Raw genomic sequence first — 72,089 nt, 5'->3', positions numbered from 1 at the left:
GAGGAGGGGGAACCCAAGAAGCCATCACAAACTGTCATGATGATTCGGTCTAGTGGAGTCAAGATAGTTGAACAATCAGCAGGTGAGGAGTTGGTGCTCAAGTCGAGCAAAAAGATTTTTGGGCCATCTGTGGCAATTGAGAAGGGATCTTCAAGCAAGGTTGCAACGAAGCAGGAAGGGGTGAAGGTAATTGTACCAAGAGCTGCCAGCAAACCTGTCATAATTGTGGAAGGTGCCCACATAGATCGGGTTATTATCAAGCCAGTAATCTAGTTGCCAATAATCAACAGCAAGGCCATTCCTTGGAATTATGAACGAGTAGTAGTGACGTATAAAGGGAAAGAAATTAGAGAAGAAGTCTGTGAAGCCCAGGGTTTGACTCGCTCGGAAAGGTGTTTTACTCCCGAGGAGTTAAGAAGAACAAAAGATAATCAAGCGCTGGTAAAAAGGGCCGTAACTGAAGGAGAAGTAGAAGAATTCTAGAGGAAGATGAAGCTACAGGACTACTCTATCGTGGAACAATTAAGAAAGACGCCTGCTCAAATTTCGCTATTTTCATTACTAATCCACTCGGATGAGCACCGTCAAGCTTTAATGAAAATCTTGAATGAGGCGCATGTTCCCGATAAGATCTCCCTGAATCATTTGGAGAGAATAGCCAACAAAATCTTCGAAGTAAACAGAGTTACTTTCTCCGATGATGAGTTGCCCGAAGAGGGTACTGAGCATAATATGGCCCTTTATCTGACGGTAAAGTGCGAAGATTCTATGGTTACCAGAGTTCTAGTCGACAATGGGTCTAGTGCAAACACTTGCCCTCTCTCCAAGTTGAACAAGCTGAAAGTGGACAATGATAGAATTCACAAGAATAGCATTTGTGTTAGGGGGTTCGACGGCGGGGGCAAAGATTTAGTAAGTGATATTATCCTGGAATTGACAATAGGGCCCGTTGAGTTCACTATGGAATTCCAAGTGTTGGATGTGGCAGTTTCTTACAATCTTTTGCTAGGGCGACCCTAGATTCATGCTGCCAAGGCAGTACCGTCTACTTTGCATCAGATGGTTAAATTTGAATGGGATAAACAGGAAATTGTGGTTCACGGTGAGGATAATATGTGTGCCCAAAGTGATGCCATCATACCTTTCATCGAAGTTGAAGACGACAAAGGGCCATGGGTATATCAGGTCTTTGACGCAATATTAGTTGAAAAGATCCCAGAGGGGAAAAGCATTCCAGTTCCTAAAGTAACAGTCGCGTCAGTCATGGTGGTTTCTGAGATGTTGAAGAATGGCTTCATACCTGGCAAGGGTTTGGGTGCTTCGTTGCAGGGCATTGTACAGCCAGTGTCTCTGCCCAAAAACTTAGATACCTTTGGTTTGGTGTTTAAGCCCACAACTGTGGATGTAAGAAGAGCTCGAAAGTTGAGGCAAAGGGCGTGGGTCCTTCCAAAGCCCATCTCGCGGCTATCCAGATCATTTGTTAGGCCCAGTGCCAGAAAGTGCCCAACAGCAACGGTTCCCATTTCATTGATTGATGTTGATGGAGATTTAGATAAGGGGTTCGAGAGGTTGTTCAGTGATGTTAACATGGTGGAAATTGGAGAAGGATCAAGTCAAGCGGATGTGAAATTCATTGGGCCAAGTGCAAAGATCAGTAATTGGGAAGCTACTCCTCTTCCTACTCGGAAGGAGCTTTGGTAGTGGGCTTTGATTTTTCTTTCAGTTTATCTGGATTATTCCAGGGTTGTAATCCAAATTCTATGTTCCGTCCATTTGGATGTGTTAAACCTTGTTATCTTTAAGACTCAATGAAATGCAATTTCCCCTTTCTTTGTCATTCTTGATTATTTCCTTTTTGTTTTTCTTTTCTTTTCTGTACAGCTCTTTTTACGCTGGCTCTAATGACATGGCATGCACAATGAATCCTCTGCCCAGTCTTAAAAATCAATCTAATTCCGAAATAATAGTTCAAGAAGTAGATTGTGATACGAATCAGAATACGATGAGGATGAAGCCTTCGAAGAGATTAGTAAGGAGTTAATTCACTTCGAAGAAAAACCCAAACCCAACCTGAATGAAACAGAAGCCGTCAATTTAGGGGACATAGATAATATCAGAGAGACTAAATAAGTGTCCATCTCGAGCCAAAAATCTGGGAAGAATTAATCAAAGCACTCATCGAATACAAAGATGTTTTTGCATGGTCGTATGACGACATGCTGGGTTTGAGCACTGATTTAGTGGTCCACAAATTGCCCATTGATCCAGCGTTTCCTCCTGTCAAGCAAAAGTTGAGGAAATTCAAAACTGATATGAGTGTGAAGATTAAAGAAGAAATCACCAAGCCGTTGGATGAAAAGGTTATTCGGGTCACTCGATATCCTGTTTGGTTGGCTAATGTCATGCCTGTGCCAAAGAAAGATGGAAAGATCAGAGTATGCGTCGATTACCGCAATCTCAACAAAGCAAGTCCGAAGGATAACTTCCCACTACCCAATATCCACATTTTGATCGATAATTGTGCCAAGCGTGAGATTGGATCTTTTGTGGATTGTTATGCCGGGTATCATCAAATTTTAATGGATGAAGAAGATGTAGAAAAGATGTCATTCATCAAACCATGGGGGACTTACTGCTACCGGGTAATGCCATTTGGTTTGAAGAATGTCGGGGCAACTTACATGAGGGCGATGACTATTGTGTTTCATGATATGATATACAAAGAGATTGAGGTATACGTAGATGATGTGATCATAAAATCAAAGCATCAGGCCGACCACGTTAGGGATTTGAGGAAATTCTTCTAGAGGCTTCGTAGATACAATCTCAAGCTTAACCCTGCCAAATGTGCATTTGGTGTTCCATCCGGAAAGCTACCAGGGTTCATAGTCAACCGGTGAGGCATCGAGTTGGACCCATCAAAGATCAAAGCCGTCCAAGAATTGCCACCCCTGAGGAACAAGACTGAAGTGATGAGTCTGTTAGGGAGGTTGAACTACATCAGTAGGTTTATTGCTCAGTTCATGACAACTTGTAAGCCGATTTTCAAGTTGTTGAAGAAGGATGATGCGGTCAGGTGGACTGATGAATGTCAAGAAGCATTTGATAAGATAAAAGGATACTTGTCAAACCCACCCATGCTGGTTTCGCCAAAACCAAGGAGACCTTTGATTCTTTACTTGACAGTCCTGGAAAATTCATTTGGCTATGTATTGGGGTAGCATGACATCATCGGTAGAAAGGAACAGGTCATCTACTATCTTAGCAAGAAGTTCACGGCTTATGAGGTTAAGTACACTCATCTGGAAAGGACATGTTGCGCCCTAACTTGGGTGGCTCGGAAATTGAAACATTATTTGTCATCCTACACTACTTACCTCATTTCGCGCTTGGATCCGTTGAAGTATATCTTTCAAAAGCCTATGCCGACAGGAAGACTTGCGAAGTGGCAGATTTTGCTCACAGAGTTTGACATCATCTATGTGACTCGGACTGCGATGAAAGCCCAAGCATTGGCTGATCATTTGGCCGAGAACCCGATCGATGAAGATTACAAGCCATTAAGAACTTATTTTCCCGATGAATAAGTGATGCACATCGATGAACTGGAGCAAATTGAAAAACCAGGTTGGAAACTTTTCTTTGATGGGGTTGCCAACATGAAAGGAGTCGGAATAGGAGTTGTGCTTATTTCTGAAACAGGGCATCGATATCCTATTACGGCTCAGCTTCGGTTTTATTGCACCAACAATATGGCTGAGTATGAGGCCTGTATTTTGGGTCTAAGGCTAGCTGCAGACATGGATATCCAGGAAGTCTTGATCTTGGGAGACTCAGATCTTCTGGTACATCAAATTCAAGGAGAATGGGAAACGCGAGATTTGAAGCTCATACTATACCGACAATGTTTGCATGATCTTTGTCAAAGGTTTCGATCGGTGGAGTTCAGGCATATTCCAAGGGTCCATAATGAGGTCGTCGATGCTTTGGCTACCCTGGCGTCAATGTTGCACCATCCGGACAAAGCTTATGTCGATCCTTTGCATATTCAAGTTCGAGATCAGCATGCTTATTGTAACATGATTGAAGAAGAACTTGATGGCGAACCATGGTTCCATGATATCAAGGAGTACATCAGAATGGGGATATATCTAGTGCAATCCACGGGGGATCAAAAGAGAACAATTCGACGGTTGGCAAGTGAATTCTTCTTAAGCGGAGGAGTTTTGTATAAAAGAACACCAGACCTTGGATTATTAAGATGCATAGATGCTAGACAAGCTACGGCTGTCATGTCCGAAGTACATTCGGGAGTCTGCGGACCACATATGAGCGGATATGTGCTGGCAAAGAAAATTCTCCGAGCAGGTTATTATTGGCTCACCATGGAGCGAAATTGTATCAGTTTTGTGCGCAAATGTCATCAGTGCCAGATACACGGAGATTTGATTCATTCTCCACCATCGGAATTGCACACAATGTCGGCACCATGGCCCTTCGTTGCTTGGGGAATGGATGTCATTAGACCAATTGAGCCAGCAACATCCAATGGGCATAGGTTCATTCTGGTAGCCATTGATTATTTCACCAAGTGAGTTGAGGCTAAAACTTTCAAGTCTGTAACCAAGAAAGCAGTGGTTGATTTTGTTCACTCAAATATCATCTGTCGATTTGGAATCCCAAAGGTGATCATCACGGATAATGGTGCTAATCTTAACAGCAATTTGATGAAAGAGGTATGTCAATAGTTTAAGATTACACACCGCAATTCCACCCCATATCGTCCCAAGGCGAATGGAGCAGTTGAAGCAGCCAACAAAAACATAAAGAAGATACTTCGGAAAATGGTAGAAGGTTCCAGGCAATGGCATGAAAAATTACCATTTGCGTTGCTGGATTATCGCACTACTGTTCATACTTCAGTAGGTGCAACTCCTTATTTGTTGGTATATGGAACTGAAGCAGTGATACCTGCGAAAGTTGAAATCCCGTCCCTTCAGATTGTCGCTGAGGCTGAGATTGATGATGATGAGTGGGTCAAAACCCGTTTGGAGCAGTTGAACTTGATTGATGAAAAAAGATTGGCAGCAGTGTGTCATGGCCAGTTATATCAAAAGAGAATGGCAAGAGCATACAACAAAAAAGGTGTATCCCCGAAAGTTTGAAGTGGGTCAGCAAGTGCTGAAACATATCCTTCCACATCAGGCTGAAGCAAAAGGCAAGTTCACCGCGAATTGGCAAAGACCATTCATTGTAACTAGAGTATTGTCCAATGGTGCTTTATGTTTAACAGATATCGAAGGAAAATGCATAGACATGGCTATAAATTCTGATGCAGACAAGAGATATTATGTATGATTTCTTTGGTATAATTGTTGATTGTTTGTATTTGGCATTGTTTTGAAGATTGAAATGACGAAGGCAATTTGTTCTGCTATCTAAACACTTTACCCTTTGTTCCCCCTTTTGAGCCTTATTTATTTCTTTCATACCCCTCTTTTGGAATCAATAACGAAAAAGAGAGAAAAGAAAGAAAAGAAAAAGAGAAAAGAAAAGAAGTGAAAAGAGAAAGTATAACAACAAGGAAATTCAGGTGTGAACTACGTTTGACCTGATTCCTGTTAAGGATATGTAGGCAGCCTCACAGCTCGGTTATAGTAAAATAAAAAGTCAAAAGATCCCCAAGCAAGAAACTGGGGCAGAAGTTGTGATTGTAATAAGAAATGTGATTCCAAAAGTTGTAATTCTAACCCATTTGAAGTTGTTTTGAGCCCGTTATACCCTTTTCTTTCCAAACATATCCAAGAACCCACATTGTTGTCCAAAGAAAGACCTCCCGATTAGTCTTCGAGAGATGCCAAGTCAAGCAATGTAAAGAGAATTCATATCAGGGGCAACACTTCAGTTTAAAGCAAGAGAAATCAAAAATGAGAGAGTCTTATTGCTGAAAACCCTCATGGGCACCATGAGACGACGAAAGCCGAGAGAAAATAAAAATGAGAGAGTATTATTGGTGAAAACCTTCGCGGGCACCATAAGGCGACAAGGAATTGAGGAATAAACAAATGAGAGAGGTTTGTCGGTGAAAACCCTTCAGGGCACTGCAAGTCGAACAAGGTCCGTAAGTTGGCGGAAAGTAAATTGGGTTGTGGAGATCTTAGAGCACAAAGTAAAACAATTGGAAAAGAGATTGGTTAAATAGACTGGGCTGATTAATCCAAAATGCATACCATGATCATCGGTGCCAGTGACTCCACTCAGATAAGTTCCTTTTCCTATCTCCAACAGTCATCCAAATTTGGATTTTCTTCTTTATTCTTAATTCTCAAAATCGTTGCATTTCATTGCTGTTAATTTTACTCCTCTAAAGCTCTTCCAAGGTTAGCTTTGTTTCAACAAATAAGAAAGAATGTCAAGGTGTACTACCAGATTCAAAATTGCACAAAGCAAAATGCGACTAGGACATGCCAGAGATAATATGATGAAAAGTGGGACATAGGGTGTAAGCAAAAGTTAAATCGGTGGAGTGGTTCAGTAATGTCGTGGGAGATGTATGGTTTCGAATAAAACGATCAGAAGTGAAAAACAACAGCTGAGGGATCCTGCAGTTAAGGATCAGTCAGAAGGTCAAAACAATCTTTCAACCAATGCGAGGCAGTCGGACGAAGCAAAGCATGGCAAAGAGAAAACCATCCCCAGCAAAAATGCCACAACTAAGCACCATGTTTTAAACTGACAAGATTTTCCTTGATTTGAAACAGGGGCAAAGATGGCACTTGTTTCAGGAAGCATCCTGCAAAAAAAGCAAGTACTATGCAGGTTTGGTCGCAGAATTCTCAGGACCCTCTTGGAAAATGGGACTTAGTTTAAAATCTAAAATAATCATGAGTAGCAGGATTACAAGTGGAGCTTCGAAGTTTTGCGTGCTTGAGATACATTTTGGACATTATCCCCAGAGGCCTCAAAATTTAGCATAATTTGGGAGACCTTCATAGCCCTGGTCTCTCGGGCTGGCCAACAAAGGGACCAAAAAGAACCCATTTCCGCTTTATTTTGTAAAAAAAACATCTTTTTCAACTTTTTCCCCAAGCAAAAACACCATCTTTTTCCACCTTTTTACCCTATGATAACAAAGATTCTGACTTCTCTTCTTTCCCAGACTGGTGGTTATGATTTTCTACTTCCTCAACTTTTTTCCCCAAGAAGAAACACCATTTTTTTCCACCTTTTCCCCCCGATTTAATTGGAAATTTTCAGGACCCTCCTGGATAATGGGACTCAGCTTTAATTCGAAATATTCATGAGTACAATATCTAGAATAAACTCTACTTTGTGAAAATATAAGTTGGTTTAAATTTTTCATTTTTTAAGACAAGACTCAATTCGAAACTTCACTTCAGGACCCTCCTGGAAAATGGGACCTAGGTTAAAATCCAAAACAAACATAAGTAGTGAATATAGGACAAATGTGCACCAAAAGGGATATAAGTTGGCTTCAAAGTTCGCATAAGAGTTTTCAGGACCCACCTGAATAATGGGACGTAACTTTAAGCATTCCATTAGATAAGTAAGTGTTGTTATAAGAGAATACAATTTAGCGTTGAAATTGTCATTCATAAGATAAGCTTTAATTTGAAATTTCAGGATCCTCCTGGATAATGGGATGTAGTTTTAAGACTGTCTTAGATAACAAGATTCGACGGAAATCATACCTCTAAAAAATATAATGTAGCTTTAGAAACTTGCTAGAGATTTTTAGGACCCTCTTGGATAATGGGATGTAGCTTGCAGATTGTTAGAGATGTTTGGTAAAAGGATTCAATTAACACTTATAGATGCGCCCGGTTACCAAACTGGGGCAGAAAATTTTCTTTTGTTTTGTCTATTTTGTTGAAAGTAAGATACCCATCTGAAGAACAGGGAAGAGCAACACGGATGTTAAGGACAAAAAGCAGTTCAGGATCAAGTAATCAGGAGCTCACCTAGAGAACAAGGGAAAACAAATCAAGTTTCAAGAAAGATTGGCACAAGTATTGGCAATCAGGCATCTACCTGGAAAACAAGGAAAGACAGTTGAAATATCAGCAATCAGGCATCCACCTGGAGAACAAGGAACAACAGTTGAAGTATCGGCAATCAGGAGCCCACCTGGAGAACAAGGGAACACATTTCAAGTTTTAGCAATCAGGAGTCCACCTAGAGAACAAGGGAATACATTTCAAGTTCAGCAATCAGGCGCCCACCTGGAGAGCAAGGGAGTACAATTCAAGTTTCAGCTTTCAAGTTCTTATTGATATTTGGTAATATGATTCAGGTTAACACTCACATATGTGTCCAGCTACCAAATTGGGGCAGAAAATTTTCTTTGTTTTGTGTATTTTGTTGAAATTAGGAGCCCACCTGGAGAATAAGGGAATACATTTCAAGTTCAGCAATCAGGAGCCCATCTGGAGAACAAGGGAATACATTTCAAGTTCAGCAATCAGGAGCCCACCTGGAGAACAAGGGAATACATTTCAAGTTCAGCAATTAGGAGCCCACCTGGAGAACAAGGGAAGACATTTCAAGTTTCAGCAATCAGGAGCCCACCTGGAGAACAAGGGGATACATTTTGAGTTTCAGCAATCAGGAGCCCACCTGGAGAACAAGGGAATACAATTCAAATTTCAAGTAATCAAGAACCCGCCTGTAGAACAGAGGATAGGCAACAATGGTCAAAGGAAGACATTTAAAGGTTCAGAAATGAGGTGCCCGCCTGGAGGAAAGAGAAAGCATCTCAAAAATACAATTCAAGTCAGCAGCAAAGGAACTTCCGCTGGAAAATACAAGTCAATGAGGCAACAAGAATCACAAGATCAAGCTTGAGAAGTATAGAATAGATCTTTGTAATGCGTAGATCATATTTTAGTCTAGCTTCTTTATTTTTGTCATGGTGTAATAAGGAGATCAGTAAGCAGTAGCAACAGCAGCAACAACAGTAAAATCACAGCTTTATGGTAGTCCCAGCTACTGAAACTTCCCGAACTACATTGACCTGATTCCTTTATAGCCAAAGATATGTAGGAAACCTTTGAAGTAGAGGTTCGGTCAAATCTTTCAAAAAATGCTTCCCACAGAGTATTCAAATGGGCAAAAATCGCTCGTATCCGCGCACTTTATCTTTGCACGAAAACTCTTCATGTTTCCGGGCAAAGAGGGGCAGCTGTGAGCACGTGATTTTTGCCTCACATGAATTACTCCAAAAGAATTTCCAAAATTAGGTCTTTTCTTTAATTATGTGTTATTCTAGGAATTACTGTGCGATTTTCCTGATTGTTGCATATCTTTGTGTGCATATTTAATTTTATTAATGCATTAAAAAATTAAAAAAAAATATAGCATCTGCACTTAGGATTTGATTTTACATTTTTGGTTAATTTAGTAAAATGTTGTTTTACAAAAATAAAAAATTCACAAAAAATAACGTATTTTTGCATTTTAGTGTTTAATGTCACAATTTTGCGATTTTCTTTTAATTTGGTATTAATTATGTGTGATAATTATTATTTAGAGATAATTAGTATTTTAAGATAATTTGGGTTTTTATAGATTAATTTAGGATTTTTAAGTTTTAATTTTTGAAAGAAAAAGGAAGAAAAGAAAAGAAAAGAATTAATAAAAGAGAGGAAACTAGATCTGGGCCAAAAATCCCCAACCCAAACACAAAACCAGTCCAAAACCCATCAGAAAACTATCCAAACCCGTTCGAACTGGCCCAAATACCCGGTCCGTCTCCAGCCTCAACCAAACGACGCCGTTTCAGGCGTTTCAATCTGGATCGTTGAATCAACCTGATCGAATAGTCCAAAGCCTTCCTCACACCCCGACTTGTTCCCATACCCGAACCGCACCAGTTGCTACACCAAACGACCCCGTTTCATTAAAAGGTTAATCGTAGGAATCCAACGGCCCAAATTAATTAGCTAATTTAATATACCCAAAATCCTTACCCCTACCCCAAACTAAACCCCCTACCTCTTTGTCGCTCACCATCTCTCAGAGACCCCCCTCTTTAGCCCCGCCCTAAACCACCGCCTGCCGGCCGTCGGAAATCACCTACAGCGGCGGCTGGCGGCCAATCCCTTCCAAAATTACACCCCAGAATCCCCTTCACCTCCTCATCCTAAATCCCCAAACCGTTTCCTTCGAATCGTAGCTGAACTCGTCGAATCTTCGATCGAAGTTTGAACACCAAACCCTAGTTTACCCAATCGACCCCAAACTAACACCTCATAACCTCCATAACCCCCTCAGTCCAAATACCCGTTCAGTTTCCTTCGAATCCGCCTAGAACTCTTCGAATATCGAATATGAGTTCGAGCCTTAGAACCCTAAATTCTGACCAGTGTATGAAAGGTCATTTTGTTGGATTTCTAGGCTTATTCAAGCCTGTTTCATCACAAAATAATGATGCTCGTTTGTTCTCCACCAAGAACAAACGTTTGGTATTATTTTGGGTTGATTCAGAGTGCCAATTCCAAGTTTGAACCTGGCCGGTAAGTTTTCCGAGTTTATTATTTATTCTCGATTAGTAATATTCTGTTGTTCCTCCTTCCTCATCTCTTTTTCTTTTTCTGGTCGATTTCAATTGAAACTCGACCAATCGGTAGATTTAAAATAGCTTCCGTCCATGGGTTTTGTTGATTGTGAATATTATTTGTTTCCTTAATGGTATTATCAATCATATCTTGTTAATCACTTAGTCGATTTAACTAACATTAATCTGATAATTTAATTAATTTCTTGTTGATAAGAATTGATTAGTGTAAGTTTAATTCAAGTGTTTACCTAACTTAAGGAAGCTTCTCAATAATGGTAGGATAGAAATTGCATTACTGAATTAATTAAAGGCACTAGGCTAGTGGAGATAATTAAAATGGAAAAAGGGATTGATAATGGAAATGACACTAATTGATTAATTTAAAAACTAAGTCAATGAGGATAATTAAAATAGGGAAGGGACACTCGTAATGGGGATTGCACTAATTGGTTGACTATAAAAGGCTGAAGAATACAGAGAGTTAAAGGGAGAGATTCTGAAATACTGGAAATGAAGAAGGACACTTTCTAAAAAATACTAAAAAAAATACTGAAGAGATTTTGAGAGAGTTAAAAATTCCCGGAAAATACAGTATACTACAAAGGAACTACTGTTCCATTGATCTTCCTTTAAATCTGGAGGTTTTTGGCATTTCAAAACAGTTTCTGATTTCTCTTTGGTATCGAAGAAATGGTTTAAAACTGGTTTTTGAAAGTTCTAGGTTGAGTTATGTTGTCTGGTTACTGTTTCATTGGATTTCACAAATTGATTTCATTGTTCAACTGGTTGAATCTGGGCTTTACTGCTCCTGCTGCCTGTTTCTTCCTTGCTAAATTAATCCTGTTGCTGCCTACTGATCCCTCACTTCTTCTTGCTTTTCCTTTATTCCCAGGTATCTCTTTCGAAACATGAATGGAAATAAAGTTTGTTTAGCCTATTGTGTGAAGATATGTAATTCCAGTTGAAGAAATGGACCATTGTTACTTCTCTGTTGCGTTACCAGTTTCTTTTCAAGTTTGTTGCATTTTGTTTTATGATTTCTCCTAGCCAAGTTTTCCCATGTGTAGTTAATCATGTAATCAATACTGCATGTTTATCTTAAGATTAAATATGGGTCTTGTTTTGAAAGTAGTCAATTCAGAAATCTCTTAGATCTTACGTAATATGTATTAACTGAGGACTTTGATTCTTTAGCTTGATTGTGAGATTGGTTGGGTTTTGAGTGTCTTTTCCATAGCTATGGGTTATGTACTTGCCAGTTTAAATCATTCATGTTTGGACTGATGAATCTGAGCTAAGTCTGTTTATCCCATCAATCATGTGTTCAGATTCGCCTATATATATAGCTTGAAGTATAGTTTATTTATTTCAGAAGTTTGTAACTTAGTATTGCCTCTGTTCATGCATAGCCCCTTTGGATTTTAAAAGGATTTTAAATGGAATTTGAGTTTGAAATCAGATTTGAGAATCTTTGAATTTGGCTTAACTCTTTGCACTTGCTTTTTTTAGAAAGTCTCGAGCCATGTAGTTTTGTTAAGAGTGTTGGACTGATGTTGGAATTTTGCATGAATTTAGGTCTCTAAACCTTGTTGTTAAATGATGCATAATTTGCATAAGGTCCGTGACTTCACTAGGAGTATATTTCAACGTAGAATGTATATGGTCTCCAAGTGTGCTTTGCATGTGATTAAGGGAGTCAATATTTGGTTCATGTTCAAAGATTTTATGAAAGATGTAGTGTTCCCTCATTTGTTAAGGTTGACGCATCAAATTGGGTTGTCAGCATCAGTCCCTTTGCGCCAAACTCCCCCTCCCCCTTTCTGCATTTTCGGTTCTCGATTTGTGCGGCATTGTGAGCCCAATGGTGCTCATGTTTGTCAAGTAATAGGCCATTGACAATTGGGCTTCAGGCCAGGCCAACCCTTGGATTAAAATAGAACGGATTCCGTGTGTTGTTTTCTTTGATTAGCAAATTAAGTTTAAACTTTAGACGAAAGTAATTGTAATTTCTTTAAGCCTTTCCTTAATTAATTAATTGGGCTCTTGAAAGTAGATTTGAGGTGCGCCATATTAGGCAAGATGTAGTTATGGCCCTCAAAAGCGTAGTTTGAATTTCCTTTAAAAAATTAGAATCGAGGTGCGTCGTGCCAAATAAAATCTCAAAATGCATGACCCTCGTTTAATTAATTGTGAATCTTTAGGAATCGAGGTGTGCCATTTAGTTGAATTTCCCATGGCCCTCGCAAACCTGAAAGTGAGTAGTTTGCTTTAGGTGCGTAATTTAAATTAATTTTCTTAAATTCGGGTGTGCATTTCATGTGACCCAAATCCAAATCTCAACAACGTTAAATAAAATGTGACGTGTACCGCGGGTGCATTTCATGTGGCGTGGTTCAAGACGTGTTTTAAATAACGTTGAAACTTCCTTAAATTAATTAAAAGTGGATAATAAGTAAAATTGCACATAGGCTCATAAGTGTTCTAAAATCAGATAATTAGGCCAATAATGACAGTTGAGCGACCATGCTAGAACCACGGAACTCGGAAATGCCTAACACCTTCTCCCGGGTTAACAGAATTCCTTACCCGGATTTCTGTATTCGCGGACTGTAAAACAGAGTCAATCCTTCCTCGATTCGGGATTTAAATCGGTGACTTGGGACACCATAAATCATCCCAAGTGGCGACTGTGATTTTTGTTTAAATAAATAATCCCGTTTCGATTGTCCATTAATTGGAAAAACTTCCTTATATTCTTCTGCGGGGTGTAGGGAAAAAGGAGGTATGACACCAATTACAAGCCCTAGTTCTTCAATATTTAGGCTTAAATTCAACAATTTCCATAATTAATTAGGTAGAAATAACATTAGGATTGAGTATTAAGTCCATAAATCATACCTCCAAGTGCTCCCCCTTGATTCCCTCTTCAATCCCCTTCAAAAAGCTTCAAAATCGCCCAAAAATGGAGGAACTTAGACCCAAAATCGCGGAAATGGGTCTTTTAAACATTCTGCCCAACACTTAACATTTCTTCATCGCGAACGCGGTCAAAGCCTCACGTTCGCGAAGCACAAATTTAAGTTGACTAAAATCCCTCTTATGTGAACGCATCTCCACCCTCGCGAAAGCGAAGGCTCAGCTTCCCAGCCCATCGCAAACGCGGCTCTCCTCTCGCGAATGGGTAGCTTGACGACCCCAACCCTTCACGAATGCGGGACCTCCCTCACGAACACGAAGGCCAAACCATTAGCCTCACATTCTAGCCCTTCACGAAAGCGAGGGTCCACTCGCGAATGCGAAGCACTGCTGTCTGCAACACTACAACATATTTTTCTACAATCTTTTTCAATATGAAATGGTCCGTTTAACCACCCGAAACTCACCCAAGGCCCTCAGGGCCTCAACTAAACATGCCAACCTATCCCATAATATCATTCAAACCTGTTCCAACCTTCGGAACGCTCAAAACAACATCAAAACACCAAATTTGTATCGGATTCAAGCCTAAGAATTCTAAAAACTTCCAAATTCCGCTTTCGATCAAAAAGTCTATCAAACCACGTCCGAATGACCTGAAATTTTGCACACACATCCCAAATGACACAAAAAACCTACTGCAACTCCCGGAATTCCATTCCGTCCCCTATATCAAAACCTCACCTATAAACCGGAAAACGCAAAAAATTCCAATTTCGCCAATTCAAGCCTAAATATACTCCGTACCTCCAAAACACATTCCGATCACGCTTCTAAGTCCCAAATCTCCTTCTGAAGCTATCTGAACCATCAGAAATCACATACGAGCCCTTTAATACATAAGACAATATCCGGTTGACTTTTCCAACTTAAGCTTACTCAAAAGAGACTAAGTGTCTCAAACCTTACCAAAACCCCTCCGAACCTGAGCCAACCAACCTGATAACATAAAATACAGCTGAACAAGGCAATAAGAAGCATAAATAGGGGAAACAGAGCGGTAAATCATGAAACGACCAGATGGGTCGTTACATCCTCCCCCTCTTAAATAAGCGTTCGTCCTCGAACGAGTCAAGAAACATACCTGAAGCCTCAAACAGGTGAGGATATATATTCCGCATCTCCCATTCGGTCTCCCAGGTAGCCTCCTCCACGGGCCGACCTCTCCACTGCACTTTCACTAAAGCTATATCCTTTGATCTCAACTTTCGAACTTGACGCTCCAAAATAGCTATTGGCTCCACATCATAAGTCAAATCATCATCTAACTGAACTGTGATGAAATCCAAAACATGAGGCGGATCCCCAATATACTTTCGGAGCATAGAGACATGAAATACCGGATGCACACTCAACAAGCTGGGTGGCAAAGCAAGCTCATAAGCCACCTCCCCAATCCTCTGAAGCACCTTAAAGGGCCCAATGAACCGAGGACTCAATTTACCCTTCTTCTTAAATCTCTTAACACCCTTCATGGGTGAAACCTTCAATATAACCTTCTCACCAACCATGTAGGACACATTCCCAACCTTTCTGTCAGCATAACTCTTTTGTCTCGACTGAGTTGTACGAAGCCTCTCCTGAATTACCTTCACCTTTTCTAAAGCATTTTGCACGAAGTCTGTCCCCAATAGCCTAGCCTCACCCGGCTCGGACCAACCAACTGGAGATCTACATCGTCTCCCATACAAAGCCTCATATGGAGCCATCTGAATACTCGACTGGTAGGTGTTGTTATAAGCAAACTTTGCGAGCGGTAGACACTGATCCCATGACCCTCCGAAATCAATGACACAAGCACGCAACATGTCCTCCAATATCTGAATAGTGCGCTCGGCCTACCCGTCCGTCTGAGGGTGAAAAGTTGTGCTCAACTCAACCTGAGTACCCAACTCTCGCTGCACAGACCTCCAAAACTGTGAAGTAAACTGAGTGCCCATATCTAAAATAATGGAAACTAGGACACCATGCAAACGAACAATTTCCCGGATATAAATCTCTGCCAACCGCTCTGAAGAATAGGTAGTACACACAGGAATGAAGTGTGCGGACTTGGTCAGCCGATCCACAATCACCCAAATAGAATCGAACTTCTTCAAAGTTCATGGGAGCCCAACTACAAAGTCCATGGTGATCCACTCACACTTCCACTCTGGAATATCCATCTATTGAAGCAAGCCACCCGGTCTCTAATGCTCATATTTCACCTGCTGACAATTGAGACACCGAGCTACAAATCCCACAATGTCCTTCTTCATTCTCCTCCACCAATAATGCTATCTCAGATCCTGATACATCTTCGCAACACCTGGATGAATGAAATACCGCAAGCTATGGGCCTCCTCCAGAATCAACTCCCAAAGCCTATCTACATTGGGCACACATATCCGGCCCTACATCCTCAACACCCCATCATCACTAATAGTCATATCTCTGGCATCATCGTGCTGAACTATGTCCTTAAGGACAAGAAAATGAGGATCATCATACTGGCACTCTCTAATGCGATCATATAAGGAAGACCGAGAAATCACACAAGCCAAAACCCGACTGGGCTCCAAAATATCTAACCTCACAAACCGATTGGCCAAGGCCTGAACATCAATTGTAAGAGGTTTCTCCCCAACTGGAATATATGCCAAACTCCCCATACTCACCGCCTTCCTACTCAAGGCATCGGTCACCACATTGGTCTTCCCCGGATGGTACAAAATAGTAATATCATAATCCTTTAGCAACTCCAACCATCTTCGTTGCCTCAAATTGAGATCCTTCTGCTTGAACAAGTGTTGGAGGCTACGATGATTAGTAAACACCTCGCAAGACATACCATACAAATAATGCCTCCAAATCTTTAACGCGTGAACAATGGCAGCCAACTCCAAATCATGAACAGGGTAGTTCTTCTTATGGGGCTTCAACTGACGAGAAGCATAAGCAATGACTCTACCCTCCTGCATCAATACACACCCAATACCAACTCTCAAAGCATCATAATACACGATATATGAACCTGAAGCTGATGGCAAAACTAACACTAGAGCTGTGGTCAAGGCAGTCTTGAGCTTCTGAAAGCTCTCCTAACACTCATCCGACCACCTGAATAGAGCACCCTTTTGAGTCAACTTGGTCAAGTGCGATGCGATAGATGAGAATCCCTGAACAAACCGGCGGTAATAACCCACCAAACCAAGAAAGCTGCAAATCTCTGTGGCTGAGAACGGTCTGGGCCAACTCTGAATCGCCTCTATCTTCTTCGGATCAACCTGAATACCCTCACTGGACACCACGTGCCCCAAGAAAGCCGTTGAACTGAGACAAAACTCACACTTGGAGAACTTTGCATAAATCTTCTCCTCCCTCAATCTCTGTAACACAACTCTCAAACGTGCCACGTGCTCCTCCTGACTACACGAATATACCAGAATATCATCAATGAAGACTATGACAAACGAGTCGAGATAAGGCCGGAACACGCTGTTCATCAAATGCATGAACGTTGTTGGGGCATTGGTCATCCCAAAAGACATCACCAAGAACTCATAGTGACCATATCGGATCTTGAAAGCTATCTTAAGAATATCCGAGTCCCTGATCTTCAATTGGTGATAACCTGAATGGAGATCAATCTTGGAGAACACCCTCGCTCCCTAAAGCTGGTCAAACAAATCATCAATGCGAGGCAGAGGATACTTGTTCTTAATCGTTACTTTGTTCAACTGCCTATAATCAATGCACATCCTCATAGTGTCATCCTTCTTCTTCACAAATAGAACCGGCGCACCCTAAGGCGACACACCAGGTCGAATGAACCCCTTATCAAGGAGTTCCTGAAGATGTTCCTTTAACTCCTTCAACTCTGTTGGTACCATACAATACAGTGGAATAGAGATGGGCTGAGTGACCAGCACCAGATCAATACCAAAATCAATATCCCTGTCCGGTGGCATACCCGACAGGTCTATAGGAAACACATTGGGAAGATCCCTCACAACTAGAACAGAATCAATACTAGGAGTCTCTGCACCGACATCCCTCACACAAGCTAAATACAAAAGGCAACCCTTCACAATCATACGCTGGGCCTTCAAGAATGAAATCACCTACTGGGGACAAAATCAGTAGAACCTCGTCACTCAATCTGTGGCACACCCGGCATGGCTAACGTCATTGTCTTAGCATGACAGTATAATATAGCACGACACGAAGATAGCCAATCCATTCCCAATATAACATCGAAATCTACCATACATAACAACAAAAGATCCACTCGGGTCTCCAAACCCCCAATAGTCACCACACACGATTGGTACACACGGTCTACAACAACAGTATCGCCCACCTGAGTAGATACATGAACAGATAAAACAAGAGACTCATGGGGCGTATCCAAATAACGATCAAAGTATGACACATAAGAATAAGTGGAACCGGGATCAAATAATACAAAGGCATCTCTGTGGCAGACTGAGACAATACCTGTGATCACAGCATCTGAAGCAATAGCATCGGGTCTAGCTGGAAGTGCATAGAAATGGGCCTGACCGCCACCTGATCGACCTCCCCCTCTAGGGCGACCTCTAGCTAACTGACCTCCACCCCTAGCTAGCTGGGTGGGTGATGGTGAAGTAACTGGCGCTGAAGCCGATGGCTGACTCCTCTGCTAAGATGAACCCCAAAGACGGCGAGGAAACTGCCTCCACATATGACCCATCTTTCCACACTCATAGCAACTCCCGGGTGCTGGAGACGGGGACTGAAGGGAACCCCTAGCACCGTAATGACTAGCATATGCACCTGGCATAGAAGAGCCCTGAACTAATTGAGCACGGGACGAATTCTGAGCTGGAAGGGCACTAAGTGATGACTGGCCCTAATGAGAACTATGAGAACCATGACCCGATGACGCCCACGATAACCCGAGCAAGCTGGCTGAGCATGCCTGAATGGACGGCCTCTGACGTGCTGAAACTGACCTCTCGAAGGAGCACCACCATAACTACCAGATCCCTAAGGCCTCTTGGCCTCCCTCTCATATCGCTCCTGGCAACGAACTGACTCGATCTCACGAGCAATGTCAACAACCTCCTCAAAAGTAGGACCAGACACCCTCTCCCTGATCATGAGAATACGAAGCTGATAAGTGAGGCCATCAATGAACCTCCTAATCCTCTCTCTCTCTCTCTCTCTCTTTCTGTTGGAACCAACCAAATAGCATAACGAGCTAGCTCTAAGAACCTCATCTCATACTACTCACAATCAAATCGCCTTGACGTAACCACTCGAACTGCCTGTGCAGCTCCTCTCTGCGAGACTGTGGCACATACTTCTCCAAAAAGATAATGGAGAACTGCTTCCAAGTAAGGGGTGTTGCATCAATAGGCCTATACCTCTCATAAGCCTCCCACCAAGTGAAGGCAGTTCCAGAAAACTGAAAAGTAGTGAAAGTGACCTCGCTGGTCTCAAGAATACCCATTGTACGAAGAATCCTCTGACACTTGTCCAAGAAACCCTAGGCATCCTCGCCCTCTGCACCACTGAAAGTCGGAGGCTGAAGTCTACCAAACCTCTCCAACCTGTGTTGCTCGTCCTCTGCCATGGCAGGAGCTACATAGTCCTAAGCAGCTGCAACCGGCTAGGCTGAATATGTCCCCGGTGTCTGAAGTCCCTGTACGACCTGCTCAGGTATGCAAGCGACGGGAGTCTGAGTGCCTCCCCTGGCCTGAGAAGTAGTTGCGGCTGTAGTAACTGAAACCGCATGAGCTAGGCTAGTGCATACTGATAGAATCTGAGTCAAGGCCTCATGAAGACCCGAAATCACAATGGGCACAGCTGGTGCTATTGGAGCATCCACAACTAGGGCTTGATCCTGAACTGGGGCGACTGGTGGATCTACAAGTGTTGCCCTAGCTGTTGTGCGGGCCACACCCCTGCCTCTATCGCGACCACGATCGCATCCTCAGCCTCTAGTGGCCACAGCTGGTGGTACTGGTGGTCGTCTATCCTGACCGGTAGCGCATATCCTCATCATCTGTGAGAGAATAGAATAACAGAAGTTTAGTACTCGGATCAACAGATTCGCACGATAAGAATTTAAAGAATATGAAATTTTTCCTAAAGGTTCTGCAGCCTCTCGAGGATAAATACACACGTCTCTGTACCGATCCGCGAGACTCTACTAAATCTACTCATGACTCGTGAGACCTATGCAACCTAGGCTCTGATACCAACTTGTCACGGCCCTAAATCCGAAACCGGTCGTGATGGCGCCTCTCGTGAAGACAAGGTCAGCCGACACAAACCCTCAATTACATTAATAGATATAATAATTCATAATTAAGTCATTAATAATGATAAATCCCAAAATAGAGTGAAATATATCAACTGCAAAAACAAACACAGCCCGACATTGAGGTGTCACCAGTCATGAGCATCTAAACATGTGTCTAAGAGTCTGAAAGAGTTTATACAGTCTATTACAGAAGTAGAAACAAAAGTAAGATAGAAGATAGAAACACTGGACTGCAAACGCCGAGCAGCTACCTTGTGGACTCCGAATGGCCTGCTGGGAACAATCAACCCTCACTGGCGGGACCTGAAGCTCCTGAATCTACACACAGGGTGAGGGGAGTAAAGTGAGTACTCCATCTCAGTGAGTAATAAAAATAAATGAAGACTGAGCGATAAGAAATCACGTAAAACACAACAACATGCTATAAAAAGGCAGTGTAAAACCAATAAAATGCAATAAAACAGTGAAATCTTATAAAAAACACGTTAGTTTAGTATAAGCTTCTTTAAAACACCTTTTTAACAGTTAAACAAGTAAATGAAAAGCAGCTAGAAAAGATAAACACATAAAATCCACCCCTCGGGCACAATGTCAACAGAATCACCCCTCGGGCAATAACATGGAAAAACACCAGCCCCTCGGGCTATATCATATATCACACTAGGTACCCGCGCTCACTGAGGTGTACAGACTCTAGGAGGGGCCCCTTACGGCCCAAGCGCAATATCAATCCATCTCGTGGCATAATCAATAATCTCTCGGCCTTATATCAAGCCACCTTGTGGCGTACAACTCAGGCCCTCGGCCTCATAATCATAATTAGTACCACACTGCTGCGGCGTGCAGCCTGATCCATAATAATCCTCAAAACACAGGTCCTTGGCCGTTCTAAGTCAGAAATCTCTAAAAGCCACTTGGGTACAGTAAAATATGATGTTCAGCCCAAAATATCATTTAAAATGTTTAAAACAAAGTAAACATGGCTGAGTTATGAAAATAGTATAATATAGCATGACTGAGTACGGATATAAAATCAAAGCAGCGAGGAAATAGCAGTAAAAATTTCCTAAGGGTCCAAATAGTTGGCACGAGGCCCAAATATGGGATTCAGCCCAAAACATGATGATAGCAAACAATTTTCAATCAAATACGCAGTAAAACAGTCATTCGGGATGGACTAAGCCACAATCCCCGAACGGTGCACGACCCCACGCTCGTCATCTAGCGTGTGTGTCACCTCAATATAACACAACGAAGTGAAATCCGGGGTTTCATACCCTCAGGGCAGCATTTACAATCATTACTCACATCTATCCGGTCTAAACTCTAACCCGCGATGCCTTTGCCTCTCGAATCGGCCTCCAGATTCTCCAAATCTAACCAAAATCAGTGCAAACCCATCAAAATATGCTAAGGGAATAAAGTCTACTCAAAAGAAATCAAATTACAACACAAATCCCGAAATTGGCCAAACCTGACCCCCGGGCCCACATCTCGGAATCCAATAAAATTTACATCAATAGACTCCTAATTACTCCCCGAGTTCATTCATATAAAAATCACCAAAATCCAACCACAAACGACCCGTCAAATCCCAAATTCTAGGTCTCCAATTAAAAGCCCTAGTTCTTCAATATTTAGGTTTAAATTCAACAATTTCCATGATTAATTAGGTTGAAATCACATTAGGATTGAGTATTAAGTCCATAAATCTTACCTCCAAGTGTTCCCCCTTGATTCCCTCTTCAATCCCCTTTAAAAAAGCTTCAAAATCGCCCAAAAATGCAGGAACTTAGACCCAAAATCGCGAAAATGGGTCTTTTAAACATTCTGCCCAGCACTTAACATTTCTTCATCGCAAACGCGGTCAAAGCCTCGCGTTCGCGAAGCATAAATTTAAGTTGACCAAAATCCCTCCTACACGAACGCGTCTACACCCTCGCGAACGCGAAGGCTTAGCTTCCCAGCCCATCGCGACCGCGGTTCTCCTCTCGCGAACGCGTAGCTTGACGACCCCAACCCTTCGCAAACGCGGGACCTCCCTTGTGAACGCGAAGGCCAAACCTTCAGCCTCACATTCTAGCCCTTCGCGAACGCGAAGCACTATTGTCTGCAACACTACAGCATATATTTTTTTGCAATCTTTTTCAACATAAAATGGTCCGTTTAACCACCCGAAACTCACCCGAGGCCCTCGGGACCTCAACCAAACATGCCAACCTATCCCATAACATCATTTAAACTTGTTCCAACCTTCAGAATGCTCAAAACAACATCAAAACACCAAATTTACATTGGATTCAAGCCTAAGAATTCTAAAAACTTCCAAATTCCGCTTTCGATCAAAAAGTCTATCAAACCATGTTCGAATGACTGAAATTTTGCACACACATCCCAAATGACACAACGGACCTACTGCAACTCCCGGAATTCCATTTCGACCCCTATATCAAAACCTCACCTATCAACCGGAAAACGCCAAAATTCCAATTTCGCCAATTCAAGCCTAAATCTACTCCGTACCTCCAAAACACATTCCGATCACGCTTCTAAGTCTTAAATCTCCTTCTGAAGCTATCCGAACCATCGAAAATCACATACGATCCCTTTAACACATAAGACAATATCCGGTTGACTTTTCCAACTTAAGCTTACTCAAAAGAGACTAAGTGTCTCAAACCTTACCAAAACCCCTCCGAACCTGAGCCAACCAACCCGATAACACAAAATACAGCTGAACAAGGCAATAAAAAGCATAAATAGGGTAAACAGAGTGGTAACTCATGAAACCATCGGTCGGGTTGTTACACCAAGATAGCACAATAGCATTCACCCTTTCCCAATGATTCCACACAGTGGCAGGAAAGTTTTCTTTCTTATAAGATATGTCTACCATCCCTATTTTGTTCCTTCCTAATAGAGTAATACGCATAGATCGATACCAAATTAAATAATTCTCGATACCTATTAGTTGAAAGGAAATGATTTGTATTCCACTCACGTCTGAGGGATGAAGGAAAAGAGGATGATTATAATCCATACCAGCAGGTTGAGTTGAAGTCTCAGCTGTTTGACTCAAATTACCATCATTTTGTTCATTGTTTAAACTCCTCTTCATGGATCTTGAATTCGTTGATACAAACAAAAATTACAGAATTTGAATTCAAATTGCGGTAGCAGAATTAGATCCATTCAAAGCTGAATTATCTTGCTTTGATTGCTTGGATATCATGCTCAAATTTGAAGTAAAGAAGATAAAATTAAAAACAAGAGAATGAAGAAGAGGAGAGAAGAAGCAATTGTTCGATAGAGAGAAGTTAGAGAGAGAGTAATCATCATTATCAAAATTAGTCTGATATGGTGTATACATGTGAGAATATATAAGTGAGCTAAATTATACTTAGTGAGCTTAACTACCTAACCGACTTAATCACTAACAAATAACAGATTAACTAACTTAGTGTGAAATGACTAAAAAGCCCTTATTGGTTAAGTGACATTTTCCTCAACACATTCCACAATTTTCTCTTCATTATTCTGGAGTTCACTATCCTTTAAAAAAAATTGAAACAATTATTTAAAAACTCAATCTAATTTTAACCGAAAAATTAAACTTTATTCTTAGCAGAACCATGTATTGGAGAGCTTTGAATTATTATTGTCTTACTTTCTCCTTTTCAATGGTAGATTTGTGGTCACATCTCAAAATTAACATATGGATATTTCTCATTCATTTGTACCAATAAACTTTGGGATAAAATTTGATTCATTTAGACTTGCATATGAATAGTTGAATACTACGAAAGAAAACGCTGCTAGAATTGGTTGGAAAGAAAATTACTACAAGAAAGAAAGAAGGAATCTTATATAATGTGTAGCTATAACTGTGGGATTATAAAAGATATTATTTGAGAATAAATAAAAGCAGGAATTAAATACTTTATTAATTATGGTTTAGGACTTTATTTTATTCAATTAAATCTCATCCATTAATATTTAATCATGACAAGTGTCTCCAATCTAAGAAGGAACTTGAAGAAATGAAAAAACTAGAAAATGGGGGGAGTTGGATCCTCCATTATTCTTATAAAAACGTATTAACTCCAAGACGGATAACGAAATGAAGATACTATAAATAGAGAGTGACATCGTATTTATGGCACAACAAATATTAGTACCTACTCAGCTGGAAGGACCGCGAAACTAGGCATTACTAATTTGAGAAAGGACAGCATGCATATCTACTGATGATGTGCCAAGATTTAGCCACCACAAGACAATAAATTGTGACTTAGATTCAATGAGAATTGAATAAAAATTCAAGTCGTCATTTATGACTTAAATAAGCAAATGGCTATTTAAATCAAAGAAGAAAGAACCCTTATTTTTGCACAATCTTATTCTTGGTTCGTTTTCGACAAGTATTCTGTTTCTTTTGATTTTTCTCTACTCTATAAGATGGGGGATACTTCAGTAGTAGTGCAATCACAAGTCCAAGGTGAGCTTCTTTTCTCAGGATCAATTTTCTAATTATCAAATATTTTCTTTGGTCATATGTATAATATATCAACTTATTAGCCGCAAATAGATTAGGGAAAGTAAATATTTCATGGCAGTCCAAAAGCAAAAGAATAGACTTACCAAAAAAGTGCTAACTATCACACGCTTAGCTCTTATTTCCTAATGTTTTAGCCTTGTATCTTCTAGCAAATGGATTTACTGTAGCTAGCAAAAGTCATCTAACTATCACAATCTTTTAATCTTGTGTGCTGTTTCTAATCCTCTTAGAACTGTAGCGAAGCCAGGAATTTTTTTAAGGGTGTTTCAATTTGAAAAAAGTAAAAAAAACGCCGAAAAAGAGTGTTCAATACATGTTATATACCTTTAAAACCTAATATATATATAGTGTAATTTTCTGACGGAGGATGGTCAATTGACCACCCTTATCATAATGTAGCTTCGCCCATGGGTTCTTTCATGCATAGGCAGAGCCAAGACTTAAACTTTATGGGTTCGAGATTGTAATCATTTTAAGTTACTGGGTTCTAAATTAATAAGTTGTACATATTCAATGGATTTCTTAAGACAAATATATGGTTTGAACAAAAGTTACCGGATTCGGCCGAACCCGCATCCCGCACTCTACCTCCGCCCCTGCTTACATGATGAAGGGTTAATTTCACTTATAGCCACTATTTTATCCATTGTAATCGTAAAGTTATTAAACTATTTTTATAGCAGGTAAAGTCTAATTACTTTTCGTTATAGTAAGTAAAGTTCAGTTAGTAACTGAAGTATAGGTAAAGTTCATTTGCTGACTTTTTCGTGTTATAGTGTGTAAAATTCATATGTATTTATAGAGAAAATCACACATATATATAGTTGAGTTATATACTTCAATGTGATAAAGATTATTTAGCGGTTTTATTATTATAATAGACAAAGTTCAATGACAATCATATGCACGAAAGACCAAAAATTGTTACTCGTTTTCATCTTCTTAGTCATTTATTAATTTACAGCACCTTTTTATGGCATTTTGTTGCAGCAGATGACGAAGCTACAATGGAAGCAACCTCTCATAATGTAACTCATCAGTACAAATGGTGGATCCAAATGGTTATTTACTCAATATTTGTTCTATCTGGCCAATCTATAGGTACACTCTTAGGTCGATTATATTTTGACAAAGGAGGAAATAGCAAATGGTTAGCTACATTAGTACAAAATATAGGCTTCCCAATTCTCATACCTTTCCTCTTAATCAAATCAGCTAAAACTAATCATGAAGTAATAACTGAAATACAGAAACCATCTTTTTATATTGTTGCTTCACTTTATACTTTGCTTGGGTTATTCCTAGCTGGAAATTGTATGTTATATACAATAGGTTTACAATACCTTCCTGTCACAACTTATTCACTTATTTGTGCTAGTCCATTAGGATTCAATGCACTCTTTTCCTTCTTCCTAAATAAACAAAAATTCACCCCTTATATTGTCAACTCATTAGTAATTCTCACTATTTCCTCTTCTCTCCTCGTACTCCAAAACGACGATTCTGAAGATCAGTCCAATAAAAAGTCTAGAAAAAAATACATAATTGGATTTTTGTCCACTGTTGCTGCATCTGCTGGTTATGCATTGATGCTCTCTACTACACAGCTTGCTCTTCAAAAAATCTTTAAGAGGGAGAGTTTTCGTTTAATTATAGAGATGTCTATTTACCAGTCATTAATTGCGACATTGGCAATTTTGGTAGGATTTTTCGCGAGTGGTGAGTGGAAAAATATGGAGAAAGAAATGAATGAGTATAAATTAGGGAAAGTTAGATATGTTTTGAATTTAATTGGGACAGCTATTTCTTGGCAAGCTTTTTCAGTTGGTTCCATAGGGCTGATTTTCAAAGTGTCTTCATTATTCTCAAATGTGATTAGCATTTTAGGTTTGCCTATTGCTCCTGTTTTGGCTGTGATATTTCTTCATGACAAGTTGACTGGTGTTAAAGTGATGTCAATGTTGTTGGCTATATGGGGTTTTGTATCATATATTTATCAGCATTATCTTGATGATTTAAAAGACAAGGCTGCAAAAAATGTTCAAGTTGTGGAGCGTTCTGAAGTTTCTCTCATTGAAAGAAGTTAATCTTGTAATTTAATTAAATATGGCATTTTGTATAGTTTATTAAGATCGTATATAAACTTTCCGCATCTCATGTTGTGTTATATGCACTGTATCAGTTTGCATGGATTTTCGAATGAAAATAAAGCACAGAAAATTTGAGGTAGATAAGGTTTCTATCTCATTAGGTCATTTTGTTTACTCATTTGTGGCTCTTATAATAGCGAGCAGTAATCTGCATTTTGAACGGTAATTAAGGCCTTATTTGTTTGCATTTAGTGGAGGTCTGAATCTTAATCATTCAGATTTCAGATATTAAGTGCGTTTGTTTTTAAAGTCTAAATTTTAATTATTCAGATCTTAATCATTAAGTGTGTTGATTTTTTTACTTCACAACCACTTAATGCGTCTGAATATGTCTGTATGATTAAGATCTATAACACGGACTTAATTTCATTAAAATGCTATCACATATTCATTATTAACTGCCGCTACCGCCTACCATTATTAACTACCACCATGCCACCCCCACCACCATACCCCCCCCCCACCACCACCACCACCACCACCATCGCCACCTCCACCATCACCATGCCACCATCATCCTCAATCATAGCCTCCATTATCGACCATCACCACCTACTATCCCCACCACTCCAACCATCATCATTCTCACCCACAATCAACATTCATTCGCCTCAACTACCACAACTAACCACCTCATCACCATCAACAACCACAGTCGGCACTGCCCATCATTATAACCTACCACCACCCACCCACCATCTTCCTCAATCACAACTATTACCACTACCCGATATTATTAACTATCACCACCCACTACCACCATCCTCAATCATAATCGCCACCACTACCAATCACTACTAGCTACTAGTATGAACCACCATCATCAACCAAAACTACCACCAACCACCGCCTATAGTCGGCATTCATCCGTTAGCCATCACCACCAACAACTATCATATTTTAAAAAAACTATATATTTTATTGATAGAATATTAGATTAGTTAGTATTTTATTTGAATTTTATATTTATTAATTTCGAATAAAGATAAATTTTATACATTCAGATGTTAAAAATCTAATAGGCTTAATTATTTTTATTCAGATCTTAATACACATCTTAATATATTCAGATTCAGATGTCTTAATCTTAATGCACATTCTGATATTCAGATATGTATTCAAATTCAGAGGTCTTAATCTTAAAAAAAAAACAAATGAGGCCTAAGCTTTTTTTTTTTTTTTTTGGAGAAAATGGGCAAATTCATTTTACACGTCGAACAATAGATATTCTAAGATAATAATATATAATTTTAGGATAGCTTTCATTTTCTATAATGGTGTCAATAAAACAATAATTACGTATCGTAATGATTTCTATATATTTTTGTAACACTTGCACGAGATGTAATGTTTATACATATATGACTACTCTAGAGGATACTTTTTTATTGGCCAAACCATATATTTTTCAAAAAATATTTTCTGCTATACCTAACTAAACATCAGAAAATAAATAAAAAAATTATTTATTTCATATCAAACATGCCTTAGTCTCCTAATATCGGTCATCACGTATTCTAATGTTTGTAATGCATGCTATTCATAAAGACATGTATACTACTATTAGTGGAGAAGCCAGGAATTTTCTCAATAGTGTTCAAATTTGAAATAAGGAAAAAAAAATTCGTCAAAGGATATTCAATATCTCTAAAATATTTTATTTATATATACAATGTAATTTTCCGACAAAAGGTGATCAATTGACCACCCTTATCAAAGTGTAGCTTAGCCCCTGGCTACCATTCAATTTCTTAGTCTAATTATTTTAAACAACATTGAAATTCTACGCACACGTATATACAGTAGCAGATCTACCTTTATAGATATGGGTGCTAAAGCACCCATATTGGCTTTGGCCAAATTGTATATTATATTCATGGATAATGCTTAAAAAATTTAATATTTACCATGAACACCCACGTGATCATGTTTGACCATTTAGAATTTACACTAAAATTAGTGACGCACCATGACCTATAAATTCTAGATCCGCCACTGCGACACACATACACGCACACATACACATATTTGCGCGTGCGCACATATATATATATATATATATATATTCCAACTTAACCGTTTTTACCTTGATTGCTTGTAAATCGTCGTTCATGTACTATCTTTATTGTTTTTCTTCATCCATTAGCACTTTCAACCTGACCATGTAGGATGCTTTTGTATCCAGCTTGATATAAATGGCTATTTCAGCTGTGCAAGGCTCTGATGATCCCTCTTTGCTGGATCTACAGGTTAGATGGGTTCTATGTCCCTATTTTCCGTGTATAAATATTACTTACGAAAATTATAGAACTCGTTTAACATTAGGAAAATACTTTTGTCTCTCACTAAGACCTTATCCACTTGATGAATACATATTGTACCTTATCAGGTGTAGTCAAGAAGGCATTTGATGTTAAATAATTACGGAAAGTATTTTGTGTAAATTAAAAAAAAATTGTCATATTGTTAATGATAGATATAATAATATAGACATTACTAACATGTAGCGGACTTACTTTTTTTAAATTAGGTAATATTATTTGAAATGTGTTTGATCACACACTAACTCGATCCCATATCCCACCCCCACTAAATATTTTGAATTATAATCAGGACTAATTATCCCTTTCCATATGAAATAGATAATTCTATGATTGAAATATAAAAATAATCTTGATTTTAGTTAAAATACAACCAAACACATTATAGATTAATCTAAAATTTAATTTGTATCAGGATAAAACGTTTAATTCCTCCAACCAAATGGCCCCTTAGATCTTTTGAGTTGTTCATACTTCTGCTGTGACCTTGGTTATATTCTTTTATCGTCTTTTCATTTAGGAAAGTCGAAGCATCTACCTCTTCAAGATGCTCAATGTTTAGGCCCATACCCTTTTAAATAGGCAGATTGGGCTCGAGTCCAGATCCATCTTATGGACATGCTTCGATAGAATTGGTTGTGTGGATGTAGATTATTATATATAAAACAGGAAAAATGGAGGAATTTACTTAATGTAGTGGTTGACGTAAAACTAGAAAACATAATAAGAATATGAACTAAAAGAAGAAAAAAATGTGTAATAAAAGGGATTCGAGACTCTAAGGCCCTTCTTTTCTCTTTCCTTATTACAGTTTTGTTGTCCGCTGTAAGGGATTCCAAAGAAGTTTATAAAAATATTGAGCTAATTTAGTCACTGTCTTAAGATTTTGTATGAATTTTTTTTTAAAAAATCATGTGGTATAAGAACTAATCCTACGTACATTTAATTTCACAATCGTAAGCTCGCTTTTATCATTCCCATGTGAATTCCCAAAATCAGGTTAGTATCATTGCTAATATGATATTAAGTCACTACATATTATTCCCACCTCAATTATGTAAGAGCTTTGAAATGACTTTTTAAAGGCTTTATGTTACTTCACCCATTGCTACATCATATATTTAACCATGAGACTAATAAGAGAGATTAATCGGGTAGTAAAGGAAAAGTATCATGAAAATTACAACACATCCGCTTGGATGGTACTCTGTCCCATCCCAAAAAGAATAGTCATGTTTAAAAATTAGTTTAATTTTTACGTCAATTTGGACAGTAATTTTTTAATAATTTTGATACATAATCTGAATATAAAATTAAAACTTACATAAAAAGTATTATAGATCCTTATTTTTTTACTGATAAAGATGCAAAAAAAGGGGTCAATTTGTGGTCACCTTCTGCGTGTCCATTTTTCCCAATATATTTGCAAAAGCTATCATTGAGCTGGCTATTCATCCAAGGATTCAGCTAAAGAAGTGTGATGTGTAGTTGTGCAATTTGCATATTTTGCTATATATGTTTGTCAATTGTGGATTCGTTCCTATCACATATAGTTCACATCGCACTAGTAAATCGCTCACCTTCTTTTGTCCGAGTTAGGAATATTTCTTCATCATACCCCACATGTCCCTCCTTGATTCCTTCGTCATTGAATCTCTTGTCTACATCTCTTTCAAACTTATGAATATTCTTTCATTACAAAAATAAATAGGAACTACAGAAAATTCCTTATGTGAAAACTCCATCAATCGGAAATAGATCCAGAATTAAACTTGATAACTTTAAATTTTAAAACTTCTAACATTAAATTAACTGTTCATTTAAAATTGTACATTCAGATCTAATATTTTCTTAAATTTTAGAGGATCTTTAAGAATACAATTATACTGCACCTCAAAAATACTTGAATCAAATTAAAATGAAATGGTTGCAATTAACCGCCAAGGTATCCATAACAATGATTCTCAAAATAAACAATACATTTCGATCGTATATACACTTAAACTTCAAGTTGGCAAAAAAAAAAAAAAACAAAAAACAGGTTTCTATTCTTTAAGAAAAAGCTGAAGAAAAAGGAAAGAAAAAAGAAAAGAAACAAAATGAAAAAAGGGAAAGAAAAAAAAAGATGAGATAAAGATGACATATGGAAGGGTAAAGGAAGAGGTACAAAACAAGGGGTATTATCACTCTAGCCCGCGTAAGAAACTATTTAAATTTGTATAATTTTTGTATATAACATACATAATGTATATATATACAAAAAATATATATATTTCGGCTATTATTTTGAGAGATACAATGTCATTTTTTCAAAACGAAAATCTTAAAAAATAAAAATATTAGGGTAAAAAAGAAATACAAGGTTACAAGCATATCGTTTTTTATTTATTTATAATTCTTAGATATCCTTTCTTTTATTCGTGTATCTGATTCTATTTTTAATCTAGGATTGATAGTTTATATGAGTCCACCAACTGTATAGAGACCTGGTCCTATATCAATTCCCTCAGTGCTCGCTACTGAAACAATATATATGTAAATAAGACACATGATTTTTACGTGGAAAAATTTCAACTTAAGGGGACAAAAACCGCGACCTACACTGGTAGGATTTCAACTTCACTAACTTGTAATACACTATTACAAGCCACTTTGTAATGACTCTATTACAAAGACTTCAATCACTCTAACTTGTAATACACTTATCACTAGCCACTTTGTCACTCACTAGTTACAAAGACTTCAATCTATAACTAACTCTAGTCACAACACAAACTCAGACGGTTTATGATTTTGAGTTTCCTAAAACAAAACTTCTAATAAAGCAAGATAGGAGTTACAATGAAGAACAAAACACAAGATTACAACTCAACTAAGGACATACATTGACACCTAGTGAAACTGGTCAGTAGTGGAGTTGTCTTCTTGTTCTTGGCACACTTGTGACTTCAATGCTGGATCAGATCTTCAATGCTTGAGAGAATATCACTAAATGCTCAAGTAAATATCTTATGCCTTACACAATGTTATTATACTTCAAAAGACATCCCAAGGATGATGTCTATCCTTGGTTGGTAGGGAAATGACTGTTGTACTATAGCGTGCACAGTTACAGGCAGTCACTTTCTGCAGTTGCTTTCCAGCTGTATAGTTGACTTATACTTCTGTCAGGGGAACACCAAGGAATCAGGTCTCTAATCTGGTTCTTGTGAATCTAAAGGCACACTGTCCAGATTATCTTGAGTTTATTGCTGAGTGATTGTACCAGGCATGCAGGTCCTTTATCTGATTCTATACAAAAAATTTGTTAGATCATCAAAACATAGACTAAGAGTCATTAATCCCCTTAAGGATGGAATAGAGAAAACTACTTGCGGCAAATTTATAGACCCAAATTAATAAGTGGACATAATTTTTCATATTAGGTTATCAAGTCACTATTGTTATTTACTTTTTATATTTATTTGCTACTTAATCATAATAAATTAATCTTTTGTGATGCATAAACTGTTTGAGGATAAAACTTTAGTGGGCTAGATGAGTGGCTATAGCCTGTAGGAGCAACGGAGCGGGGCCAAGTGGGACTTTTTCACACGTCACGTGTCAATGTGCCTTACTTTGTCCGTTTATGCAAGACACAAGTCGCAATTAACCCTCACAATAATATAATTGGGGAAATACGTATAAGTATGTGGTGTTTATATTAATTTATTATAATTAACTGATTTAATAAAATAAAAATATATACAATTTCACCATAGTTAAGTGCTTAAATTCATGTGCAAAACCCATATTATACATTTAGGGTAAATTTCACTAATGGTCATATAATTATGATTTTTTTCTTAAAATTATATAACTTTATTTTCTCACACAAAAATCATATATTACGATTTGTTTCCCCACAAAAGTCATATAACTTTGTGTTCTCACACAAAAATCATAAAATTTTCACATAAAAAACATAGAGGTCGAAAAACAAAATTTTCGCTATTTTCTAATTTTACGTTTTTTATTTTTTATTTTCAGTATAATAAATAGTTACCCAATTAAAATAGGAGAAATATAAGTATATTTTTAGCCATCCCAAAAATAATAGCCGTCAAAATATATTTTATATATGTGTTATATATATATACATATATACATACATATATATATATATATATATATATATATATATATATATATATATTGGCTAGCAAATGCAATTAGTTTCGACCAGTCGGTTAATTTTATATTTTTCTCTTAAATATGAATGACCCAACCTAGTCTGACCCAATAACCATATACGCAAGCTAAAATAATACGAAAAGTGGATTCTTTTTCCATAAAAAATGTAGTTCGAAATGCATGAGATTCTGACAAAAAATAAAGAAATAAAAGTATAATTAGAGAGCACTTGAAATAAAAATACTTTCAATTTGAATAAAAATCTTGAAAAATAAAATAAAAGATAGAAGTATCATGTTTTAAAGAATTTACTATTCACTTTTAGTATTATTTTAATTTATATATATGAGTATTGGATCGGGTGGGCCAAGTCGGGTTGGATCATCCCTATTTTAATTGGATTATTATTTATTAGACTGAAAATAAAAAATAAAAATTACAAAATAAGAAAATACTACTGAAAATTTGTATTTTGCGATCACTATAATTGTTGTGTGAGTTAGTAAAAAATTTATAATTTTTATATGAGAAAACATAATTATATAATTTTGGTAAAAAAAAAAGTTATAGTTATATAATTTTTGTATGAGAAAATAAAATTATATGACTTTGATAAAAAAAAATAAAAAAAAATCAGACGTATATGATCATTTGCGACTCATAGATGGTTTGTCGCTTATCACCAAAAAGATTGTGGGAGTGTGGACTATAACTTGTCACTAACTTTAGAATCTTTTCAAAGATACACTCCCTTGAGATTCCTTCCTACTTGGGACCCACGGCAACCGTACTTTTCAGATTTTTTCTTTACTTGGCCTGCAGCTCCTATTCCAGCCTTACATCTTTTCTTTGTTGATATCTCTAGGAATCAAAATATCTAACTGCTTCAATTCGGATAGTACTGAAAAAGTTTACTACTTTACTTTACTTATATTTAGGTATCGCAAAATTCTCACAACTCTTTTTTAACCAAAAAAAAAAAATCAATTTACTTTGTATAATTTATCACAAAAATTACTTGGAGGAAATAAATGAAATTTTTTCTACAATATTTATGAAAATTAAGTGTATTTTTTGTTATAAAAATTTATTTAATGACTTTTTGGTTACAAGTAAAATAGTTTAGCAATTTTAATATAGTAAAATATAACTTGAGTAACTATCCATGAAATTTTCTCATTGTTTAAATCATCAAAAAGAATTGTGCTTCCGGGTATTCAATGAAGTCAAATAAAGTGATTTCTCCAATAAAACCTTGACATAAATTTGCATAAGTTTAATACTAATTTTATACCGATTTTAATGTAATACTCTGTATTTAATTTTTAAAAAGAGAATTATTCTATGTCCAGCTGAACCACTGGAATAATTATTTTATGTTAAAAAAAATTATTTTCCCACCTTCATGAATTAAACCAAGTTAATTTATAGCAAATTTTATGTAGCTGTCTGTTAATTTGAAAAAATTAACCATAGCCTCATTTGTTTTTTTAAAAATTAAGATGTCTGAATCTGAATATCAAGATATGCATTAAAGCTAAGACATTTGGATCTGAATACACAATCAAATATTAAGATGTTTATTCAATGAATGTGGATGATAACATCTTAATGAAATTGAATCTTTGTTATAGATCTTAATCATATAGATCTATTCAAACTCATTAAGTAATTGTGAAGTTAAAAAAATAAACACACTTAATGATCAAGATCTAAATAATTAAAATTCAGAATTTAAAAATAAATACACTTAATATTTGAGATCTGAGTGATTAAAATTTAAACCTCCGCAAATACATGAGGCCTATTAAATTAAAAACTTCCTTTAGCGGAAAGAAAGCATAAATAAGCAAACAGGAACTTCGGTAAGAAAAGGCTACAAGTTAGATGGAAGAAATAGAGCTCGTTTGGCTTAGCTGATTTAGAGTAGCTGATAAACATTAGGTGTTGAAAAGTACTTTTAAGTGTTGAATCTGATTTAAAAAATAAGCAGTCACGTGTTTGGATAAAAGTGCTGAAATAAATAATAAGCAGCTGAAGAATTGGGTATATGAAGAGTTTTATTTTAAAAAAAGTATTTTAGGGATAGAATAGTAAATATTTTGGTCAAATCTAAAGTGCTTATAAGCTGAAATTTGATAAGTTGGGGGAGACAAACTTATGATTTTTGGCTTATAAGCACTTTTAATTTTACCAAATGCGTAGATAAGCCAAAAAATATTTATAAGCCAATTTGACCAGCTTATAAGCTTAGCTAAACACCCTCTTAGTTTGTCCTCTACAAGTCTTTTTTTCATTTATTGGACCTTAATTTCTTTACTTTTTATTTTTTGCCCATGAAAATATTAAAATCAGGTTTAAGTATGGTCACATGCCTTTGTCTATTTCTAAAATTTTGTGGGACAAATTTAAATTTAGCAAACAAATCAAAACTAAATCTTCCCCAAGCTTTAGCATTAACTGCCAACTTCTCCATATATTAATATTATTTATTAATTTGGATTGATTTGTTAGGGCTGATTTTTAATATTTCATAATGAGAATCAAATTAATTAGCATTTTAATCCTAAAAGGATCAAAAGGGCTGCCCCACCTAGAGGCCCCAAGTTAGATATTAAAATTTTAGGAAATGGTAAAGATGGCATGTTATATATTTATTGGCATTGAATGGAAGTGGGGACAATATTTGATTTTACAAAAGAAGCGGGGACAATATTGTGTTGTACATGTGAATAGTAGGTTGTCATTTTTTTCTTCAAATTAATGATTAACATTTATTACAATAATAACTTCCACATAATAACATTATAAATGATCTAATGCAAGTAAGTTTTAAGTCGTCATTGCAGAGAACTTAAACTAAATAAAATTACATTAATTATTATTTGACTGCAACTTTTGCTTAAAAGACTTGAATTTGATAGATTGATACTCCATCCGTCTCATATTAACAGTTGTGGTTATTAAAAATAGTTGTCTTAAATTATTTGTCATTTTAGAAGTTCAAGACAAAATTGATTGCTTTTTCCCTTTTTACCCTTAATAATAATTATTTTTGATGATGGAGATAACAAATAAATAGAATAAATATTCAATGAAAAGAGATTATATCATAAGACATAAATAAAATTAGAATAATCCATTTTCTTTCCCAATTAATATTTATTAAGGGGCGTGAAAGAGAAATATGACACATAATATGAGACAGGGGAGTAATAATTGAAAGTATTTGAGAAAGCGTATAAATTGATCAGATTTAATTTATAAATACTTTTTAATTTATCTACATATTTGTTTTAACAAAATGATACGGTCCGGTGTTTTCTGAATTAATTTCAGCAAAAGCCATATTTGTAAATGATTGTCACTTTTGGAAGTATTAAAGTGACATTCATTAATAAAAAAATTATTAAGTGTAAATATTCATCTAATCTTCTTTAAGGGTGAAGACTCCATATATTTATACTCTCTGTCCAGCTTTTTTTTTCTTCTTAAAATCCATTTATCGAATTTATTTTTCCTTTAAATAAGTACTCAAGCCCTTTTATCAAACATTCAGATGAAATAGCTTACCTCATTTGGTGGTTGAAATATCATTTTCCGCACCCCAATAAGCAGTGGTGCCCAACTTGTTCATTATCTATTCCACTAAACCAATAAAATACCCTCATAATCTGATATTAACCACAGTTCCACACTCTATGAAACTCTTTCTCTGATACCTAACAATACTTTAATTATCCACAAGAAACTGACTGTCAACTTATTTGATTTAAAATCTTTTCGTTAATTAAATACGTGGCAGCAGTACTCTATGTTTGATTAGAATAATTAACATGTTACTGCACTATCATCTCTTTCTCATATGGGTAAAAACACTCGAACAACGGTGTCGTTTGATAATAACTCTTGCCCGATTTTTTTGTTTGTTCGTTTTATTTTTCAGTAAATAATTCTTTATGAAAAAAAAAAAAAGGGAAAACAAACATAGACTATTGAGGAATAATTTCCTTTTTAGCCCCTCATTTCGTCGTATAAAAATAAAAAATAGCCATATTTACTACTTGTAATCGAAAAATAGTCACAATTTAAAAATAATTGATATTTAGTCACTTTTTTTTATGTAAAGATAAAATCTGAACAAAAATAACCTTAAAATTTCGGAAATTCTAGCATAATATGCTACAAATATAATCCGGTTTACAAGTTGTTCGAATAATTCCTATGTAATAAATATTAAGATTCTGGTATCTAATTAACTAACAAATTAAATTAGTAGATTAACAACTAGGGATACTAAGGGTTGGAGACAAGATTAAGGAGGTCTAGAATTATGATTTCTCCAATTGTCGGAATCCTTCCCGCTATATTTTCTATAAATTCGCCTAAGTATTCTCTACCAATCATGAGCACTCTGACTGTCGTAACTCTCTCCCGAGTAATTACCACAATTTACTAGACATATTCTCCCAAATTACGCTAGCTGGCATTAAGTACGGCTCACTCCGATTGCACCCAAGGTTTCGTTATTCCTAATCATACTTTTAAACCCTCCGTATTGATCCCCCATATACGTTAGGAGTGATGTTGTTCAATAACTACCTAAATATGCACTCTCTCTTGAGTAATACACACTGAATAGGCACAGTCGATTGAGGGCTCTTCAACCAACCACAATAATAACATAGTTGAACAAATAGAGAAAATACTACAGCAAATCTATATTAACGTAACAGGAAAATCATCCTTCAAGAGGTTCCATCAAAACACCAGATAACAAATTAGATATTCATACTAGTATGCATAACTACAATACTAGAATTCATAACCAAAAATTGAAATAGGAAGAAGAAAGTGAAAAACTCGTAGAAGAATTCTCCGCCTTGCTCCTAGTGTATTCTTGCCTCCGTAGGTCTCAAGTGTGTCCAAACTCGATCTCCCCTTCTCCGTCTATCTAAAGTCCCTCAAAAGTGACGTTTTTAGGTCTATTTATATGTTTAGGACAAGACCTAAACGTATAGCTCAACTCCTAGTCAAGCTAGGAAATAATAAAACCTTCAAAACTCAGACTGGGCCTGGCCTTAGGCCCGGCGTCGCCTGGCTAATGCCAACCTCAGCCTGGCTTTAAGCTGGCCTCGCCAGGCTAAAGCCTGGTCGATCTGACTTTTGTCCAGCTTTTCCTTTTCACCATTCTCGAGCGCGCTTTCGAGGTTTAAGCATGTCACGTCCCGGATTTTCCACCATCAGGAGTCGTGATGATGCTTACTTGTGAAAGCTAGGCAAGCCAACCAATACAATTATTTGCCTTTTTTCATTTTTAAATCCTTTAAACAGTTATGAATTAACATTTGCACAATCAGCGTAATTAATAAGGCGGAACAATGAAATATAACAATTTAATATTAATACTGATAACAAAATCCATAAACCAAAAACTACCCGGATCTGGTGTCACAATTTCACAAACTGTCTAAGAGTACTACAAACAAGGGTCCGAAAGATAAATACAACACTCTCTGAAATACATAAAAAAAATAGAAGGGAAAGATAGGAGGAGACGCCAAGGCCTGCGGACGCCTGCAGGACTACCTCAGGTCGCCTGAATGGACTGAAGGCAGCAACCTCACTGCGGTCCAAAAGCTGCAGCACCGGGCTCTGTACACAGTGCAAAGTGTAGTATCAGCACAACCGACCCCATGTGCTGGTAAGTGCCTAACCTAACCTCGGCGAAATAGTGACGAGGTTAGGACCAGACTTCCAAATAAACTTATACAGTTATATCATATACATCGGAAAAATAAAAGTAGATATTTACAGTTTAAGATGGGAGGGGAAAACATGCTGCAGGGAGTATCAGATAACAACAGAATACCAATAGAGGAATGTACAGAAAACCCATAATTCAATTGCCAACAAGAATTAAGAAAACAAACACAATATTCACTTTCATTTCTTTCTTGTTGCAGGCGTGCAACCCGATCCCATTTTATATGATACCGTTGTGGCATGCAACCCGATCCCATTTCATATGTCATCGTGGCGGCGTGCTACCTGCTCCCATTTCATGTATATTACTGTGGCGTCGTGCCACCAGATCCCATTTCATATATTACCGTGGCGGCGTGCCACCCGATCCCATTCCATGTATTACTGTGGCGGCATGCCACCCGCTCCCATTTCATGTATTACCGTGGCAGCATGCCACCCGCTCCATTTCATATATTACCGTGGCGTCGTGCCACCGCTCCCATTTGTGTATTACCGTGGCGGTGTGTCACCCGATCCCATATACAATTCAACATCAATCACACAAGAATCCCGGCAAGGGAACAAGAGTATATCAACAACATACCGACAAGGGAGACAATACCATAAACAATAACATCCCGACAAGGGAGACAATACCATAAATAATAACATCCCGGCAAGGAAACCAACAATGATAATCATCAAATTGGGCATGAATAAATCACAACGGAGTCACAATAATTATAATACAAGACTCACGGGCATGCTTGACACCGACGTATAGATACTCGTCACCATGCCTATACGTCGTACTCCACAATTAACACATAGCAAATAAGACGCAACTTCTAATCCCTCAAGCTAAGGTTAGAACAAACACTTACCTCGATGCCACGAACACAATTCAAACCTCAACTACCGCTTTACTTCGTGTTTCCACCACCAATTCGCTTGTATCTAGCCACAATTTACTTAACGATATCAATAAATGCTAAATGAATCAATTCTAATGCATGAAAATAGGTTTTCTAAAGTTTTTCCCAAAAAGTCAAAAATCGACTCCGGGCCCACATGGTCAAAACCCGAGGTTCGAACCAAAATCCGATTATTCATTCACCTACGACTTAACCCAAATATATAATTTATTTTGAAATCGGACCTCAAATCGAAGTCCAAATTCCCAAAATTTGAAAAACCTAAGTTCTACCCAAAACACCAATTTTCCCCATGAAAACCCTTGATTTTGAGTTGAAATCATGTGAAACGATATTAAAGATTAAAGAAAACGAGTTAGAAATGACTTACAGTCGATTTGGAAGAGTAGTTGTCTATGAAAAATCGCCCAAAGGTGTTTTAGGTTTGAGAGGGTTTGAAAAATGAAAGATTTTCGGCTAAATTATAATTTGCACAGGTGCAGATATCGCATTTGCGAAGTCAGGTTCGCAAATGCGAAGGTAAGCCAAATCCTGCTTTCTTCGCAATTGCGAACTGTTGTTCGCATTTGCGGTCCCTGTTGAAGTCGTATTTGCGACATAAGCCTCACAAATGTGAAGGTTCCTGCCTCAGCCAATCATCGTAATTGCGATGGGTCTTCGCAAATGCGAGCTCGCAATTGCGAGCCAGGAGTCTGCAAACCTGCAACACACAACAATTTTTCCCAAGTTTAAAACACTTCGTTGCCTATCCAAAACTCACCCGAGCCCTCGGGGCTCCAAACCAAACATGCACACAAGTCCAAAAACATCATACAGACTTGCTCGTGCGATCAAATCATCAAAATAACATCAATAACTATGAATTTAGCATCAAAATCAAAGAAAAATCTTATGAACTCTTAAGTTCCATTTTTAACAACCGATGGTCCGATTCACGTCATATCAAGTCCGTTTCTTACCAAATTTTACAGGTTCAACTTAATGCTATATAAGACCTATACCGGGCTCCGAAACCAAGATACGGACCCGATACCATCAAATGCAAACACATTCAAATTTCTAAAAACTCTTATAATTTCAGTTAAACAATTTTCTTCAAAAATTCATTTCTCGGGCTTGGGACCTTGGAATTCAATTCCGGACATACGTCCAAGTTCCATATTTTCCTATGGACCCTACGGGACCATCGAATCACGGGTCCGGGTCCGTTTACCCAAAATATTGACCGAAGTCAACTTAAATTTATTTTAAAAGCAAAATTTACCATTTTTCATATATTTTTATATAATGGCTTTCTGGATACACGTCCGGACTGCACATGCAAATCGAGGTGAGACAAAAAGGAGGTTTAAGGCCTAGGAACATAGAATTTATTTCCAAAACAAGTGATGACCTTTTGGGTCATCATAAAGCATCCCTTTAGCTCTACTTTCATCTCCAATTCACATACATATAAAATAGACTCCATTACTCGCAAATAAAATATAATTTATCATTAAAGCATGTATAATGCAATGCAAATAATGTACGAAACTATGAAATTATAGCTACACATCACATGTATATTCAACCTTGTTTCATTGACTTTGGCATGACTTGCCATGTGCATTGCTGACATTCAAGATTGAACATTTCAGAGACAACCACGTGGCGAAGAAAAATAATAATTGCTGACCTGGAAGTATCAATTAAACATTTTCATTTAGTTGAAAGCTCTATTGCACAATAAAGAATAATTTGCAAACTATTCCCACTGCCAGATTGCAATTTGGATTAGCCAAGTATTAATTGTGCTTGCTACGTTCTGCAAATTATTTTTGTTGCCAGATTAGCAAGACTAAGTTCTGCAAATTATTTCTCTTTCTCATCAAGTTGTATCTTTAATGGACGCATATCTTGTTTTTCGGTGTGGTTTAGGGGTAAGATTAGAGATACTGAAATTCGCTTTTTGACAAATAGTTAGGAAATTATTTTTCTTTCTCGCCAACTAAATATTTTTAATTTTTTATTCACCTTCCAAACGCTAAAAATGTGTGAAAAAATCACTTATTTTGCCACTGATGCATATACCAAAATCACTCCATTTGCACAATCAACCGGTGCGAGTTTCTTTTAATTGTGCAGTTAATATTTATTTTAAAAGCGTCATTATCAATGCTACTTTTAAAGTACGAAAAAAAATTACTACTCCCTCCGTTTCATATTAAATGAGGTACTTTCCTTTTTAGTCTGTTTCAAAACAAATGACACATTTCTAAATTTGAAAATAGTTTAACTTTAAACTCTTTCATTTTACTCATTTATCCTTAATGAGAAGCTTTTATAGCCACACAAATGTCATGGCCCACAAACTTTTTACCCCTTAAGCTTTTAAGACCACAAGTTTCAATTTTTTTTTAAAACTCCGTGCCGAGTCAAACTACCTTATATAATATGAAACGGAGCAAGTACATCGTAAAGAGATCAATACGGTCTGTGTTACTTTACAGTTAGAATTTCTTTTTAAAAAGACACTTAAATTTAAGGCGTCCAAGAGAAAAATAATCGGCCAGCCAAAACAAGAGAAAATGTTTAGTCCCTGCATTCACTGTTTGAAAGAACTATGCTCAGGGTGTTCATAAGAATCCGAAAAACAGAACCAAATCGAAAACCAAATTAAACCGACCAAAAAAATTGATACTTTTTTGTTTGGTTTGGTTTTGGTTTTGAAATTTAAAAACCGATCAAATTTAGTTTGATTTTGGTTTTAATAATAAAAAAATCGAACCAAACCGAATATAGGAGTAGCTATTTTAAATTTAAAATTACACCTATATATATGTATACTTTTATACAAAGTTTCAAAAATTTTATAGTAAATGTTAATCGTTTGCACTTTTAGTACGGTTCTTTACCTTTACATTCTAGTTTGATTGGTAGTTTTCTTTTGTTAAGTGTAAGAATCTATTTCACGTTAAAAATTATATATTTTTAATTGAGTCCTTAAATTATTCATCACTATTTGATTCAATTACCATCAATATATCTTGGTAAATAATAGATTTCTCAAAGGGCAATTGATTTGATAGTGTTGCGTTAAAAATGTGGTCGCCGAAATATGTGTTTGGTAGTGTATGTCTTATATTTAAGAAAAAAACCGATAAATAACCGAAAAAACCGAAAAACCGACATAAACCAAATCGAGAAAAAACCGACTTAATTGGTTTGGTTCTAATATTTGAAAAACCGACTTACTTAGTTTGATTTTTTTTTAGGGAAAAACCGATTCAAACCGAACCATGAACACCCATAACTATGCTTATGACTTATGAGTGTGACACCAGAAATGAGCACCTTAATCTGAGAAATCGGTGCGACATAAATATTGCAACCAAGAACGTAACCTAATTACCTAACCAGTAACAATTCATGAGAAGTCACAGTCGAAAAAAATGGAGGGGTCCTTGTAAGTTGTGACCATTATTCTTTAACTATTTCTTTTTAACCTAAAAACATATAGTATTATCCAAGGATTTCCTAATTGAAGGTTATGATAAAATTTCATCTTTAAGGAGATTGATTACTTACATATGAATTTTTTTTGGGTCCAAATTACTTACATATGAATAGAAGTACATAATGTACATGTGAAATTTTGTGAATATTGAAGAAACTTGTGCCATTTTTTAAAGCAAATTTTATCGCGATTTGCGGAGCTGAAGAAGTCAGCAATATGAAGTAGAAGATAATATAATGTGGGAAATCTAAAATGTTGCGGAGCACGTATTTAGGAGAAAATAAAGTTGAAGATGTTATAGAAAGTGAATAAAGAGACATCTCATAGTTGTTACAATGTTAAAATGTTCTATAATATACTTCATCTGTTTAAATTTACATGACACATTTTACTTATCGAGAGTCAATTTGATTAATCTTTGAAGTTAAATCGGATTAATTTAATTCGATATTTTAAATTAAAATTTAGATATTCATAACTATATGAAAAACACAAATTGTACTCTTCTCATGTCAATATGATAAAAAATATATTTTAAAATTGATCAAAATTCACACAATTTGAATTTCGAGAAGCAAAATACGTCCTATAAAATAAAATAGAGAGTATTATTATTCACAAAGAAAGATAGCGAAGAAATATTTTATTATAAAAGCAAAGAGAAGTGTGGCGGTCGTGCAAGCAAGCGAAGTGAATATATTAGATGAGCTTGGTGCACTCCGATCCATTCCCTTAATATAAAATGTTCTACAAGTATACGAACCGCAGGGTACATACAAATCAAATAAAGGAGGGCATATTTTATAGAGGAAATTGGGAAAAGAATAAATGACATAGCGCATAAAAACAATATGCATAAAGTAAGAAACCAATCATTAAAATAAAAAATTTAAATAATTAAAAAAGGAGAAAAAATCGAACAATATGCATATAGCAAGAAGCAATCATTGTATTGTAAATTAAAGAAAAGAAGAGAGTGTAAAAAAAAGCAATGTCATAATATTAGGGAAGCAAAATGTAGAAAAGGAAATGTTAGTGTACTTATAGTAAAACATTTGTCTTTTATCAGAAGCGGATGCAGGGCATTGGTATCGGGTGCAACTGAACCTAGTACTTTTGATGCGAAACAATAACTTTATGTGTAAAATTTTAATAATATTACAATATATAGCAATATGAATTCATAATTTTAAAAATATAATGGGTTCAACGGTAAAAACTTTATATGTTAAACCCATAAAACTTAAATCCTATATCCGGGTGGGTCTGCTTCTATATATAAGCGAGTACTTCTATTTGGTTGTCCGTTACTTCACTCAAACTTTTCTCCAACTTTTCAGGCGTTTCAACTATCAATGGAAGGAGCTCATGAAAAGCTGCTGCACCTCACTTGTCAGTTACTCTCTACTCTTCTTCTTCTTAGTCTTCTGAATTCTCTGTGTCAAATCAGGTGTGTACGGCTGTATATATTACTTAAACAAAATTGGAATTTCAATGATTTTGGGTAGTAGCTAGATTTCATGTCTGTATACCCTTTTTTGTCTTCTCCCCACTTTCAGCCTTTAATTTACGGGAAAATCCTGTCATCTGAAGTTGTAATTCCTTGTACATATAATTTTTTTCTCCATGTTTGTATCGCCATCTCCGGGTGTTAATTAAGAGTAATTAAAGATCAACAAAAGAAAGAAATGATAAAAGTTAGTAATATCTGCTTTCATTAAATTGGAGTTGAAAAAGTTAGTTCCTAATTTGATTAGTGTGACTTAGGAAAGATGTTTTTTTCTGTTTTTTCCGGTGGTTCGACTAATTCGTATTTGCATCGCGCTAAGATTTACTAAAGATTAAAACAATTCGCTAGCCAAGATTCGCTGTTCCATCACACCCTGCTGGGTATTTCTCTTGCTCCAAATATGGCAAAAAAATGTTCTGTTTTGACTGTTAATTAGTTCTGTTACGGCTTAAGGTATATATTCAATTATTTTTCCATCTCTAACTTTGATCCAATTTTCTAAAGTCTTGCATGAGAACTTTTGAATAGATCGCTTCATCTTTATCGATGGTCTATAAGTTTAATCTATTCATTCAAATTTGCTCTTCACTCTTGGCATTTATTTTTGATTTTCAAAACTATATATCGAATAGATTTTCTTTTTCTTTCTTAAAAACTAGAATTTACTACTAAGTTGTTAAATTGTTAAGCATAAGTCAAATAGTATGAGTTAGTTACTGTTAAGGACTGAAAAAGACAACTGATTTGGGTCGAAAATGAAACAAAAAAAAAAGTTGTTCTGAGTTGAAGGAAGTATATTCGTTTAGTTGAATCTTTGGTCTGTCTATCACTTCCATATTGGGTTGATTCCTTTTTAGACAAGAAGACGACTAGTTAATATAGTAAAGTTTTAACCTTGCTGTCGTGGGGGTGAAACGATTGATATTCACCAAACACTCTTCTTCCTTTGCCACCACGTTAGAGAATCCCTCCCACCAGAAAAAAGGTGGAAAAAACAAAAAAAAGGGTTGGCCATGATTAAGATATTCACATAAGGATAAATATTTTATATAACATGTCCTGTAAATTCCATTATATGTTTGAATCAAGTTTGGATTTAATGACCTACAATAACATTTTGTGGGGATCTTGTAAGAGGTTGATGTCTAGGGAGCAGCACTTGAAATATGGGTAGATGCTTGATGCAATATGATTCTGAATCATTTCATGTTACTACTCTCTTTCTCTTAATATTATGACACTGTTTGAATCTTCAAATGTCTAATGGTTAATAGAGGTACAGAGAAGACTTCCAATTAAGTAATGCACTAGAATTCGAACCCCTGATATTTTTACTCAGATTGTGACCATTAGGTTGTCCTTTTCTGGACTTGAAGTTATTCAATATCAAGATTCAAGACTATACAAGAATGGGTAGCCAATTTGTTTGATTGACATCTTTCTGCTGGCCTGTTTCATATGACAGTTGAGGAAGCGGAAGGAATAGAGACATCTGAAAAGACCAGCAGGCTTCAATCAAGTAAATTCATATTGTGGCTCCAAATATTTATCTTCACGTTCTTCGCTCTAGCTGGTCAAGCAGTTGGAACTCTCTTGGGCAGAGTATACTATGAGCAAGGTGGCCAAAGCAGATGGGTTGCTACATTGGTACAAACTGCTGGCTTCCCTATTCTTCTACCTATCATTTGCTATCCTTCAGCCACAAATCACAATGAACAACAACTTATCATTCACCAGCCTTCTATATTTGTTCGTGCTTCGGTTTACATCTTCCTTGGTTTATTTCAAGTTGCAAACTCTATGTTATTTACAGTTGGAGTACAGTACCTTCCGGCCTCTACATATTCTCTAATTTCCGGTTCTCAATTGGCGTTTAACGCACTCACCTCGTTCCTCCTCAACGGGCAAAAGATCACGCCACTTATATTGAACTCTGTCGTGCTTCTCTCCTTCTCATCCTCGGTCATTATGTTCCAAAACGAGTCGAGTGACAGCGGAGAAGTATCTCAGGCATCCCTCTTAATAGGTTTTGCAGCTACCACTATAGGGTCTCTTGGTTATGCGTTGCAGTTCTCTCTAACAGAACTCGCGTTTCAAAAGGTTTTCAAGAGTGGCTCGTTAAAAGTCGTCATGAAAATGTCGTTTTTTATTGGTCTTTTCGTAACACTCGCTTCTACAGCAGGGCTTTTTGCCAGTGGCAATTGGAAGGATTTGGGGAAGGAAATGGAAGAGTACAGATCAGGGAAATTGTCATATGTTATGAACTTGGTTTTTACGGCCATTTCTTGGCAGATGTATGCTGTTGGTTCAATTGGATTGGTTTTCAAGGCGTCGTCTTTGTTCTCTAATGTGATCATCAATTTAGGATCTTCAGTTGTGCCAATTTTCGCTATGGTGTTCTTGAAAGATAGGATGAGTGGTTTGAAGGTGTTTTCGCTGCTATTGGGATTGTGGGGATATGCATCATATATCTATCAACACTATCTTGATGATTTAGAGGCAAAAGCAGGAGATGAAACTAAATCCTCATCAGTTGAGGATGATGATTTTGAGGCCTCCCTTATTTAGGATGATAGTTTAATCTATGTTAGTTCAATCTGTAATATTGTTAACAACTGTTGGAATTAGCTATTCATGAATATTACTCTATATATATGTATATTGTGTATTCTTTCTGATGAATGGAAAGGTATAGTTCTAAGCTATAATAGAGAAGGTTTAGTCACTAATTAACTGTTCATATATAACTTGTTCATAGACAGTGGTTGCACGTGCACTGCTGTTTATATATTGAATTTGCATCTGGCAATATTAATGATCATATTCATCATACAAAAGCATCAAAAGTCATATGCTTCATCTATTTTTTAATCTGAATATCAGTGTGTGTCTGTCGCCATGTCTATTGAAAGTGTCAGACAAACGGATGCTTCATCTTTGTTTTTATACCATGTGAAAACGCAAAACTTGAAGAAAATTGCCATTAGTGTAAGGTTATGTGCTTTTTTACTTGCCTGTTTTGCTGATTTATGTATTGGATATGTCTCTGGCAATATTGATCTTCCTAATTATCGAAACAGAAGCATGATAAGGCGGATTACTAGATAGCTCAACAATTTGAGAAACCTATTCAAGTTCATAAAATATTAGCATCAGTTTCCAACAATTTTTAAATTGTCTTAACTACAGTACTTTTAATAAGCAAAACTCAGATTTAATACTTAGGGGTCCTTTGGTACAAGGTGGGATTTCTCATGATATCCCATTGGTGGGATATTCAATGAGATTAGCTATCCCACCTTCTATATGGGATAACTAATCCTATTATTTTAATATAAAAGTTATTCCTAAATTAGTTAATATGCCAAACCAAAATATGAAATAAAGTTAATTCCAGATTTTATTTTGGGATTATTATCCTTATCCCACTGACCAAAAGACCCCTTCAAGTATCTTTTGAGGAGAGTTGATGGTGGTCATTTTCTTTTTCTGGATGATCTAATTAAAGCATAAAAAATATCTAGTGCCGACAGTTTTTGGTGGAACCCCCTAATACAATGCATAACTCGTTAGGAATATCTATTGCTTTTGTGAATACTAGCTAGTACGTTGAGCAATTTCAAGGTAGTAATAAATTCCAATAAATAATCTTATCTATTTCTTTGACAATCCTAAGCCTCGGAATTTCCTTCCCAGAGATTTCCAACATCTTTCCCAGTTATTTGTAGCCTGATTAAGCTTCAAGAAATAAAATAGTAAGAAACAACCTATACTTTATAGCATCTTTAGCCGGAAAATTAAATGCAAGGTCCTTCTATGGAAGGATCACCTCACCAAAAACTGCTGCATTTCACTAGTAAATTCCTCCACCCTTTTTTTCTTTTTCAGTCCTTTTCTTGTATATTATTTAATATTTTCACTTAATCAAACAGGCCAGGAAGCAGAAGATATAGAGTCAATGTGTGAAAAAACAGAGACATGTCCACGTCCTGACTCAAGTTATAAGCTGAAATTATGGCTCCAAATATCTATCTTTACATTCTTGGTCCTCTCGGGCCAGATAGTTGTAACGCTGCTGGGTAAAGTTTATTACGACTACGGTGGTCAGAGCAAATGGATAGCTACCCTTGTACCTTTTGCTGGTTTTCCTGTACTGCTCCCTCTTCTTTGCTTTTATTCCAACACAGATATTAATAAGAACGAACCACAACAAGTTCATTATATAGAGCAGTCTTCTTCTAGTTATAATTTGGTTTGTGCATTAATTTGTGCCTTTCTTGGTTTACTTCTAGCAGCAAACAGCTTGCTATATTCTGTTGGTTTACAATACCTACCAGCTTCAACTTATTCCTTAATTTCTTCCACTCAATTGGCGTTCAACGCCATATTTTCTTTCCATTTCAATGGCCAAAAAATTACACCACCTATACTAAATTCCGTCGTGCTTCTTACTTTATCTTCAGTGCTCATTATTTTCCAAAATGAGTCGTCTACTTACGACAAAGAAATATCTTTACATGGATTTTTGATAGGTTTTTTGGCCACAATTATTGGAGCTGCTGGCTTTGGCTTACTTGGTTCTTTAACAGAATTAACATTTCAAAAGATATTAAAGAATGGATCTTTTAAAGTTGTTATGCAAATGACAATTTATCAATGCTTTATTGCAACTCTTGTTGGTTTAACAGGGCTTTTTGCTAGTGGGGATTGGAGGAATTTGGAGAAAGAAATGGAAGAGTTTAAATTAGGGAAAGTGTCATATATTTTGTACTTGAGTTTAGGAACTATTTATTCTCAAGCACAAACTCTAGGTTCTATTGGATTGATTTTCAAGGTATCTTCCTTATTCAGCAATGTGATTTTAATACTAGGGGCTCCTCTTACTCAAATATCAGCTGTTGTACTATTGCATGATAGTGTAAGTGGTTTGAAGTTAGTTTCTTTGGTTTTAGGGTTATGGGGTTTTACATCATATTTGTATCAGCAGTATCTTGATAGTTTGTTGGCAAATGCTGTTGAAATTAGAACCTCTGATCATGATGTTGATGAAGTAGAGTCCCACTTATGAAGAAATTTTCTATGGATAATTTTGTGTTATTAGCCCAATGATGTTTCGTGAGTTTACAAGTGTTTGTGAGATTTTGCCAAAAATCAATATGTTGTACCCACTTTTCGGGTTCTTATAATTAACAATCACATGAATTGAAGTTATCATCCTTAATTCTATCACTTAAATACCCTATGATAAAACTCAATTTTTAATTTAGCAGTTGTTTCCTAATACTTATTTATTTAATGTATCATTGCATGGGGCATTTGCATCTATACCCAGTTTTTGGGTCACCATTTAACTTATATCCGCTTTGCACAAAAAATTGCAGGTGTACCCACTTTTCGGGTAACCTCACATATACGGGTCTGAAGTAGCAAAAATTTATATCTGAAGTTTGAACTTCAGAATTTTTTACCTGAAGTGTGCAAAACTTCAAATATTTTTGCCTAAATTTTGGCCTGACTTGCAAAGGCAATCATATAAACTTCAATTCATAGTGCAACGACAAACTTCAGTTCATAGTGCAAGGGCAAGCTTCAGTTCAATTGTGTATGTCTGAAATTTGAACTTCAAAATTTTTTTGCCTGAAGTGTAGCCTTATCAAGGCAAAACTTCAGATATTTTTGCATGAAGTTTGCCCTGACTTGCAAAGACAATCTGACAAACTTCAGTTCATAGCAAGGAAAAACTTCAGTTCAATTGGGTATGTCTAAAGTTTGAACTTGAGATTTTTTTTGCCTGAAGTGTAAACTTCAGAAAATTTGTAATGCAAATTTCCACATCAATGATGTTTTGAGATTTTGGCAGCAGTTGAAGGACAATTCTATGCATAATTTTCAGTGATGAAATTGCACAACTGCGATCTTTACTTTTGGTTGGTCAAGGGAAAACGGTCAGCTCAAAATCACTGGCATCCTTTTACACTATTTATCTCAAAAGCACAACTTCTTTAAAAAGGGGAAAAAATGGGTTTGGTCATATCCTAAACTGAACTGCTCTCGGCCTCATCAGAAAAGAAGAGGAGGAAGAAAATGAGCGCATAGGTTAGGAGGAAGAAGAGTAGGCGTTTTAAGTTGTCAAAACTAAGGTATAGATTAAATAATTTTAAAAATATAGGCATGGGTTAAATGGGGAGACCAATTAGGACACCCTGTGTAATTTTTTACCTATTGCATTAGTGACTTAGAGTTTCAAAAACCGTAATAAGAAAAGGTTTCCTGGATCAAAATACTAAATTTTGACTTCTTTATACCCGTTCACTGGGTTTTAGTGTGGGCTTCTAGTCATTTACCTGTTTGGTTTAGGACTTTTTTATTTTTACCTCGCGTCAGAGACTACTTATATTTGAATCCGAAAAAAGTATATAAAATTTGTATATTTTTTTTTCTGTATGTTATATACAAAAAATATATATTTATTCGGCTATTTTTTTAAGAGCAGCTATACAATATCATTTTTTCATTAGTTTATACTAAGCTTATTTGCACTTACTTTTTTATTTTATTTTAAAAAACTAGTATAAATTTAGATCATGGAAAAAAAAGTGAATAAAATTTTGATGATAGCATGCTCTTTATTATTATAGTTTCTAAAATCTAAAGACAAATATGTTATATAAGGCATCCTGAAAGCCATTTGTTGCCTGAGCCCAGTCTAGAAAATTATACCTAATGACCTTTGAAAGTAGATAGTCTTATTTTTTTATCCTTGCTTGTCTTATGAACAAACTTTTAAGATAAAAAGTCAGAAATATTTCTCATGGGACAAGCGATGACTAACACTTGTTAAATTTGAAGTTCCCATGAGATAAGCAGGGTAAAAAAATTAAAAGTAACACCCAAAGTGTCCTATTTGTGCAAATCACCCAGCTCAGTCCGGAGTAGAGCTAGATTTGTAATACTTGGACCATGATTGGTGTAAAAATAGCGCGGTATAATCAGTTTTCAGACTGGTCATTCAAAAATAGCCAGCGTTTACGAAGTCAATGAAAAATAGCCACTATTTTGCTGTAATAAAGACCGGTCCAGCATAATATACTGGAGTTCAGTGCACATGTATATGAACTCCAGCATATTATGCTGGACCTGTATACTTTGCTGACTCCAGTATAATATACTGGAGACTGGAGCACCGGTGCTCCAAAATCCAGTATATAATACTAGACAATTATACTTGCTGGAACTCTAGTATATTATGCTGGAGTTCTAGTGTACTTATGCTGGAACTCCATCATATTATGTTGGAGTTCCAGCATACTTATCCTGGAACTCCAGTATAATATGCTGGAGTTCAAGCATACTTATGCTGGAACTCCAGTATAATTTATTGGCGTATTTTTCGGGTTTTGAACAGTATTTTCGCTCAGATTTATCTTTACATGAAAAGTGGCTAAATTTCAATTACTTTTAAAACTGGGCTATTTTTGAACGACCTGTTGTAAATCTGGCTATTTTTGAATTTCTCTCATGATTAGTCTTTTGTTATTCTCAAACTTCATGCGGCAGCCCACGTTTACCCTAGTTATTAGGATAAAATACACAGCTGATCACTTTTTTAAAAAATATTTAAGAAAATAATACTACTCTTTGTTTATTCCATAAATGGCAATTTTTTTACATTAATGGCAGATAGAGATTATGCACATAATTAATGAGCAGCCAAAACGCACAAATTATAGGGTATTTGTCTTTTCACACTCTCTCTCCTATTTTAATTTAGGGATTCAGTTATGTTTTCGTATTTTTCATTCCATTTTTTAACTGTTACACACATTTAATCATTATGAAACTAATACTACATGTCCAATTATTCATTATACATATATTTGGTATAACTTTTTAGAGGAATTCTATTTATACTATTGTAATAATATAGGGGAAAAGTTAATATACATGGTATAACTCAATTATATTATATTTTTATTGAAGTATAATATTATTGTTCAACCAAAAATCTGAGTCTTTGGTCAAAGCTAAAAAGAAATTCGGGTTACTGATAATTAGGAGACAAAAATAAAATACTTTTGAGAACGATGGTAAAAACAAATAGATGTGTATTTCAATAAATTCTCAATAGTATTCCGTGTCCTTACAAATGATGATACTTCTTCCTTTTATAGATAATTCTAGGTAAAGGAATGAAGCCTAAGCTTTAATGATATAATCATGAGTAATAAATGACATTAAATAAGCCGTTATACAATCATTCCTATTAAATACCAATTTTGTAACGTATCAAGTATTTAATAATGAATTTGGACTCCTTTCTGTCATCAGATCTTTGCTTTCAATGCCTTCTATCCGTTGGCTGTAAATAATTTAAATTGGTACGAGACTCGTATCTATATGTCGTCTCGTGCCTATTCAAATTCTTCTTCCCGTGGCTGTTTCCATCCGTGCCTCTTAGTCAATTGTTGCGCTTTGACCATTTAACTAATCCACGTGTCATGCCACATCATCTTTTAATATAAACTCAGTTTCCCAATACAGATAGTCCCCCCACTTTCCATTTTTTTATCAATTAAATAATTGGGAAGTGGATCTTCATGTAAAAGGAATTTTTGCCACAATTAATGCTCATGACAGTATTAACGCCTCAGCAGTCTTTTCCATTTAATGTTCTGTCCATGTGTCATTATCTAATTGATTCCGCTATTCATACCCTTTTTCGAGACTTCTTCATTCTCACTATTTACGAAGTGATAACATGCCTTTATTATAGGCTTTTCATCATTACACTTCCAAAGTTGACGGTTCCCATTTTACACATAATTTCTTCTTCCTTTGTCTTCTTCACAAATCTTCAGCACATACTTCCTTCTTAACAATGTCTTCTTCAAACCCTAACCGTAAAAAATTTCCAATTCTAGATCAATTCCTCAACGCCCCTGTTAGACACAGAAGAGGCGGAGGAGGTAGGCTTCGAACAGGGTTAGAATCTACGCGAGGCGGCTCCTCTGGTTCTTCTTCAAGGAGTTCTATCCCAAAAGCCCCTTCTTCTAAAAGTAGGGAAATTCTTGATTCTTCTCAAGAACCCTCAGTTGATGATATAGTTCCCAGCGATTTGTCTTTTGAAAGTGACAAAACATCTCTTCAAAAACAAATTAAAAATTTAGAAAGAGCCGATACTTACCCAACAATAGTAACCGAGCTTACAATCCCCACCATAAGAAGAGATTGTAACTGGAAGGATAGTCTCCGAATGTCAATTCCTTCCCCAAATCAAAGAATTTCCTCTTTTAGAAGTGGGTATTCTTCTGTTTACACTTACCCCTTCACTTTAGGTTTTAATCCTCCGATTGACCCAGTTATCCTCGATTTTTGTCGTTTCTTTACAATTTGTTTGGCCCAAATCGGTCCATTAGTGTGGAGAATAGTGGCTTGTTTGAGATATTTATCCTCCAAGGCCAATGTCAATTTCACCTTTTCTCACCTCATTCATCTATACCATCCTAACTTAATACGCCATAGGGTTTTTACCTTAACTGCAAGGAGCAAAAAAGTTTTGGTAAATCCTGAGGATGACAAAGATCGTGGATGGTATATCCGTTACGTTACTGTTCGTACGGTGGACTTGATTGGCGAAACAAATATTCCCTTCCCTGAGAAGTGAAATTTTGAACGTAGGTTTCCTTTTATTTACCGTACCTACTTTTGAGAATTTCAAAAGAAAGTTGTTTTTAACCTCGTCCCTTCTTGGTTTTTTGTAGCAACCATGGGAGATGTGGAACCTATTCCCAACTTCTGTGGTTGGGTAGACTCACTTTTGAAGATTGCTTCTAAGGAGCAGAGGGCTGGAAGGTCAAAACACATGGTATCCCCCTTTATATGAATTTTTTTTACATGTTAAGCACTTTTTCCTCAACTTTAATCATGTATATCCATCCTTTAATCAGGATTTGGCATTAGAGGAATGACGGCTGAAGTAGTTATGGCCATTCGCATGTCTGCGAATGCTGCTCTTGATTTGGATAAGGCTCGAGCCTTGTTGCCTAAAAGGAAAGCTACAAAGGAAAGTTCTGAAGAAGAAGAGGAGGGTACCTCCCTAATTACCAGGCCAAGGGTCAGAAGACGAATAATTATTGATGATGAAATTGAAAACACTCCTGCTCGAACCTCCACCACCGAGCCTGTTTTGATTCATTCTGACGAGGACGCCGAATCAATAGATAATAATGAGTCAATTCAGCATCTTTTTGACAGTGGTTTCGGGAGTGGCGAGCGCGGCCCTATTTTTGATGAAGCTCCTCTTTCCTCATTTGTTCCTATTTCCTCCATTCCTCTGCCAACCGTAAGTATTTCTTTACCAGTTTTGACGACTTCCGTTCTTTTGCCAGTTTCTATCGCTCCTATATCCGTTCCCTTGGCTGTTTCTACATCTTTTCCTTCCATTCCTGTTTCTACATCTTCTCCTTCCATTCCTTCCATTGCTCCTCTTCCCTCTGTTCATCGTACAGAGACGGGTTCTAGCAGTGGAAGTATGACTATGAGAAGTGTTACTTTGGAGGTTCCTGCCAATCATAGCCTCTTGAGAAAGACCGGTAGAGCCGATGTTTGGCTCGAACCTCTAATTGGAGATATCAAGAAGAAGAAGATGGAGAGCCATAGCTGCTTAACTTTGATGAATGACGTAGTTCATTCTACTTTGAAGGTATTTTTTCTTCTTACCAACAAGTTTTTTTTAATTATCTTCAATCTCTCATTTCTATGAGTTATCTCTGTAGGCTAACCTTATTGGCACGGAATTAATGGGAAGAATTTCCCTATTGGAAAGAAAAGCCCGTGAGTCTGAAAAGACTGTCCACGAGGCTGAAGAAATAGCTAGGGGAGCCCAGCTTGAAGCTACCAATTGGAAGGAACAGTTCGAGAATGCTCAAGGGACCATAGAGGAGTTGCAAGAAGATAAAAATCTCCTGGAGCAGCAAAACCGTGGTTTAACTTCTGAACTGGCAACTGTCAAAGCCTCTTCAAGCCAATTGAAAAGAGACAAAGAGCTTTTGGAATGCTCTTTGTCAGAACAATTATCCAGGGCTAGCAAAGAAGTTAGGGAGCTGAAGGCACTTTTGGCTAGGAAGGAAGAATATGCAGGAGAGTTAGTGCAAAGCTTGACTCAAGCTCAGGCTGACTTACAGACTTCTTCTGACGAGATTCATGCCTTGAAGAGTTCTCATGCTTCTCTTGAAGCTTCCCTTGATTCCCATTTAGCTTAATATCAAATCTTAAAAAATGATCTTGCTATGTGGGAAAAGGAATATGGACTTCTAGAGGAAAATTTTAACATAGAAGTGAGTTGGGCTTTCCTGAAATCTCGTCGTGATGCTTTGACAGAAGCTGCTCAAGAAGGTTTTGACTTGCAGTCTGAACTGGCCAAAGTCGTAGATACCATCGAGAAAAGCCAACAGTCTACTGATACTCCTTCTCCTGCACTTTAAGTTCCTGGAACAGAAGAACTTTTAAATGAAGAAGTGAATACTGCAGCAATTGGGATTACAATTCCTGCTGCAGCTGAAACCATTCATGTTGCCGCTTCTTCAGAAGTTGCCACCGTGCCTGTGGCTGAAAGTGAAATTAATATTGCAACTTCGGATATGCTAACCCCTTCAATTGGATGATGGTTTTATCCCTTAGTTTTTAAGGGATTTTTTGGTGAAAGTCCCCGGTTATTATAATGGAGCACTTGTATAAACCTTTATTGACTAAGTTTCTACTTAATCATTTTAATTATATTAAGAAGTTTCGTTAGTACTTCAATGTGTTCGATTCTTGCCTTTTCCTTACTTATTTAGGACTTATAGAGTAGTTTAGCATTTTTATCCTTTGAAAATGCTTTATGATTCTTCTCATGACTTATTAACATGAGGCTTATAAAAGAGGGCCCTTTTATTTTATCAACACTAAATGAAGAAGACGTCTCAACTTCATAATGGTGTTATAATACGATGAAAGAAATAGGAATACACACGTTTTGTATGAAACAACTTTGACAAGTTTTTTTTTATAAACTTTTAACAAGTGTTTGACTGTTACATGTATTACAATACATCTACAACTTTCTCGTAACTGTTTTTCTTGTAACAGATTTGTGAATAACATAAAATAAACAAGGTTTTTCTTCATAACCTGTTTCAGTACATAGTCATGACCCTATCTTTACATATTAAGAAGGGTTTGAGAGGTGACTTTGTTTATGAGTTTGAGATATGACTCTGTTGTTCTCATGAATGCTGAAGACTTCGTAACTTTTTCTCAACACTTGCCTCTTTGTGGCCGATTTTTGTTCGATACTCGTATCTTTCTCTACACATATCTGTGTATAATATGTAGTCTCCCAAGTGTTTGAGCGGTGAAGTATGAAGCCTCGAGCACTTGTTTATTTCTTTTACTTTGGCCCTTTTCCTGAAACAGAAAGATATACGGGACTCGACGGTGCGATTATAGATGAAGACTGCCTAACTTGTGTGTATTTCCATCAGATTAATTGTAACCCTGGGCTAGGAATTTAAGAATACTCCATTTTGCCTTGCAGGTTATGACTCATCATTTGGCACGAGTTAGGATATTTTGCCTAGCATCTAAAATCGTTAGTAAAATATTAATAAACCAAGAGAGAAATTTTAACATGATGATACCTGACCGTAGGTACTTTCTTAAAAGTAATATCTTTTTAAGTGGACAGCATTCCAATGTGAGGGTAAAACTTTACCATCCATTGTTTCCAACTGGTATGCTCCTTTTCCCGTAATGCCACGGACTTTGTATGGTCCTTCCCATGTTGGACTTAGCTTTCCTGAGTTAGCAGCTTTTGCAGATTGGAACACCTTTTTAAGCACGAAGTCCCCAATTTTGAAAAATCTGAGGCGTGCTTTCCTATTGTAATATCGTTCTATTACTTGCTTTTGTGCTGCCATCCTTATCAAAGCAGCTTCTCTTCTTCCTTCAAGTAAATCTAGGCTAACCCGCATCTCTTCATTATTAGATTCCTCCGTTACCTGATCGTATCGTGTGCTTGGCTCACCTATTTCAACTGGAATTAAGGCTTCCGTACCATAAACCATCGAAAATGGTGTTTCTCCAGTGCCTGTTTTGGTCGTTGTACGATAAGCCCATAGTACTCCAGGTAACACCTCAGGCCAATTACCTTTTGAATCTTGTAACCTCTTTTTCAAGTTATTGATAATAACTTTGTTAGTTGATTCTGCTTGTCCATTCCCCACTGGATGATATGGCGTAGACGTTATTCTTTTGATATGCCAACTTTGAAGAAATTCTGTAACTTGTGCTCCAATGAATTGTGGTCCATTGTCACACACGATCTCCTTTGGTACTCCAAAGCGGCATATTATATTTCGCCATATGAAGTCTATAACTTCTTTTTCTCGTACCTGTTTAAATGCCCCTACTTCTACCCATTTAGTGAAATAATCTGTAAGTACAAGTAGAAATTTTACCTGACCTTTTGCTTGTGGAAGTGGACCTACGATATCCATTCCCCATTTCATAAAGGGCCATGGGGATAAAACAGGATATAGTAACTCAGCTGGTCTGTGCATATTATTGCCGTAGACATTTATCACATTTGGACACGAAACTGGTTGCCTCTTCTTCCATCTTAGGCCAATAATATCTTGTGCGAATTAACGTTCTTACCAGTGACCGTCCTCCTGCGTGATTCCCACAATGTCCTTCATGTACTTCTCTCATGACATATTCGGTTTGAGAGGGTCCGAGACAACTTACTAGTGGTCCGCCGAACATCTTTCGATAAAGATTTCCTTGATATAAACAATATCGTGCAGCTTTTTTGCGAAGCGCGTAAGCCTTTCCTTTGTCATTAGGCACGGTTCCGTGCTGTAAAAAGGTAACAATTTCATTTCTCCAATCCCATGTTAGATGATTAAAATTTACCTCGTTTTTATCAGATTCAAGAACGGAATGAAATAGATGTATGACTGAAGCATCTGTATTGTTTGCCACGTCTGCTGCGGATGCAAGGTTTGCTAAAGCATCTGCCTCTACATTCTCATCTCTTGGGATCTGCACTACTTTTCAAGTTTGGAATTGCTTTATTAACTCCCGTACCTTTGTGAGGTATTCTTGCATTCGTGACTCTCTGGCTGTATAAGTCCCCAGCATCTGATTAACCACGAGTTGAGAATCACTCTTGATTATAATCTGTGTTATGCCGAGTTCTCGTGCCAATTCTAAACCTGCAATTACAGCCTCATACTCTGCTTCATTGTTAGTTATAGAATGACATTTTCTAGCCTGTCTAATGGTCTCACCCGCAGGTGGTACGAGGACTATTCCTAGGCCTGCCCCTTTTACATTAGATGAACCGTCAGTGTATAAAACCCAAGTCCCCGGGTTCGCACCATTAAAAACTAGTAATTTTTTTTCTGCTTCTAAATGCATCCCCTGGCTAAAATCAGCCATGAAATCAGCTAGTACTTGAGACTTTATAGCGGTCCTGGGTTGATAAATAACTTCATACTCACTTAGTTCTATAGCCCATTTTGCTAATCTTCCTGAAAGTTCGTGTTTATGCAAAATATTTCGAAGCGGAAAAGCAGTAACTACTACAATGGGATGACATTGAAAATAAGGTCTTAACTTTCTAGATGCCATGATCAAAGCTAATGCTAATTTTTCTAGCTGTGGGTATCGTGTCTCAGCTTCCAATAAGGACTTACTTACATAATAAATAGGAGATTGTTTACCTTGGTCCTCACGGACTAAAATAGCACTTACTGCGACTTCAGATATAACCAGATAAATGAGAAGTTTTTCCCCTACCTTCGGTTTTGCCAACAACGGTGGTTTTGACAAATAAGCTTTCAAATTTCTAAGGGCTTGTTGACAATCTTCATTCCATTCAAAATGATCTTGCTTTTAAAGTGCAGAGAAAAACTTAAAACACCTTTCCGAGGATTTGGAAATAAATCTCCCCAAAGCTGCAATTCTTCCTGTTAATCTTTGTACTTCCTTTTTATTAGTAAGTATATCCGGGATTTCTTCTATTGCTTTGATCTGAGAAGGATTCACTTCAATACCACGATTAGAAACAAGAAAACCCAAAAACTTACCTGATGCAACTCCAAATGCACATTTTTCTGGGTTGAGTTTCATATTAAATTTTCGCAAAATTTCAAAAGTAACAGATAGATGAGAAATATGATCATGAGATTGCTGAGTTTTGACGAGCATATCGTCTATATATACCTCCATTGTTTTCCCTAAATGTTCTTGGAACATTTTGGTGACCAACCTTTGATAGGTTGCCCCAGCATTTTTGAGGCCAAAGAGCATTACTTTATAACAGTAAGTCCCCCTGTCTTTGATGAAAGAAGTTTTTTCTTCATCACCAGGATCCATTTTAATTTGATTATATCCTGAGTATGCATCTAAAAAACTTAAAAGTTCATGACCTGCGGTTGCCTCAATTAGTTGGTCTATATGTGGTAAGGGAAAGGAATCTTTTGGACAGGCTTTATTTAAATCGGTATAATCTACACAAACACGCCACTTACCATTTTTCTTGGGTACGACCACCGTATTAGCTAACCAAGTAGGATATTTTACCTCACGGATTGATCCGATTTTTAATAATTTTTGAACTTCATCCTGAATCACCTGGTTCTTGAAAGTACCTTGTTTCCGTTTCTTTTGCTTTATTGGTGTGAAAGAAGGGTCCTCATTGAGTTTGTGAGTCATCACATTTGGTGGTATCCCTGTCATGTCAGCGTGGGACCAAGCAAAGCAGTCTAAGTTAGCTTTTAAAAATTCGATTATCATACCTCGCATGTTCGTGCTTAAATTGGCCCCGACATAAACCTTCCGTTCAGGCCATTGATCAAATAACATCACTGCCTCAAGCTCTTCAATTGTCGTTTCGATGCTTTCATTTTCTTCAGGTTCTTGAATTGTGTCAGGTCTTGAGTCTAAATCCGTCTTTTCCTGTTCAGTTGAAGTTTGATCTTTTTTACCTTCAACTGTTTCCTGTAATTGCTACTTTTCTTTATTTTCGGCGCTCGTACTTGTTACAGCGTTGACACTTTTAGCCATCTGCTGAGCCCCACGAATTTGGCAAATTCCCCATGGTGATGGGAATTTAATAACCTGATGTAGAGTTGATGGGACAGCGTCCATATCGTGTATCCATGGTCTCCCCATGATCATATTGTAGGCCATTTCCATATCAACTACCTGAAATTTAGTTTCCTTCACAACACCCATAGCAAAAGTTGTTAGAAATACCTCACCTTTTGTTACTACACTTGAATTGTCAAAGCCTGACAAGGTGTGCGCCTTGGGTATCATTTTGTCTTCAGCTTGCATTTCTCGTAGTACCCTTAGTAATATAATATTTACAGAACTCCCTGGATCAATCAAAACTCGTTTTACATTAGTATCATGTACCAGTAAAGATATTACCAGTGCGTCATTATGTGGAGTTGTCACTCCTTCGGTATCTGCGTCATCGAATGAAATACTTTCATTTTCAAGGACCTGCTGCACCTGTTTCCCGTGTGTAATTGTTACCTTAGAAACCTTGTTAGAGGCTGTGTAGGTTACGTCGTGAATGTCCTCTCCCCCGCTTATGACATTCACTGTCCTCTTGGGTGAAGGAGGTTGTGGTGGCTCTTGTTTGTTTTTCATATAAGCTTGTTTTCCTTTCTCACTAAATAACTCAGTGAGGTACCCTTGCTTCAATAAATGATCTACTTCACTCTGCAGGAATCTACATTCTGAAGTTTTGTGCCCGTGATCGTTGTGAAATTCGCACCAATGATCCGGATTGCGTCTACTTGGATTTGACCGCATCTCTTTTGGCCACCGACCTTATCTCCCATGCTTCTTAAAACAGCTACGAGCTCGAAGGTAGAGACACTAAAATTATATCCACCGAATCGTGCCTTTAAACTCCTGTCATCATCTCGTGATTCTTGACTGTTCCGATCATTCCTGAACTTTGAAGAAGAGCCAGAATCCCGGTTCCTCGATTTTTGATAATATTGCTGGCTATCTTGTTTCGACCGTGGGTCCTTTCCTGCGGGTCCCATATATGGATCGTACCTATTTTTACCTGATCTTTTTTCGGTTTCTGACCTTCGGGTACCGCCCCTTTCTTCATGATGGAGCTTAGGTACGATATCTTCTTCGATTCGCAGCTTCGTGCTATACCTGTTGTAAACATCATTCCATGTGGTTGCAGGAAATTCTCGAAAACTTTCTTTGAGTCGTCTCGTGGCTTCAGAACTTTTGTCATTTAAATTACTTGCAAAAGCTATAACAGCCCAATTGTCAGGCACACGAGGTAGAGTCATTCTTTCACGCTGGAATCTATCAACGAAGTTTCTAAGCAACTCCGAATCCCCTTGTTTGATTTTGAAAATATCTTCCATCCTTTTCTCAACCTTTTGTGCTCCCGAATGTGCTTTAATAAAAGAATCTGCAAGCTCAGCAAAAGAATTAATAGAATTTTTAGATAAAAGAGAATACTAGGTTAATGCACCCTTGGTGAGTGTTTCTCCAAATTTCTTGACCAATACTGATTCAATTTCTTGTTTGGTCAAGTCGTTGCCTTTTACGCCGGTTGTAAATACAGTCACGTGGGTCTGTAGTACCATCATATTTCGGGATGTCAGGCATTTTGAACTTTTTCAAAATTGGAAGGGGAGCAGCACTAGGCTTCCATGGTTGTTGTGAGTATTTGTCCATGTCTACTCCTTTTATTACAGGTGGAACTCCAGGGATTTGTTCAATACGCTTATTTTGTTCCTTAAGCTGTTTCTGCAAGGTTAGTACTAAATTTTGCAAATACGAATTATTTAAATTACCTGGTCCCCCTTCTTGTGGTTCACTGGGGGTTGCTCCGTTTCCAGAATTATCAAGACCAGAACGGGGGTTCTCCAATGTATTATTATTAGGAGTTGGTGTAGGTGGCGCAGCAGGCAATCGACTAACAAGTACCTGAAGAGCTTTGCCGACCTGTGCATCAATTAGCTTTTGCAAAGCTTCAGTTGTAACTCCTTCAAAATGTTCAGATTGCTCTTGTTGATCAGCACGGGATTCAGTAACAGGAGTGCCTTCACGAGATTGACGTGGTGAATTTAGAGGAGAGGGAACCACGTTATCTTGATTTTGATGTATTTGATTCTCATGGTTTCCCAATGTGTTATTACTATTGTTGTCGGCGTTGTTGTTTGACATGGTGACGACAATAGATAAGATATAGCTTAAAAGGAAAGATTATCAGATTCCCGGTAACAGAACCAATTTGTTCAACCAAAAATCTGAGTCTTTGGTCAAAGCTAAAAAGAAATTCGGGTTACTGATAATTAGGAGACAAAAATAAAATACTTTTGAGAACGATGGTAAAAACAAATAGATGTGTATTTCAATAAATTCTCAATAGTATTCCGTGTCCTTACAAATGATGATACTTCTTCCTTTTATAGATAATTCTAGGTAAAGGAATGAAGCCTCAGCTTTAATGATATAATCATGAGTAATAAATGACATTAAATAAGCCGTTATACAATCATTCCTATTAAATACCAATTTTGTAACGTATCAAGTATTTAATAATGAATTTGGACTCTGTTCTGTCATCAGATCTTTGCTTTCAATGCCTTCTATCCGTTGGCTGTAAATAATTTAAATTGGTACGAGACTCGTATCTATACGTCGTCTCGTGCCTATTCAAATTCTTCTTCCCGTGGCTGTTTCCATCCGTGCCTCTTAGTCAATTGCTGCGCTTTGACCATTTAACTAATCCACGTGTCATGCCACATCATCTTTTAATATAAACTCAGTTTTTTCCCAATACAATTATATATTCCTAGTATAATTCATTTTTAGAGGTATACTAATATATTAATATACATAGTATAATTCAATATATGTTATGATGGCATTAAGGTAATACATTAGCATATATCTGGTATAATTTATTTTTTTAGAAATGCCATATATATAAATATTAACGTAATAATATACCTTTTGTGATCTTTTTAATATATCATTTTTATGAGAAATACTATGTATACCAATGGTAATAATATACCTTTGATCTTTTTAATAAGAAAGTACTCCCTGGAATAATTTTGATATAAAATTACATGGTTTATAACGTATACATACCTCAAATATACATTATATTTTTCTTGAAACCTGTATTTTATTTTTTCGAAAGTAGAAAATCTGTTATGGAATGAATTAATTCCAGCAAAAAAATAGGAAAACATATTACCATTTAAATATGTTAGGGATTGGTTTCAAGAGAAATATAGGAAAAAATGTTACAAAGTGCTAGGAACGTTTTCATTAAGGAAATAAATGTATTGGGTGCGTAATTATTGGTACATGGTTTAAAGGCGTCTGCCAGAAATATAATTATTTAGCTGCCATATGTGTAAAATAGCTATTGCTGCTATGTTTTTGGAAACTTTTCTTAAATTTTGCCTATTTACTTCTCAAATGGAACCCATGATAATTTGGGCTACACTCAACAACCTAAACTTGACCCTTTTAGGACCATCGTTTAAAATTTTGATCCAGTTAAATTGTGAAAAACAGTCTTCAATCAGAATTTTGAATTTCGGAAAGCGATTATGATAATCGCCAGAATTTTGAAGCACCAGGAATTCAACCACTATGCTGAAAAATTTCGATGATCCTTCAGGATTCTTGCTGAAAAGTTTGATGAACAGTCAGGATTTTCTCACAAATTCTGACTATTTTCTCAAAACTATAATTACTGGAGTCAACAAATCACCAATGGCACAAACGTATATTATTGACCATAATTTAAAATTTAAACTACAATATCAATAATTTGAATTATGAGTGCTTTTTTTTGTAACTAACTTATTTTATTAATCACCAAGTAGAAATTACAAAACTATAGCACAGCTAACACAGCTTGCTATCCTTCCATGTACATTTCATACTCTACTACCTAGAAACATAAACTATATACAAAAGACTTATTTCTAGGAGTAACTCTAATACTAACAACATAGGTTGTTTCTTTTGAAAAATGCTCCCATACTCTACTTTTTTGTTCAAAAATACGTCTGTTTCTCTCCATCCAAATGTAATAAGCAACCTCTGCGTAGACCACTCTAAAGACCTGAGCATGCTGAGTTTTTCCTTTGGCACATAATACTGACCATTGAGGGAACTGCTGCCAATCAATAAATCCCATATATTGCTTTTTGATCCAGCTGCACATTTTACTCTAGATTTGCTTAGCATATTCACATTGCCCAAATAAATGATCCCTGGTTTCCACTGCCTTTTGGCACATTACACATTATGTATTTACAGTAATCTTCCAGCTACTTATTTTATCAAAAGTCATCAATCTCCTATGCATCATAAGCCACAGTATGAATTTTGCCTTTGGTCTTGCTGCATTGTTACACATCAAAGTTTTCCATTTCACCCTATTGTGATCATTAAGCAAGTGCAAATATATTTGTCTGATCAAGCTTCTGTTATGAGTTTGCACATATTGTCTAGTTTCCAGTAGCTCCTTTGCCTCTATCACTTTCCTTATCATCCAACAAGCTTGCTGAGGTATTAGCATTATGCTCAACTGCTGATTCTTAATATAATATGTATGAATCCATCGGATCCTTAGCTTATCTTGCTTATGAGCTAAGTCCCAGCAGTTTTTAGAAATAGCTGCTTTGTTCTACAACTTCAATTTAACAATATTAAGTCCACCTCCGGCCTTAGGTAGACACACTCTATCCCATGCCAGTAGGGCCTTCTTTGTGGTTTCATTTGCACCAGACCGTACATAAAATTTACATAGTCCTTCTATAATCTTGATCACTTTTGTTAGGAGGATAAACAGATGTGCCCAGAAAGCTTGAATACCAAATAGAACACTTTGGACTAACTGTATTTTTCCTGTATATGACAAGGTCTTAGCAGTCCATGAAGTGATCCTTGTAGTCATTTTATCAATAAGGGGTTGCCATTGCAGTATACTTAGTTTTTTAGTAGATAGAGACATACCTAGGTATTTGAAAGGTAGTTCTCCATTAGAAAGCCACAAAAGTTGCAGAATTTGTATCTTCCATAGGAACTCCTCCAAAATATGCTTCACTTTTGTTGAAGGTTTGCTTGTAGCCATGATACCTGAGTGAATTGATGAAATTTCTGCTGCATTACTTGAACTGCCTTTAGATTACCTCTGGCAAACAGTAATAATTCATCAACAAAGCTTAGATGAGTGATTCCTAGCTTTGTAAACCTAGGGTGATACTTAAACTCATTCTCCATCTTCAGACTAGCCAAGTTCCTACTCAAGTACTCCATTGCTATGTCAAACAGAAAGGGTGACATATGATCACCTTGTCTTAATCTTTTAGCAACATTGAAAGGTTTAGTTGGCTCACCATTAACTACAATAGAGTAGTTAACTGTCTGTATATATTCCATAACCCAAGATGTGAATAGTTGAGGAAATTCTAACTCTTCAATAACTTGTTTCATAGATGGCCATTCAATAAAGGCATAGGCTTTCTCAAGATCTATCTTTATCATGCATCTAGGAGAGATGTTTTTCCTAGTATAAGCCTTCACCAATTCATGCGCCAATAGAATATTATCTGCAATCTTTCTCCCAGGAATAAACCCTGCTTGAGCTTCATTGATGATTGTACTAATGATGCCTTGTATCCTTGCTGCTATAATCTTGGATATTATTTTGTATAGTACAATGCAACGTGCAATCGGTCTGAACTCTTTTATAGTTTTAGGTTTAGGAACCTTGGGGACTAAGGTTATGGCTGTGCAGTTTATGGCTCTATACAGTTTCCCAGCGGTAAAAAACTCCATAACAGCTCTAGTGACTTCATCCTTAACAATAGGCCATGCTTTCTTGAAGAAGCATGTATTGTAACCATCAACTCTAGGTGCCTTATCATTGCAAATAGAAAACAGACCTTCATAAACCTCTTCTGGAGTCACATCTTTGCACAATTCAATCCTTTGCTGTTGGTTGAGTTTAGATCCCTTGTGCAGAACCAGTTTGTCTATAGCAGAAAGTGATTGGGCAGCAGTTCCCATCAATGATTTATAGAACTCTACTATCTCCTTTTTAATATTTTCTGAATCAGTTATTCTGCTGTCAGTGATAGATTGCAGCTCCACTATTTGCTTCATTTGGCTCCTTTCTTTCATTACAGCTGAGAAATACTTAGTATTAGAATTACCTAGCTGTATCCATTTTGTTCTTGCCTTTTGTTTCAAAGCTCCTTCTTCCATCATATCCCACTTCTCCAAATTTTGAATCAACTCCTTTTCTTTCAGCAACAACTCATCAGAACAGCTTGCATCAATGCTTTTTTGTATCTTTTCAAGTTCAATTCTGGCTATTTCTATCTTCTGTCTAATGAACTTAAACTCCTCAACATCGAGTTTCCTCAGTGCTGGTCTCAATGCTTTGAGTTTCATCCACACATCTTGGATTTTCTATTTGTGAAATCTTTGTTGCCAAATTTGCTGCACTTCATATAAGAACCTCTCCTGATCTGCCCAGATTTTGAAGAATTTGAATGGAGTTTTCCTATTTCCTTGGTGGTCATTGAAAATTAAGCTCATAGGTGCATGATCAGAAATTAATGGAAACTCGTATATAGTTGAGAAATGCCCCCATTGCATCATCCATTCATAATTACCAAAGATCCTATCAATTCTGCTCCATATCCTGTCACAACCATCTTGTTTATTAGACCAAGTATAATATTCACCTTCCCAAGTCAACTCATTAAGCTTTAATTCTTGGATACGCTTGTTGAAATCTTGAGTTTCAGCCGTAGTAACTGGATTTCCATGTATCCTATCCTATAACTGTAGAACTGCATTAAAATCCCCTCTAATCACACATGGTATGAATGTCATTTGGTCCATCTCTTTCAGGTTTTCTCAAAACTGCTTCCTTTTTTCAACTGTGTTATATCCATAGACTATGGATACTGTATATTCTCGATCCTTTATGATATTTTTAACAACACAATGAATAACATATGCTTCTGCTTTAATTAGCCTTACTGAGTAGTAATTAGTATCCCGTATCACCAATATTCTACCATTAACTTCCACATTATAATTGTGAAATATCTCCCAGCCAGGAGCAATGTGTTGACTGACTCCTTTAGCTTTATTCTCCTTTACTCTTTTTTCAGTGATTCCTGCAAATTTGATCACTACAACAAATTTGATTATTAGTGATAAATTATTTCGTCATCCAAAGTTTATTTTTTGTCACCAAAGAACTTTTGTGACGAAAGTTTTTTTGTTAACCTTTCGTCCTTAAAACAATGTCACTAATAGTATAAAAAGACAACGCTGTGTTTCATCGCTAAATAAAATTATATTAACTAGGGAATATTTTTTCGTCCCTAAATATATACTCCCTCCGTTTCAGTTTATGTGAACCTATTTCCTTTTTGAACCGTTCAAAAAATAATGACTCCTTTCTAAATTTGGAATTTTTTAGCTTAAACTTACAATTCTACCCTTAATGAGAAGCTTTTATAACCACACAAACACTCTGGGCCCCTTCTTAACTTGTTTAGGATCACAAATCTCAAAAGTCTTCATTTTTTTTTAAACTCAGTGTCCAGTCAAATATGTTTACATAAATTAAAACGGAGGGAGTAGTATTTATGACAAACTTGTTTGTCACAAAAAATATTTAAAAAATAGTAGTTAAAGTGTAGTTTCATCACTAAAAAGTGCATTAATGCCGACAAAACTACCTTGTCACTAACTATTTAGTTTAATTAGTGACGATGCAATTTTGTCACTAAAAACTATCTTTTATAGACAAAAAAGTATTTCGTCCCTAAATAGATAAATTAGTGACAACTTAGCTTTTTTTAAAAAAATTTAATTTTGTAATGGAAAACTATTATTTTGTTGCCAAAAGTATTGCTTTCAATGATAAAATAAAATTATTACTATAATAATTATGATTAATGACAATTACAATTGACATAAAATAAAGTAAATTCGTAGTCAATAAAAAAGTGAATCTTGAGTTTGGAAATAATATAATAAAACATGTAAGGTAACAACAAAATTTTGCACTCACGATCATAAAATTAAGAACTATACCATATTACAATAATATCTCTTACAAACTCCTAAAACTAAAACATATAAATAAAGTTTATCTAAAGCGAAGTCTAATGAAAATACATGAGTATTGATTATAAAAATAAAAATGAAAAAGTATGTTGCTTCTCCAAATGCTAATGTGTGTCTAATAATTTTCATCTTCATGTACCTGAGAATAGGGAAAAAAAGTTATAATTTTAGTATATACTTAATGATCACATGATTTAAAAAACATATATTTTAAATGTTAATTATAAATCAAATATTATTTTATAAGAATAATAAAACGAGAAATAAGCACTAATAAGATACTCATTCCAGTTCTTTGGCTGTAACCACATTTAGACTAAGAGATAAAATTTTAAGCTGTTAACCTCTCAAAAATTAGAGAACAATAGACAAAGTTTCTTCATACCCTTACAATAAAATTAAAATAAATAAAAACACACTAATACATACATGTCATATGCCATCCGGAGATACCCAAATTTATAATGCTCTAAATACATATCGAAAGAAAGTAGAGTAGATTATATACCTTGTCTTGAAATGCCCATCATCCCAGATTGGGTCTTCTATGCTATTAAATCAAGAAATAATTTTGGAGAATAGACACACACATACAGAGAAATTGAGAAAGAGAGAGAGAAGTAATATATTGATAGTGAAAATGATAACAGATTTTTCTTGGGCAAGAGTTTGATAGGGGGTTGAAGATCTCATCTATTATAAGAGGCAAAGAAATGTTATGATGACAAGTGACATAATATTAAATTGACACATGTTAACTTTTTGGACAATTCTCCAACTTTGTTGGAGTTTCAAATTTATTTTTAAAAAAATGTAAAGGACACTTTTTTTTACAGAATTCAAAACAAAAAAAAAGATTAATTTTTTTAAAAAATAACTGATATTTTAGAATTTTATTTGCTGACAGTTTTAAATTTTGTTTATGGGCAGTTCTTTTCTTTGAATTTGTCACGACCCTAAGCCCGGACTCGATCGTGATGGCGCCTCTCGTGAAGACAAAGCCAACCAACTATTCCCAATTCGACGTTAAACAGTTAAACAACAAGAAAACAGTCTAAAACATGATTTAATAATACTGAGTAGCAGGTAATATCAATAAAATGCGAAAGTACAACCCAACACAGCCCTAACCGGGGTGTCACAAGTCACAAGCATCTAAGAACACTGAACACCCAAAAGTAACTACTGAGTTTAGTACTAAACTAAGGACATAAATAACGACTGAAAGTAAGAAAACACGTAAGGCACAAGGCATTCTATAATAAAGCAGTAAAACCATTTAAAAGCAGTAAACTAGTGAAAAGTTAAGTAACAATCCTTTTTCAACAAGTAAATAGGTAATTGACAGGCAGTTAAGGTAAAGTAGACAAATAGAAGTTCGCTCCTCGGGCACAGTATCAACAAATCCACCCCTCGGGCAACATCTTAGAATAATACTAGCCCCTTGGGCTCAATCTCACATCACAATGGGTACCCGTGCTCACTGGGGGTGTACAAACTCCTGGAGGCGCCCCTTACGGCCCAAGCGCAATATCAAGCCACCTCGTGGCATCATCACTAGGCCCTCTGCCACATATCAATCAAGCCACCTCGTGCCGTACATATCTCAGGCCCTTGGCCTCATAATCAGTATCAAATGTTTCCTCACAACATAGGCTCTCGGCCTTACTCAGTCAAAAATCCTCACAAACTCCTCGGGCAATAGTAAAACAGTATTTCTCAGCCCAAACATCATTTAAAATATCATTTAAGTCTTAAAACTGAGTAAACATGGCTGAGTATGAAAACAGTGGAAAATAATATGACTGAGCTCAAGTATAAAGTCAAAACAGTGAGGAAATACCAGTAAAAGTCTTGAAGGGTTCAAATAGTTGGCGCAAGGCCCAAATATGGCATTCAGCCCAAATCATGATGATATCAAATAGATTTCAGTTAAATACGCGGTAAAATAGTCATTCAGGACGAACTAAGTCATAATCCCCAATGCACGACTCCACGCTCGTCATCAAGCGTGTGCATCACTTCAATATAGCACTACGATATGCAAATCTAGGGTTTCGTACCCTCAGGACATCATTTACAATCATTACTCACCTCAAACCGGTCAAATCTCTAGCTTGCGACGCCTTTGCCCCTCGAATCGGCCTCCACTTGCGTCGAATCTATCCAAAATCAGAACGAGGACGTCAAAATATGCTAATGGAACGAAGCCCAAGCGAAAATAATCAATAAATGACAAAAATCCCGAAATTACCAAAACCCATCCTCCGGGCCCACGTCTCAGAATTTGATAATCCTTATCCTCCCACAAGTCTATACATATCAAGAACACTGAAATCGGAGTCTAAATGACCCCTCTAATCCCCATTTAGAGGCCTCTTAAACTCAAGCCCTAATCCCCAATTTTTCTTCCTTAATCTCCACTAAAACCACGATTAAACAATGAAAAAATGATCTTAAACACAAGTAATTAAGCTTAGGGAGCTTACCTAACTGATATCCTTTGATTTCTCTTGAAATCCTATGCTTTAGCCTCTTTCCCGTCTTCAAAAATAATAAACATAGCAAAATTTCGCGAAGAAGACAATTTATACTTTCTGCCCAGACCTTTTCGCATCTGCGGTACCGCAATTGCGGTTCAACGTCCGCTTCTACGGAATCACTTAAGTTCCCGCCATCCGCATATGCGGTTCCTCGCCCCCATCTGCGATATCGCAGATGCGGTTCTCCTAGCCACTTCTGCGGTCCCAGTCAAACATACCTCTGGTCACTTCTGCGGCCACTCTCTCGCATATGTGGCGCCACACTGCGGTCCCCAATCCGTAGGTGCGAAAATACTAGAAGCAGCAATTCAGCAGCTGCAACAACTATCCAAACTTTCCGTCAACCATCCGAAATTATCCCGAGTCCCTCGAGACCTCAACCAAAAGCACAAGCATATCCCAATACCTTATTCAAACTTGTTCCAATCATCAAAGCACCTCAAACTACATCAAATTAACCAAAACACATCGGATTCAAGCCAAATTTTCTAAAATCCTCCAAATTAATTCGATCAAAAACCCAACTAAACCATGTCCGAATAACCTGAAATTTTGCACACACATCCCAAATGACACAAGGGAACTA

General features: G+C 36.6%; 3 protein-coding genes across 5 annotated transcripts; all 3 read left to right on the top strand.

Moving 5' to 3' along the window:
• Window positions 1–24,157: 24,157 nt before the first annotated feature.
• Window positions 24,158–26,632, top strand: LOC107820805 (putative purine permease 10). Of its 2 annotated transcripts, none has more exons than XM_016647147.2 (2): window positions 24,158–24,345; window positions 25,396–26,632. In XM_016647147.2, the coding sequence occupies exons 1-2, from the start codon at window positions 24,306–24,308 to the stop codon at window positions 26,490–26,492; spliced, it is 1,137 nt and encodes a 378-aa protein (XP_016502633.1). In that variant the 5' UTR covers window positions 24,158–24,305; the 3' UTR covers window positions 26,493–26,632. The 2 variants fall into 2 exon arrangements, with proteins under 2 accessions (XP_016502633.1, XP_016502634.1); XM_016647148.2 differs by having other exon boundaries at window positions 24,159–24,345; window positions 25,399–26,632.
• Window positions 26,633–44,467: 17,835 nt separating this feature from the next.
• Window positions 44,468–47,443, top strand: LOC107831572 (purine permease 21-like). Its single transcript, XM_016659357.2, has 2 exons — window positions 44,468–44,620; window positions 46,204–47,443. Exons 1-2 carry the CDS (start codon window positions 44,584–44,586, stop codon window positions 47,304–47,306), a joined length of 1,140 nt encoding a protein of 379 aa, XP_016514843.1. The 5' UTR covers window positions 44,468–44,583; the 3' UTR covers window positions 47,307–47,443.
• Window positions 47,444–48,290: 847 nt separating this feature from the next.
• On the top strand, window positions 48,291–50,464 carry LOC107831571 (putative purine permease 10). Of its 2 annotated transcripts, XM_075250158.1 has the most exons (3): window positions 48,294–48,594; window positions 48,671–48,888; window positions 49,427–49,788. In XM_075250158.1, the coding sequence occupies exons 1-3, from the start codon at window positions 48,540–48,542 to the stop codon at window positions 49,484–49,486; spliced, it is 333 nt and encodes a 110-aa protein (XP_075106259.1). In that variant the 5' UTR covers window positions 48,294–48,539; the 3' UTR covers window positions 49,487–49,788. The 2 variants fall into 2 exon arrangements, with proteins under 2 accessions (XP_016514842.1, XP_075106259.1); XM_016659356.2 differs by having other exon boundaries at window positions 48,291–48,594; window positions 48,671–50,464.
• Window positions 50,465–72,089: the final 21,625 nt, after the last annotated feature.

This window comes from Nicotiana tabacum, chromosome 3 (assembly GCF_000715075.1).
Source record: "Nicotiana tabacum cultivar K326 chromosome 3, ASM71507v2, whole genome shotgun sequence".
In the NCBI taxonomy this organism is placed as follows: domain Eukaryota; kingdom Viridiplantae; phylum Streptophyta; class Magnoliopsida; order Solanales; family Solanaceae; genus Nicotiana; species Nicotiana tabacum.
Note: the sequence above shows the minus strand (reverse complement) of the source record. Positions and strands in the feature narration are given on the sequence as shown.

What these genes read in the sequence shown, in the direction of transcription:
- LOC107831571 (XM_016659356.2), top strand. Translation starts at nt 48,540, where the DNA reads ATGCAAGGTCCTTCTATGGAAGGATCACCTCACCAAAAACTGCTGCAT. An exon ending in AAAACTGCTGCATTTCACTA is followed by an intron (nt 48,595 to 48,670) that starts GTAAATTCCTCC and finishes TTAATCAAACAG; the next exon opens with GCCAGGAAGCAGAAGATATA.
- LOC107831572 (XM_016659357.2), top strand. Translation starts at nt 44,584, where the DNA reads ATGGAAGGAGCTCATGAAAAGCTGCTGCACCTCACTT. An exon ending in AAAGCTGCTGCACCTCACTT is followed by an intron (nt 44,621 to 46,203) that starts GTCAGTTACTCT and finishes TTCATATGACAG; the next exon opens with TTGAGGAAGCGGAAGGAATA.
- LOC107820805 (XM_016647147.2), top strand. Translation starts at nt 24,306, where the DNA reads ATGGGGGATACTTCAGTAGTAGTGCAATCACAAGTCCAAG. An exon ending in AGTGCAATCACAAGTCCAAG is followed by an intron (nt 24,346 to 25,395) that starts GTGAGCTTCTTT and finishes ATTTTGTTGCAG; the next exon opens with CAGATGACGAAGCTACAATG.